The 56,132-nt window shown below is 42.0% G+C and overlaps 3 protein-coding genes across 16 annotated transcripts; 2 read left to right on the forward strand and 1 right to left on the reverse strand.

Moving 5' to 3' along the window:
• Positions 1-355: 355 nt before the first annotated feature.
• LOC142042430 (tRNA selenocysteine 1-associated protein 1-like) lies at positions 356-14,310 on the reverse strand. 6 transcript variants are annotated; one of them, XM_075052320.1, is made up of 11 exons: positions 13,698-13,788; positions 12,565-12,746; positions 11,082-11,162; positions 10,000-10,076; positions 9,774-9,904; positions 9,029-9,160; positions 7,995-8,114; positions 5,643-5,838; positions 4,951-4,996; positions 4,046-4,214; positions 356-677 (listed from the first exon to the last, which is right to left on the reverse strand). In XM_075052320.1, the coding sequence occupies exons 4-10, from the start codon at positions 10,027-10,029 to the stop codon at positions 4,078-4,080; spliced, it is 792 nt and encodes a 263-aa protein (XP_074908421.1). In that variant the 5' UTR covers positions 10,030-10,076; positions 11,082-11,162; positions 12,565-12,746; positions 13,698-13,788; the 3' UTR covers positions 356-677; positions 4,046-4,077. The 6 variants fall into 6 exon arrangements, with proteins under 6 accessions (XP_074908421.1, XP_074908420.1, XP_074908418.1 ...); XM_075052319.1 differs by lacking the exon at positions 13,698-13,788 and adding an exon at positions 14,193-14,310 and having other exon boundaries at positions 356-4,214; XM_075052317.1 differs by having other exon boundaries at positions 356-4,214.
• PAK1IP1 (PAK1 interacting protein 1) lies at positions 13,858-24,793 on the forward strand. 7 transcript variants are annotated; one of them, XR_012653767.1, is made up of 13 exons: positions 13,858-14,073; positions 14,891-15,053; positions 16,012-16,132; positions 16,228-16,302; positions 16,951-17,003; positions 17,485-17,630; positions 17,721-17,818; positions 18,593-18,692; positions 20,295-20,421; positions 21,041-21,230; positions 22,306-22,498; positions 23,320-23,518; positions 24,694-24,793. XR_012653767.1 is itself a non-coding variant. In XM_075052312.1 (11 exons), exons 1-10 carry the CDS (start codon positions 14,011-14,013, stop codon positions 21,199-21,201), a joined length of 1,107 nt encoding a protein of 368 aa, XP_074908413.1. In that variant the 5' UTR covers positions 13,858-14,010; the 3' UTR covers positions 21,202-21,230; positions 22,306-23,312. The 7 variants fall into 7 exon arrangements, 4 of the variants coding, with proteins under 4 accessions (XP_074908413.1, XP_074908412.1, XP_074908415.1 ...); XR_012653768.1 differs by having other exon boundaries at positions 23,337-23,518; XR_012653769.1 differs by lacking the exon at positions 22,306-22,498.
• LOC142042431 (transmembrane protein 14C-like) lies at positions 24,707-31,206 on the forward strand. Of its 3 annotated transcripts, none has more exons than XM_075052326.1 (5): positions 24,707-24,795; positions 25,042-25,125; positions 27,519-27,620; positions 30,351-30,438; positions 30,631-31,206. In XM_075052326.1, the coding sequence occupies exons 2-5, from the start codon at positions 25,050-25,052 to the stop codon at positions 30,686-30,688; spliced, it is 324 nt and encodes a 107-aa protein (XP_074908427.1). In that variant the 5' UTR covers positions 24,707-24,795; positions 25,042-25,049; the 3' UTR covers positions 30,689-31,206. The 3 variants fall into 3 exon arrangements, with proteins under 3 accessions (XP_074908427.1, XP_074908424.1, XP_074908425.1); XM_075052323.1 differs by lacking the exons at positions 24,707-24,795; positions 25,042-25,125 and adding exons at positions 25,577-26,078; positions 26,317-26,381; XM_075052324.1 differs by lacking the exons at positions 24,707-24,795; positions 25,042-25,125 and adding exons at positions 25,955-25,977; positions 26,317-26,381.
• The last annotated feature ends 24,926 nt before the right edge of the window (positions 31,207-56,132 follow it).

Genomic DNA, 56,132 nt, shown 5'->3' on the forward strand with positions numbered 1-56,132 from the left:
GCCTTTTAGCCTGGACTTGTAACTCCTTTTGTCCAGGAAACATTTACCACGCTAAATTCCAACTGAGGGCTGGGGAAGAAAGGGTATCATGATGCATTCCCATTACGTGAAGAACAAGATTTACAAAGGGACATAGACTGTGCCCTTTGGCAACAGACATTCGTCAGTAATAATGCCGACTTCTAAAATGGTGCCTGCATGGGGAACTGACTAAAATCACTCCTGCACTGGACACGGAAGAGCTGGGCAAATTTAAAACAAGATTCCCACTTTCTGATGCATTCTAAGTATATTAAAGGTAACCTCTAAACATGATTTTCTCTTCCGCGTGTGTGTCAAAGGCAGCTACACTATGTTTGCTCTGTAAATTCAAGTGCTGCTTTATTTACTTATTTTACTTCCATTTTGCTTATTTAGAACAATTTCCATATGGTGACATGCCTTTAATGACACTCATGACTCAGAAATACTTGTCGATGTAGTCAAACAATGTCTATTGACAGGAGTCACTGAAGTTAAATAAATGTTATTAAAAATGAGACAAAACAAAAGGCAAATATATATATATCCAGCAGAATGATAGGGATCATCACCATTTGATCAATCTTCCCTGTGAGTTATATCTGCAAGTTACTTTGAGGTAGCGCTAGAAAGAAGCTGTTGGTCCAAGAGCATCCCTGCAAAAAGAAACATTCATGGCTTAAGTACCATTTAACCTTTTTGTACCCTTTTAAGTACTCTTTACCATTTTTGGACTGTTTCTTTTCCCTGTTCACTGACTGCAGGATGAGTAGCCCCTCAAACCATCATACTAAAGCCTTTCTGTTCAGAGAAGTGATAGAAAACAAAAACACTACGACTCTTGAAAAAATCAGCAGGTTTTGAGTAAAGGCACTATCTATTGCAGCTAGGTGCAATCAAGAGTTTATAAAACCAATACCAGATATTCTTGGAAAAAAAAAAACAACCAAGCCTTTATCAAGCTTATAAAAAACCCCACCACATTTCAGCTGGGTAGAACAGAGACAAAACACAACTGAAAGAAGTGAAATGGTGTTGTGTTGAAAAGTTGCTTCTAAGACTTTTTTAAATGCTCCCACTGCAATCAGATCTTAGTAGAACTGATGGCAGGCAGCTAGCTGTCTGATGTGTTCAGGTCTTTGCATGAGCTACCTAATGCAGGTGGGTAGTTATAGAACAGCTCTAAGTTTACTCAGCAAAAAGTCTCAGCAATGCATTCTAACAGTCCTGATGCACTCTTTCCTGTATTTGGGGTTCATGGGTAACACACCAATACAGAAGTGTGCATTCTGTATGCCTTTACAGTAAAGAACATGCACTGCCCACACCATCTTGATCCCATGTATGCACTGCTAACTGGAAAGAGGAATAGGCTAGTAAGGCTCAGGAGACAGAAAAAGAGGTCACAGAGCTATTTTAGAACAGTATCACATGGGCTGTAACCAACAGACTCTCCTCCTCACCTCATTTTTCTTGTTTGTTCACTGGAAGAAAATACACCCCCAACATTTCTCAGGTTTGGAGAACTAATGGCCCAACCTCTTTCACTGCATAACATAAACAGTTATTTTCACTATGTGGGTACTTTACAGTCCAGAACAGAAGGCGCATGCATGTCTGAAAACAGTCTCTAATGCAGAGTATAGAGACCTTGTTAACAGATAAAATGTGCATAAATGGGATGGCTACAGACCATGACTTTTCTGAGGTTTATGTACTGTGGTGATACAGTGTCAGACTAAGTGAAATCACATAGCTACGTGGGCCCCTCATTACATAGTTCACACACAGATCAACCTCCCACATGCCAAAAATCAGCATAGATACTCCACAGTATTACTGCTGAGCCAATACACATCCTTAGCATCACATTTTTAACTGATAACACAATAAAAGGTTTCCACAAATTACTTGCTGCAACTTAAGTACAGTCTTAGGCGATGCTATGCAAGCCACTTCAAAGCAGGATATAACCCAGGCAGAGACCTGGAACCCATCTTGTTGCTCGTGGTGATGGTGCTTCCTAGATACAAAATCCTTTGCTTAGCAGACCAGTTTGTACTACGAAGCTCAAGCACCACAGCTATGCACTACAAATGAAGTAGCATCAAATCCTGTACCATTTTGAAGCTTTAACACTCTGACCCAAATTCCAGGGGGCTGCATCTACTATCTTGAGTTTCCTCCCTACTGCAGTCTTCTGCAACAATTCTATACATGCGCACAAGTACCCCCTTTCCCACCCAGATTCTCTTTACTTCATTTATTCTGCTTCCACTTTGTCACATTCTCATTAATAATCTCCCTACCACCACCATCCAAAGCCTCACCAGTTCACACAAGGAAAACATTCATCCAAAGAAACTAGTTCCCAGCTACCTTGCAACTAGCTCTCTCTAAAGCAGGGAAACTGTTGCTAAAACTGTAAAGCTACTCCCCCTGCCTAGACGGTTTTTTGCTTTCTGTCTCTTCCTACATGTACTTCTGCACAAAATCCAGGAAGAATGAAATTCCTATAGTACTCCAAAAGCCCTTTCTGTTTTAGAGCATCTGCATTTCACCGACAGGACTTTGAAAATACTCCTAGCTGAAATTAAACTGTGAAAAGATGGAGATTGTGGTCAGCAGCTAGAAGTGACCTGCCAGCATCGACTCATCACTCTGCAATACAGTATTTGCTTTAAATTTAAGATCAGCATATAGTTTATGAACACCACTTTAATCACATTAAGTCACAAAAAAAGCCAGAGAACTTTATTCCTACCTGCCATCATAGCAATTATGGTTTAGATTGCCTCCAAAACACACATGGCAGTATCAAAGTGTCTTGACTAGCTTTAGTAGCTTCCACAACTATTAGTTATGGTAATTTCTGCTACCTTTTTTCTTGGAAGAGTATTTTTCTGTTTCCAGCCTAACTTATTTTATCATTATGTACATTAAGTAGTAAATACTTTTGCATACACATGAGCATAAGTAGTCCCTATAACTGGAAGATAATTTGTACCCTTCAAGATGAGAACAGTTTAGAGGAAGCCACTCAGAAGTTGCTAGCTTAAAGCAGAACTTTCCTCATTGCTACCTCCCCTTATCTCCTGTGACTTGAATACTGAAAACTGTCATCCTACTAAAAATTTATAACCTCATCACTAATAAAACACCTGAGCATGAAGACTGAACAAGTTAGAGATGTCTAGGACAGGGTGCAACTTAGTTGAAGAGTTGTTACTGGGATAGTTTTTTATTCCCGATGGGTTGTTTTTCCTCCTTCAAACCACAAAGTTATTTTCTCCAAGGATTTTTTGGTTTAAGAACATGTATTATGTTACACCAGTTTATTTGCTGCGAAGTGTCAGTTGAGAAGACTAACAATAAGAAGGACAGGAATAAAACTGTTACTAGGGATCATCCTTACTCTTTGGAATGTTTGCAGCTATGGTAGCTGAAAATCTGCCCTTCTGTATGTTTAGAACACTGTATTGATAAAGCAATTCTAACTGACCTAGCAGATCAACAGTAGTACAGTTAGTTCCAGGAGACTGCAGGAGGAGGAGTGGACCTAAGTGTTCCCATAGCAAACCCTGGGAGTGTCTCCTAAATACACACATAATCTAAGCAAGAGTGTTAAGAGCTTATAAAAGATGGCCTAGGTAACTTGGAAATATGCGAGTGCTAGTTTTTGCTAGTGTCCTGATGCCCATACCAAAACGAGACAGGTGAAATACCCCTACTACCTCCAGCTAAATTCCACAAGCCAGAAGAGAATGTGCTTCACATTGTAAGTAAAATCCCTTGCTGGCAAGTTTGCAGAAACAAAATTTTATTTACACAGGCAAGTCTATCTTTAGACCCCATTGAACTCTTTACATTTCTAGAATATTTACATGATTTCAAGATGCTCCAAGTGATGAACAAAAAAAAAGATTACAGAAACTGTCAAAAGCATAGCAAAAAAACCCCAACCTATCATTGTGCTTTAAAACTTATGATCTAGAGTAATGTAGAAGAAATGTAATTTTAGCACCTTGGTCATAACGGTCATGCTATATAAGACACTTAAATAGCAGGGGGGATGTCAGAAGTGACCGTATCCAGAGGTTGCCAATGACAATTCATGAGGGAATCATAGAGCTCTTCACTTGTCTCCATAAATTGTCTGTTCATTTCATCAACATCCAAGTAAAGCTGTGGATCTGAAAATAAAAGCCTGGTAAATACAAGTGGCAGATCCTGGAAGGCATGCACACAAAAACCTGAAGTAAATGCCTAATAAAATGTTTTAGCTAAGTTTAATAGTTTAATAGTAAATGTAATAAAATGTTTATTCACCTAGAATTTTAACAAACCTGACAAAAAAGAGCAGATTTAAGGCTGATTAACCATAAAACTCTCCCAAAATCCACTTAACTCATTTCTACAACAGTATGTGTTAAGCAGGATAAGATTTCTGAACACTAACACAAGATGTCTGTATGAGATCAACTGTCTGCAAACCTTCCAGGCCAAACAATCAAGTTTTATACCAAATCTTTAAGTGCAAGTTGAATCATCCTTTTAGAGTCCGCAATATAAGCTTTTACCTCAGGGTTTGGAAAACCGATTTTGCCTATTAATGAGTTTAACACAGAATATGCTTAGCAGAATCCATACAAAGATACGAGAAATTCTGTATTAGACCATTTTGGAAGGAGAATGAAGGCAAAGTTAAAAGAAGCTTACTGTGAAGCATTGTTGACAGGGTCCCATTCTACTTGACATGGTGTACACTATCAGCTTTGAAATCCTACCTCATCTCAGCTATAACCCACAGAGGATCTCACTACATCAGCTGAATTTCCAGGACATTCTTCATCCAATAGTCACTGGCTTGTATTGTTAAAGGGCACAAGTATGGTTAATTAAAAGTTGCAGTGATAGAATCATCATTACCTTCAGTTATTAGGTCATCACTGATTTCAGTCATAGCTGAAGTTTCCTAAAAAAAAAGAAAATAAAATCTCATATGTTTAATCATAATTCATTTCAGAAAGCATCACAAATCCAAAGTGATTTTGTACTCCCAAACCACTCCCTCCTCAATGGGGGGGGTTGTTTGTTGCAGAGGGTTGGGGGGGGTTGTTTGTTTGGCATTTTTGGTTGGTTGGGTTTTGTGGTTTTTTTGTTTGTTTTGTTGGTTTTTCGGGGTTTTTTTGTGTTTGGTGGTTTTTGTTTTTTGGGTTTTTTTTTTTTGTTTTTTTTTTTAAAGAAAACCATAGTATAGTTCAGGTTGGAAGGCACTCCTGGAAGTTGTAATTGATAAATTGGCTGATCATCTCACACTAATTCTCTAATTTGCTTTAAGAAAAGTACATCAGAAAAAAAGGAAGAGAGGAAGTCTCCACAATTATGCTGTCAGAACTGTTATTTGGCATACATGAACAAATAATGGCATATAAATCTCTAATTCTATAGATGCACTAAAGCACTTAAAGATACCTCTGAATGAAGCCTGCTATTCTAACTTCCACACTAAGCAGAAAGCACGATTTCAGTTTTAGGACTTTTTGCCGACTCGCACAATTCATACAACTTATTCTTTGTGATTTTTTTTTTTCTTTAAAGGAAGTATGCAATATCTTTACCTCAAAAACAGCTGGAGCCATAACAGCATCTCCTAAAGAGCAGTCTCCAACAGCTTGCATACTATCATAGGGAGCATAGGAGCTGTAGTTGTAGTCAGCATAAGGATCATAACCCCACTGTGAGTAGTAGTTCTGATAATCTTGGTAATAATCATTATAGTTGTACGACTGGTACCGCTGGAATTCTGCTTTCAGTCTGAAACATGAGAAGTTATATACAGTTAGAGTTTGAGAACAATAAACCATAAACCCAGTTCTGAAGCTGAGCAATTTGCCAGCTTACACATTTCAAAGTTTAAAAGGAAGCTTTTCTGAACAGTTGCCTAAGCAACAGTCTAAGATCTCATGTTTATACAGAAGCAAATGCTCTCACCTTCACCAATACCAAAAGTAATTATTTTCATGGATTAACTTGAGCCATGACACTTATCTGTATTGAGTATTTTTAGTATCTGTATAAGCAAGCTGCTGATAAAAACTAATTTATTAAGACCAGAGACATTTATCAAGCACAGCTGCTTTGAAGATGCATTCAGTCTTATTTAGCCCTTCTATCTTTTGTTTGGTTAATACTAAATAATAGTATTTCCAGAAGCAAGGGGGTGAAGTCAGATTGTCTGTTTCAGAGGAGCATCTGACACTGCCTGCCAGTTTGCCATGACCACCTCCACCTGCTCAATTTTTAGTCCATGAACAGCTGCCAAATTGTAGCTGTCAGGTGAAGTCAGCACTGCCATTATCCAGTGTGAAGCCAAAGCAGCAGGAAAATGACAAAACTCATTGGTTCTTAAGACCAAAGGGTCAGCTGATTAGTTTTCACTACCTTCCCTCTCCCAAGTAGATTTTCTGAGGGACAACTTCACACTAATGACAAGAATCAATGCACAAGTGTTGTCTGTGCTAAGACAGAGGTACAATAACAGAGGTACACTACATGAAATACATTCAGATAACCCAGCTGCACATTCAGAAAGTCCTCTATGCTTAGACATTTCTTCACTGATCATATACAGGCACACCTGCTGTTTTTGCAGAGTCCAACTTCTCTGCATCTCCACTTCATTACACAGAAGTCAGATCTAGGCTTTTTGTCAAGAACACAAACTGAAGGACCTCAGAAATACTTCCCAATACAAGTGAATTGGTGACAAACTACTCTGATGGCTGGATATTTTGATGCTAGAAGAACATAGTACTCAGCCATTCAGAAACAGATACAGATTAGTGATGTGTATTTTAATACCTGTATTGCATTTGTTTCATTACTGTAAAGTTACACACACATTCTAATAAAGAGGTGTTCTGTTGTCTTGCTACTGCAGTAAACAAATGACTACGTAACATCTCAAAGTCTTCTGCTTCCAACTTTTCTCCTACACACATCTCTGTAGGAAAGAAAAATCTGCAAATACTGCTGACACTCTTCTGGGTAGCAGAAGTGAGGAAACCTGTTTCTTTGTGACCTCTTCTTGTTTTCAAAATAGTTTAGTCAGAGCAATTCTGGACAGTGCTGTCTTGGGTAAGAGCATTTCCATTCTAAAGCAAAGAGGCAACATTTGCAGAATTATCCAGGGTGAAGAGAAACAAAAGCTGTTATTTTTACGATTTAACAGAACCTACAAGCTAGCCTCATGAATATACTGAAATTGTTTTATATAAAAGTTCTATTTTAGTCTGTATCCTGGATCAAAGTTTATCAAATTTGGCATCAATTCTCTAACTGTTCAGAGACTTGAATTGCCTTAACTGACCAAGAGAACTGAGCTGGCAGAGTAAAAAAACCCTTGCAAAACCAATCAACTTTAAATTCCCTGCTGCCCCAATCACTTGAAAAGCAAAGAATAGTATTCTAAACAAACTGTTCCAGCAACATCTCCGTTGGCTTCTTCCCCACTATATTCTGTAGTTTTCCACTCAAGAGTTCCTTCCTCTGCCAGCCTACTGTAAAACTAGCAACATGCTACCTTGCCTAAACTAGGGGGAAAGGTCTAGAAGAAAAGCTCCCTAGCATACAAAATCACTTGTTATCCCTTCTACCTCTTCTTCAGGCCCAAATGTGGAAAATACTTATGAATGCATTCAGCTTCACTACTGTAAGAATTAAGGCTGGTTACAACAGCAGCTAAACCCAAGTTATACAATCTGGCTAGACTTAAGAGTTGGATTTCCCCAGCAATCCTGAAAGAGGTTGATGAATCCAGGGAGTCAAAACATAATGCTTCTGTATTTTTGGTTTTGTAGACTGCATCATGTGTACAGCCATTATAGCAAGGGCCACAGACTTTACAAAGGCAGAGCTACAAGAATCTGATTATTTAGAATTACTGTATCAATGCACAACTCATTTGTTACCTTTTAGAAATTCCTATGCTCAGCCGGATTCGTTTTCCCCCCAGACCTGGTGCATTCTGGCAGTCTTGCAGTGCCCTCATCTGATCACCTTGCTCACCAAATCTGACAAAGGCATACCCTCTACAATTTTCAAAAGGGAGAAAACAAATTCTAGTACGCATAACAGTTACAAAGCTAACAAATTCAATTTCTGTCTTCTACAAAACCAGCAGATAGTAGCTACTATAGCTTCTATTACCTAAGCAACCTCTCTGGCATGTGCACATGCACAGAAGATGCTTTCACCAAATTAAAAACTTGGGCCAGAAGCAAAAAGCTTGTTCTTTGATAGCATTAAGATGCAACTTGCTGAGAGCCAGAAAAACAATACATTAATTGCTATCTATGTAAGTAATCAGATTCCATATTTCTGCATTTACAGCAGTTAATTTATCAGTTAGTATTAACCCACTCCTACCACTGTACAACACTAACATTCTTTTTATACTTGCTTTCTCTTAAGCTTCTTGAATTAGTCTATTACAGCCAGCATTGTCTGAAGAGCAAACTCCCTCATCCCTGCTTGACTCACTGCCTGGCCAATATAACTTCACCTTAACTTTATTTACTAATATTAATAGGTTCAGTCTCCCAACCCCCTAAGACTTGCCAGGCCTTACGCTTTTCTCCCACATGTAAAAAGGAAATTATTTTGTCTTCAGTACTGCAGATCACTAAGTGGACATACTGCTGTATGTAAGCCCAGCAGCACAGATTTCAGTGCACAGCTCTCCCTTCTCCCACCATCTGATTTCTGTCATGCAGATATGCATATGGTTAAATTGAAGCTTATTAGATTAATTGCTTAAACTAACCAGTAAGTTTTAGAAACAAAAGGATCTGTGCTGTTTAAAAAAAAACAACAAAACTAATGCTAGAGACTAATCTCTCTTCCTGCCTCTGAAGAAAAATGCAGAAACAGTTCCAACACAAGTTCTTATATTACTTATAGAAGCAAGCATATTGACAGCATTATGAATTTTCACAGGCATTACCTGGAATATCCCAGCAGGTCTGTTGCTATTTTGCAGTCAATACATGAGGGGTACCTCTTTAGAAAATAGTCATAGAGCTGGAAATCATCCACTTCTGGAGTAAGTTCCCCAACAAATATAGAATAATCTGGTCTTTAAAAAGATAAAAGAGAAGAACTGTCAAGTTTCAGACTAAGGTAGCTGATGGCAGTATTAAGGTACCAAACATATAAGCAGGTAGTTATCACTGGACAAATGAGACAACAAAATCTGAAAACAGTATTAACTGCAAAACTCTGCTGAGTAATGTACACACTGCAATGCCATCACTCCAGCATCAAGTTCTCAATTTCTCTGGGTCCATTCTACCACTTTAACAAAAAAAGCATTTCAATAAAGACCCATTTTATAAAAAAAAAAAAAACTTTTATAAGTTGGTTTCAAAAGGAAATATTTATTGTCTGAATGAGGGGGATGGGGGGAAAGATGCACACAAATATGAAGAAAAACTATTAACTCAAGTTACAGCCATGATTCAAAAGAGCTATGACTATTTTGCCGCCACTTCTCAGCGATTATGCAAGAGATAAACTACAGAAAACTTTCACTATTCTACTGGCAATAAATTTCCAAAAGCAATAATACTTAAGTGTATAGGCACCAGATGTGCCATTTCAGGATTTTAAAAATAAGCGATGGCATTCACTGGCCACTATCAATTTAAACAGGTAAGGGGTCAGAACTTCTGCTTTCGAAAGGTCTTTACCTGGCTGAACTACTACTAGGGACAAACTCTATTCTTCCTGGTTTTATTTTGTTCTTTTTCTTCCGTTTCTTCTGTGGTGTTCTCCACCAGCTGTAGGCCTGGAGACATTCTCTTTTTTTCGCCATCAAGTCCTGTTGGGAGAAAAAAATCACCTTTATAGTATTTAGCCTCATTTACATTCCTCCCTCCCACTCCCCATCACCACAGGTGATTTCCCCATATTCACCTTGCCCTTGAAAGAAGCCTGGGGTCCCATTTCTCCCTCCGCCTCCCATGAGGGAAAGCAGCCTCTGGGGAAAACGCCTGGCAAAAATAACAGAGCCAAAGGATTGTATGAACAGCCATATTCCCCTGACTTGTCAAGCTGGCTAAAGGATTGACAGCTTCCTCTTGGAATCAGGGAAAAAGCAGATAGCCCTTCGATGTTGGCCAATCCTAAATATTAATTAGCTTCAGGACTGGACTGTGTTCCACTTGAGCTCCAGGACTCAAAAAACCCTGCAGCAGCAGCAGTCTGAGTGATGAAGAGGCAGGGAAATCATCACTCTTGCCTTAAAGGGATCTCAGCTGTCCCTATCTCCCCTCAACTAGGAATTCTTCTTCTTCCTTGAGATGCCTCTCCTCACTACCCAGCTGTGAGTCACTCTCCCAGGCCAGGAACAACAACAGGAGGCCGATTAATGGAACGTAAGGAGAAAGCAGACCAGGAACAGGCACTAGCTTGGCTGAGGGAAAACTCAAACCCAGATGCAAGGCCAGGAAGAAAGAGGCATAAAAAGTGCCTCTTGGGGAAAAAAAAAAAAAGGAAAGAGAAACCAAAAACCCAAAAACCACAGTTTAAAAAGGAAGTGGGGCAACTACACAAAAGAGGAGGGAAACAACAGCTGTATTAACACAGGTTGCCTCCCTCACTTAAGATTCTGAAGAACAAGGAATTCCAAAAATAAGAGTGGTGTTTTGCAATGTTTTTTTACTTACGCAGGCTTTAATGTTCTTCCTCTAGAACACCTCTACATATATCTTATATAGAGAGTGTTATACGCAAGGTCCTTCAGAAGAACTCATGCTCAAATAAATCCGAACTGCAAAACCTAATGTTATGCCCCCAACCTGCTTCAGTTGATACGATTTAAGTGTCCAGAGGACAGCCACCAATTACCACATTACCAGAAGAAATCGTAGGACTGAAAGAACACCCAACTCAGAGCAAGCTAGCTATTTCAGCTTTACATTTACTAGGAATTCTGAGTATGGTTCTGGAATCCATTTAGGCACTGCAAGCCTGAATTTCTGACCAAATGATCTTACCTGGCTTGCCATGATTCAAACTGTCTTCTGCCTTTCTCGAAGAATACGGCTGCACAGGCTCAGTTTACTGCACTCCTTCAACTGAAAAAGATGCAGGGGAGGAACAAGAAGATAAAGACTCTTAACCTTGAGATTAATTACTTTAAAAACATACAGCGGGGTGAACATCTTTGAATGTTATTAATTCAGAACTTATAAATTTTAAGTTCTGACTTGTCACTGCTAAAGCAATGGAGATAAAAAGGACATATGGCATAGGGGATTATGACTAGAAGTCATCTTCACTTTCTTAAATTGTAGTAGTCCACAAAGTATTCCCACTGTCCAAAGCACTAGAAAATTAGAGAGCTTTTAAGTCACCCATACCTTACCCTTATTTCTGAAATAGCTAGATATAACTCAGTAACTCAGAACATCCATGTTCTAAAACAGTTAAGAACAAGACAACAAAGATAGAGGCTTCAACATGTTTTGTACAATCCCTCACGTGGTTTTTTTTGCCCTTTTAGCCAAATTAAAACTTGATTTACTTGTACCACAAATTCTACAGCTGAAAACCACTAGTGGTACTTCCTATGTGCTAAAGAACAAGAGAAATAAGAGAGGGACAAGGGCACAGTACAGGTAAATGTGATATTTCTCTGCACCTTTTCTGTGTCTTCTCTCTTTTGCCTCTTCCATACACACATTTCACTCACCACCAGTGAGCTCGCAACAAATAATGACCTTTTACTGCTATTACTAAGCCAGTGGATACACTTTCATGAAGAGGTATGTACTCCTTGTTGATTCTGATATCCTTTAAACTTTTTTCCCTAGTCATCCAACCAATATAAATCAGTGCAGAAAAGTTTCATTTGCAGAATACTTTGCATCTACTTCTACACACAGCTGTTCATTCACCAGTGCCGATTTTTACATCCAATGTTGCTCCTTCTATGCACATACTTGACTGTTGAAGTTTTAATTTGCATTTCCATCCAAGAACTTATGTAATATTTTACATACTGGCTGGTCAAATCCACATTCGCATAATACAATAAGTACAGAGTGTTTGTAATACCTTAAAGGCCTTCCCACACAGGAACAGTTCAGAGCACTACTTTTGAAAATGGATTAGGCTAACCTGACACAGGATAGCCATATGCCATAATTAGAGCATCCATGCATGGTGTTACTCAGAGTAACTATGCACTTCATCTCCACACCCAATCTGAAGCCATGAAAATAGTCAAGTATAAACAAGCCCTTAAATGCAGGCATGTACTAGTTAAGGTCAGCATATGCCCTCTTACTAAACCTAACTGAGCACTTCTTCCTGTTAAAGAAGGTCATTATTAACAAAAACATCCACATAGTGATGTTCCTCTAATTCGAGCATTACTTTTTAATAAAAGAAACCATAAACTCCTCCACACTCTAAACACTGAAAGAGTAATTCTTGAATTCACAGCTGCATAATACTTTTCTTCTTGAAACTTACCACTCTATTTGTGCGGATTTAACAGAAGATGGCCCGCACTACACAGCCTTTTTATTGCAAAAGAGTGTCAGAAGGCAAGTGACGCAATTGTTTCTCAATCACAGTTATCACAGACTTTTATGCGAAACCACGTTTCTGTACTCTCCCTGTATGATCTTGACTATTGCCTCTTGATCTTTTCACTAGAAAACAAAAATATTTAAAAAGCAGTTAGAACAGCATGTATTAACATTACATTTTTTCACATTTGCTATAACTGCAGCTAGTCGTGGCTAGCTTATCATTCAAACAGTGGGGCAGCTTTAACCAGCAAAATTCAAACACCTCCTTAACGGGATTACACATGCATTACAGTAGCCCGTTTACTCCACGTTTTTTTGTTGTTATTATTATGTTTGCGCTGGCAAAAAGGTGGATGAAGCCACCCGCGAACACTTCTCACCCGAGCTGGGAGGACAAGCCGCCCCTTTCCGCATTCATTCCGCTCCCAAGCAGGAGCTGGCTCAGGGCGGCGGGCTGGGGGAATCCCCTCGAACGCCTCAGGCCGCCGCGCAGACCCCAACCGAGCCACCCGACCAGCCCAGGCCCCAGCCGCACCGTGCCGTGACGCATTTTTATAAGCTACTCGGCACGACGGGAAAAAAAAAAAAAAAAAAAAAAAAAAAGAAAAAACCACCACACCACGGCGCCCGGCAAGAAGTGCGCCCCGCCCGGCCGCGGCCCTCCGCGGCGGCCACACTGGCGCCGGGGCCGCGCTTCCCCTTTATTGTGCTACGCGATAAGGAAGAAGGAAAGAAAAAAAAACCGAAATAAAAGAAGCCCGCAGGGCCGCGGCGCTCCTCCAGCGGCGACCGAGGCTGGCTCACCGGGCGCGGCCGGGGCGCTTCGGCCCAACGGCCGCCGGGCCTCCCCGCCCCGCAGGCCCGCGGCCCAGCCGCCCCTGAGGCGGCGGCTCTGAGGCCCCGGGGGGGGAAGGAAAGGAGGGAGGGAGGGAGGGGGCCGTCGCCCCCCGCCCCGTTGCGCAGTAGCTCAGTTCGCGCCTTCTTCCCCGCCGACAGGCCCCCCCAGGCCAGCTCCGGTCACCGCGATCTCCCTTTTCTCCCCCCCCCCCGCCCCGCCATCCCGGCACTAACGTCTCTCATCCTCCGCGTCGCCATCAGCAGCAGCGCGAACCCCGCTTCCGCCCCGCGAGGACCTCCCGCGCGGGCTGCCCCGCGCGGAGCCTGACCCGCGGAGCCCGCCCCCTCACCTCCCCCCGAGCTCTTCCCCCTCTCCGGCGGTCGGCGGAGGCCGTAGGCTCCCTCCCGGGGGAGCGCTACCGATCTCCAACCGAAGGCCCGACCCGGCGCGGCGTGCCACGGCGCGGGCGCAGGCAGCGCGGCGGACGGACGGACGGCGGCCTAAAGGCGGCAGGGCCCCCAGGTGCCGCCGTGCGTGGCGGGGCGGATGGAGCTGGTGGCGGGCTGCTACGAGCAGGTCCTCTTCGGGTTCGCCGCGCGGCCCGCTGAGGTAACGGGGGGGGAGGGGAACCGCGCGCGGCAGCCGTTGCGCTGCGCCCTAACGGCCGCCCGGCCAACCGAACCCCCCCTCACCGCTGAGGGAAACGACGCCGCCGCCCCGCTACTCACCGACTCACGTTTCTCCGCGGGCGCCGAGCCGGCCGCCGGGTGGGCTTTTAAAGCGGCGCGGGGGCGGGGCAGCCTCCCGCAGCCCTCAGGCTCGGCCCCTCGCCGCCGGCGCGGGGCGTGGGGGGGGGGGGGGGGAGCGGTCGACGGACACCCCCGCCGGCCGGCCGGCCCCGAGTAGGCGGTGAAGGGCTCCCGGGAGCTGCGGGATCCTTCGAGGTGCGGGAAAAGAGGGCCGGCCGCGGGGGTGCGAGCTCGTTCCCGTCAGCCTTTCGGCGCAGAGCTGGGAATAAACGGCTGCGCAGGGGATGGATGCCACATTGTCTCGGGGAGGGGGACGGGTGCCAGGTGGAAGGCGTGTCTCCAGCCTGCAGTGGTGGAAAAAGGGAGAATCCGCCTTCCTTGTCCAGGAGATTTATCTCTGGGCAGATACTTTTTCGCATACAGCTTCATCCGAGCCCAGCGCTGATCGCGAGAGGCGGTTTGCACGCTTAAATCGTTCTGACTGATCTCCTAACAGCACGTTAACCCAATAAGATCCCATTATACTTACAGCTTAAGTATAATTCCTTTGCATTTTTGCACAGACGCTTTTCCAGGTTTTGTTTTTTTTCAAAAAAAAAAAAATTACAGGATGATGACATCGAAGCTCACAATTATAAGCTTCAGAAAGACCTGTTTATTTTGTATTTCATTTACAGTCCTGGACGGTTGTCCCTGTTTTTACCCATCATGCCCACTCTGCCTCATTGTCAGCGGTAGCAGTGAATAACAGATATGTGGTCACTGGGAGCAGAGATGAGACAATCCAAATCTATGACATGAAAAAGAAGATAGAACATGGGGCACTGCTGCAGCACAATGGTAAGGGAGCTTTTCTTCGTAAAAAGCATTAATGATGGAAGCTTGTAGCTGAAAAACTGGCCCTTCCCAGAAGGACAAAATTGAATTTTTTTTTGGTAAGTTTTTAATAGTGATGGTGTTGCAGCTGCGATGGTCTGATGATACAAGCAAGGTAAGCTTTTGAGCATAAAACCCCCAAAATCATTTTGGCTGTTAGCCCGCAAATACAGCCGTTTTTTCCAATTATTTTTAGTTTTAACTGTTAAAGAAATTATGGCCCACAAATGGCTCGTGAGCCATTTTTGTTCTACCAGGACAGTTTATCTAGACCATGCCTGCTCCCAACAACCACATTTCCCAGTGTCCTTGTCCTGTCACATACATATGTGAGCCACACAAAAGGGAGTTTGTGTGTGAGAGCAGGCTGCTGCTGCTGCCAGAAGAGTTAACCTGGTACATTTCCCACTTTAAGTGCCTCCTGAATTACCGCTGTGTAATACGGCAGTTAACGGCCATCCAAATAAATGTGTTTGGGTCATTAGTAGCTCAGTCCTGATTGTCCTTTTTCTCCTGATAACCAAGAAGTACATGGAGCTAGACTGAATGTGGTACCTGCATTCAACTCATGTATAATAAAACTGGTGCTTATGGGAAGCAGCATGTGCAGTAAATTCAGCTGTGTGTCAAGAGCAGGGCTTTAACGTAGGAGAATTCCGTGCTGCTTCAGGGAATGGACCAGATGGAGTTCAGACCTGTATGGCTATAGGGGGGCCAATAGAGCACATCAGTGATTGAATATTACAAGCAAGTTCAGGGGTTTCGTGAAGAAATACTTGGGATATAATTCAGATTTTCCCAAGGATAGGGTAGCAGCTGGCATGTTTTGATGCTAGAAGCTTCTCTGTTAATTCATACATTCTCTGTGTGATAACTGTTCAGTATGTACAACATTGTTAATAGCTCTGGTTTGTATTTCTAGGCACAATAACTTGTTTGGAGTTCTATGGTACTGCACATCTACTGAGTGGGGCTGAAGATGGACTAATTTGTATCTGGAACACAAAGAGATGGGAATGTCTGAAATCTATTAAGGCACATAAGTGAGTTTCTTAAATCTGCATATTCATGTCTGTTTTCATGTTTATTTTCCTTGTAAATAATATATGTGGCTAATACGTTGTTTTGTTTTTATCAGGGGGCATGTGACATCTCTTTCTATTCATCCTTCTGGGAAGTTAGCTTTGTCAGTAGGAACAGATAAAACATTAAGGTGAGTCAAAACTGATGAAGGAATGCTGAGTATCATAATTCAGTAACTCTTAGTAAATTGTTACAAGCCACAAATCCGTGTTGGGAGTAGACTGTGCAACAGTGATAAAACATATTTGGACAAATGGTTCAAAGATCCATTGGTTTGTCTTTTTAAGTTCTAGGTACCAGCAATATTTTAAGGTCTTCTAACAGTCCTTGTTGTTCCTAGCTTCTTGTGCTCTGACTCTTTATAGTCACTTGTAGAGGTATAAATACATTTGCATTTTGGAACACAATTTATTTAAACTTCTGAAAGCTGTCAGGTTTTGTTTAGTGTGAGAAAGTAATTTTTCACTTGGAGTGTGTACATGTTGCTGTGTATATGTGTTTTAAATACATAAAATGCTATTTTAACAGCACAAATTGGTATTGGGCTCCTTTTGGGCTCTGCATTGCAAACAGTGGTTTATAAAATAAATACCACGAATTCAACCTTACAGTGTGCAGGCGATATATGAAGTCATCATTTTCTCTTGCATTAAGAACGCAGTAAAATGCATAGAGATGCTTAAAAGCTTCCTTTGGCTGCCTCACATCAGCAGATAGGACTTCAGTTTCACTGTGCTGTTTTTAACCGGAATGCACGTTATCTGTTGTTGTCTTACAGAACTTGGAATCTTGTAGAAGGACGATCAGCCTTTATCAAAAACCTGAAGCAAAGTGAGTTTATCAGTCTAAATCCACTAAAAAAGTGGAATTAGATAGTTTTATTTTTTGTGTAAAGAAAAGTAGACTAAATTAATCAACAAGTCAGTTAATTGCAAGCAACTTTCACAATGTTTTTTTTACACAAGCAGGCAAGCATATGTAAGCTTATGTCCTTAATAATAAGCATTTACCAGAAGGAAAACATAGTGACACTAAAGTAATTTTTTTTTTTCTTGAAATTTGATGTCAGGACATTTAAATAAATGTGTTTTGTTTTGTTTTTCTTTATACACTTCTGATAATCAGAAATAAACATTTAAGAGCATAGTTTTACTTTTTTATTCTAGGGTTTGGGGGTTTTTTTCCCTGAATTTTTCTCAGGTTTGCGTAGAAAACAGCATCTAGCAGCTTCTAATGGTTCTTACTTTACTCATGCAATATGGAGTGCAAAAAACCCATGTACATATATATACAAATGTATCTGTCTGTACAGATGCCCACATAATTAAATGGTCCCCTGATGGAGAGAGGTATGTGACCGTGATAACAAGTAAAGTGGATATCTACAAACTTGACACAGCTTCAATCACTGGCACTATCACAACAGAGAAGAGGATTTCCTCACTTAGGTTTATTACAGTAAGTACAAAAAAGAAAGGTGCTGGAAAATTAACTGGTTTGAAACACATGAAGTTAATCACACTTGCATTTCTTTTTTCCCATTCCAAGGATTCTATCCTTGCCATAGCTGGAGATGATGAAATTATAAGGTTCTACAGCTGTGACTCTCAAAAATGCCTGTGTGAATTTAAAGCTCATGAAAACAGGTATTCTATATTTGTTTACTATTTAAATATTTATGGCAATGCTGAGTACTCAGTAAAGTTCAGTGACTTGTAATGTTCAGCATATTTTACTATTGTTTTAGTATTGAAAGTGAATTTATTTATGTGCTAAATTCCAAATTTGGGACAGACTTGTTTGCTTTTAGTATGAGCACAAGGACTGTGCTGTCCATGCACGTTACAAAAACAACAGGGTATAGAATTAGAAATATTACAGTTCTAAATTTATGAGATTCTGTGTGTGTATTCACACACACACACATACACACTCTTCTCTGTGTGTGGTCTATGCATTTCTGAAATTGGGTATAAAGAATGTTTAACCAGTCTTTACAGAATCTGACTGTTTAGAATGCTTAAATAAAACAAACCAGTTGTACTCAGTCCAGACAGTAGGAGGGTAATCACATATTCTCTGTTGTCGAATAGCAAATATTTGTCCAAATGCTGCTTTTAATTCATGAAAACACAAAAGCATTAGTTAAAATGTCATTTATGTGGTTAATAGTGTGTGCTTAAAAGTATTAAAGTGTTCTGAATTGAATCCTAACAAGCCTAGCAAAGGCAAGCGTTCCTACTGTAAATGACAGCACTCAAAACAGATTACCATTCCAAGTTCCTGCCTGTCATTTGTGGGCTTTCTGTTCAAACTGATTTTTAGACTACTGCCTATTTATCTTTAATTTCTGTCAGCTTACTGTTCTGAAGTGAACTGCCATGCTGTAAAGTAACAAAGTATTTACATTTTCTTCACAGAATAAAAGATATCTATAGTTTTGAAAGAGAAGGACAACATGTTATTGTTACTGCATCCAGTGATGGTTACATTAAAATGTGGAATCTGGATCTTAATAAGGTTAGTCTATTGAACTGCTTGTTACATTTATGGAAAAATACCAGACAACCAAAATTGCAGGCAGTTCTGTTACAAAGATTAATTTTAAATCACTGAGGAAATTTTACTTGAAATCTGGATGTCTTCATCTTCTTCCATGTTATGTTCACTAGAGATGTATATGTTTACGCACATATTTTTATGCATTTGTATGTTTTTTTATTTTTGTAATTTTTTTTAAACAAACTACAAAATCTGATGATATTACAGAGATCTCAGCTCCTCTTTAGATAAAGTCATGCTTCCCTTCAGACCTACCTGGCCAGACTTATGACTATCTAATCAGTTACATATGTTCCAAGGACTGCTGTCAATTTTTGTAATGTTGATGATTTGTTGCTACTCTTTTAAAAACACACAGTCTGTGGTTTGGGGGGGCGTGGGGGTGGTTGTTCATGTAGGGGGAAAAAGTTGTCCTTTTGAAAAATTCAAACACATTAATGTACTGGGTACTTTTATTTCCTGTATTTTCAGACAGTTCTGAGTAGCACAGTTCAACAAGGAATCATGTCTTACCTTTAAAGTTTCCCATGTTACTGTTTGCTCTGGGGTTTGTCTTAAAATCAGAATTAGATTTTTTTTTAATTTAATGCCTAGTAATAAAGGATCTACTATAGTCCACTGTAAGTATCTTGAATAGTTCAAATAAATATCTCTCAACATTTATATGCTTCATATATCTCATCTGAATTTGCCCATTTTTGATTTCACCCCCTCTGATTATTTTTACACTTCTGAGTGCAGTAGTGAAACTCTCTCTTTTCCCTTCACCTGAAATTTCTGTTCCCCTTGTACCTAATTGACATAGCGATCAGGGAACTCCTTGCCTTTCTCTGTAACACTGTCTTTATTTTGACCAAATGTGTGATGTTCTTCCTGTGCAGGCAAAATTTTTTAACACTTTGTATAAGTGTGTGGGCTGCTCTGTCCAGCTCTGTGAGGTGGAATATCCTGATAGAGGTAGATTCTGATGGGTTGATGCTGTTATGCTGCACATGTGTTTGTGACACTTTATGCCCTGATATCTGTAATAGGTTATTTGCTCAAGTATTCCCAGAGCTGACTGATACAATTGCAATTAAGCAATTTGAAACACACCCTGAAGAGATTACTTTTAATCAGCAGCCTTGTCTTTGTGAGGGAGAAAAGGAATCTGATGTAATAACTTAATTCAAATTATTTTAGCTGTACCAAAAATACCTATTACTCTGGAGAAACTTCTGAAACCATTAACAGGTTTTTTTCATGGGTCTATGACTCATCTAGTTATTCCTTATGTTAAACTTACCCTCATGTGCCTGAAACAACTGATCTTGCTTATCAAGATATGTTCTTAAAGCCACTGGAAGTTTTCTGTAAAACCACCACTGAGGAATGGTATCAGGCACAGGACTGTAACAATGTGACCATTAACTGGTATACAGCCTCTAGTTCTAAACATTCTTAGGCACCAGAAATGAAGGAGAAAGTGGACGGTAAGATACTTTCTCGCTTCAAATACTTCAGTAAATTTAAACAGAAATAAAATAATGTTTAATTAATCTTTTTCTGTATTACCTTCAGATTAAAGATGTGCCATCTTTACTGTGTGAAGTCAATACCAAAGCTAGGCTGACATGTCTTGCAGTATGGCTTGACCAAGCTTCAGAAATGAAAGAAAATTCTGATAAAGCTGCAACATTATCTCAAGGTAACAGAACTGTGTGTATTTTCAGTTGTTAATGCGACCATGAAATGGAATGTACTAAGTGGGAGGCTTTTACTATATGCCTTGGAAAAAGTTTCAGTATCTTGAAGAATTGGGGATATGACACTGGCAAGTGATACAGACATTATTACCAATCTGATAGTGTCTCAAGCCTGCGTGTATGTTGGAGGACATAAGCCTCTTTTCACTTTATTATATGAAAGGTTTGTTTCTCTTTACTGGAATAACATACTGAGGAAGCCACTGTGAAGCTTTTGAGACAGATAAGAAAAGAATAAACAGTTTGATAGAACTGCATGTCTTGTTTTCCTATAAACAAAATCAGGTCTGAGGTTGTTGCAGTTGGGCAAACTTAGGAAGTCTGGCTCAGTATTATTTTTTTTTTAGCTGTTGTTTTCCTGTATTGTAATCTGTTTACATACTTGGTCTTTCTATTTTTGTATCACAGGCAAAACTAGCATAAATGGCACATTCCACTCTAAATAAAAAATCATTTATAACCCCTTTTTTAAAATGAGATACAAATAAGTTCCTGTGCCATTTTAGGCTACAAAGACTGGACATTAATGTCAGTGTGAATAATTTCTTGCTTTTTTTTCAGGAAATGAAGATGAAAAATCATCAATAGTCAGGAAAAACAAAGTTTGTAGGACTGACAAAAGTGTTAAAGCAGCAAAAAAAAAGAGAGAAATTACTCCAGAGAAGCAAAAATCGGAAGCTCCACTGCAAAAGAAGAAAAAGAAACAGAATAGCTCATCATGAAGGCAGCTACTTTCTCCCCTGAATGAAAAGTAAATGCTGGTGTTGCTGTAGTTTTTATAAGGATGTAAACCTCTGACAGGACATACACCTCTGAACTGGTCTGTTGTTTAAAAATAATGAATGTTTTTACCCTAATAAATTGACTGATCATTCTGGGAAGTAGCAAAAGAGATGGCAAGCTTCCCGGAGTGACTGAGGCAAAAATAAGTTCATAATATGTAATTTTTATATTTTTCTATTAACAATAGCATGCACTTTTTAACTGGCTCTGAAAAAGCCAGCTAAAATGATAAAAATAGCTGCATCTGTCTCAGTTACATTTTTGTCTAAATGCTAATTAAAAATATGTACACTTTTTCATTTTAGTGTTAGAAAAGTTACTATTCATTTGACTCAAAATATGATCTGCCTTTGTCATGCATTACTCTTCCTACTGTAAGAAGGAACATTTTAAAATTACTTAAAATACAATGATGACATTCCATTCATACATTCACAGAAAATCATACTTTCCAGTTCTTGACATGGGCTCGTACATAGAGTTTATAGGCAAAATGTTTGGGTTTTTACTGTGTTCATACTTCATACATTTAATTTTTTTGAAAGTCTTTGCAACACTGTTTCACATGATTGAAATCTTTTGTTCAGAATATCATACATGTTTTCAGGTGGAAGAGTTTATATCAATAAGGTTTTACCTTCTCTTCCCCCTCTCCATAGTATTTTTTGAAGTCCTTGATCTGAGCTGTATTGTTTAAAAAAAAATTATCTAACATTTAGAATATTTGTCATGCTGATAGAATGCCACCCATCTGTTTTGCACTTAACCAAAAAGTGAATTTCTGACCTTCTTTGTGGGAACAGAGTTTTATCCTAAGTCTTATTACAAATACGAAGCAGGAAAAACAAAGTTGAGCTGGAGAGAACAAGGTCAAATAGCTGTACTAAATGTTCTCTTTATTTCTATTACCGTAAGGCATTTTAGTGTTGTTTTCTGCACTACCGGAGTATTAGTCATTATTTCTTCTGTCTTCAAAGAGTAATTGGAATTATGCTTTATTCTGATTCACTTTAGTAATAATCTGTTCCTCCTTATTTGTGTAGCAAAAGAAAAGCTAGAGAAAATCAGAAAAAAGATTGAAGCAAATCTGGAGACAGGAATGCAGGCTGTCTTAGGGATGTAAAATAGGATATAACTTCAGCTCATCTCTGTGTATGCTCTGACACTGAGACAAAGTGAGCATCATCAGTGCTGTTACGAGATTGTTCATGTGGCAGTGGCAGTATTCTCTTGGAGGTGGGTGTCCGTATTTATCTTCTGTAACTGTTTCCCTTATTTAGATAAATTACCACAACCCCTTGTCTGAATATTCAGTGTAGTTGATTTATATGAGCTTAGTTTAATTCAACATTAGAGGGGTTTCCACTGTACTGTAGTTTGAACTTATACAGCTTCTAACTTTAATAATACCCCAAATGTTTGTCGACACAAACACAGGCAAATAATATAGGACTTAAAACAGTTTGTAGACTTGGCAGGAAAGGTACTGAATCAGATTTTTAATTGATAACAAGGCTCCTGTAGTAAATATAGGACTTGGACAATTGTCTTATTTAAGCTTATACTTTGTAAAGTGTTTTCACTTGTAAAGTGTTATGTCTATTTTCTAGTGCTTATCTTATGTCTGTTCTTGACAAAAAGGGCTGCCACTACTAAAACAGATTTCATTGTTTGAATTTTTCAATACATGAGCTCATGGCCACGGGCATCACAATTGAAAAAGCAATCTCTCATGAGCACCAAGAAAAATCCAGTCTGCACATAATTTCAAGAATTAAAAAGCAAAAATTCCACAATTTTGTTTCTAAGGTTTAGACTTAGAATATTCAACATTTAACTGCCTGTGTAGTAACAAAGAACTGTGTGTCTCACGAGACTCAGAACAATTTGTGAACTGGAGACAGAGAAGACGAGTCCTAACAGCTTTTAAGATGAAATACAGAAACAGTCCTGAGAGGAGAATTTGTATTTTCTATACCTTGAGTGAATGCTCAGCTACTAATCAGTACTTGGCAATTTTTATTTTGTTGTTTCCATGTGCACATCTTTCTTTTCAGCACGTTTTCCATGCCAGTTTTCAGGGAACTGCTTAGAATGATAGAGGGGAGGCAGCAGTGCAGAGAGAGAGGAGATGTCAGCAGTGAGAAAGCTCTTCCTGTGTCAGAAAGGGTCAGCGTGTGTGACACCGGTAGAGTAGATGGAGCCATGGCTGCAAGAAACAACAGCCTAGTGAGCAGCATTCCAGCCAAGCCCCAGGTGAGTTCAGCAGTTCCTGCAGCTGTGGATTTCTTCCAGTTTTCCTCCTTCCCCTCTTGGGGAACCCCAGTGCTGGATTACAAAGCAGGGCCCGGTGAAACTTGAACCTCATAGCCATTACACAGCTTGAAAAGAAAAGGGAACCCCATCCAGTATAGCTTAGATCTGTGTTGGTTGTGGTACTTTACAGGGAGACGGGAGATCTCTATTTAAACCAGTTAGGCACACAAGGGAATTAAACTGCTCTCCACTTTCTGACCATTAGGCTAATTTATAAAGATGGGGAAAATTTGAAATGCAGCTAGAGAAAGCTGCATTTTGCAGAAAGCGCAGGCCTCAGATGTTTTGTGCCTTCTGTTATGAAGAGGAACTGAAGCCCCTCAGCTCAGGGACCTGGCTGGAGGAGTGCTCATTCTTTCTGTAGGATTAAATGTCCGTGGGAGGTAAGTGCATAGACAACTGGAACAAATCATGCAGCACCATTTACGTGAAGAAAAACAGTTTCAGCACTTGAAAAGAGTTTACCTTTGTAGACAGTTATAAACATCTCTCCACATTTTTTCCAGATTAACAAAAATGCAAAACATTTTCTTTACAAGATATTTTCCATCTCCCACTGTTATATAACTTCTACAGCAGAAGACTCCTGTTTCTGTTGCACTAGCTGTGCTTGCAATTTGAAGATTATAGAAATCCTTTACATCTTCCATAAAAGGGCTATACTGAAATTACTGATCAAAGCTAGAAGCAGCCTGTAGGCTGCCCAGAGTTGTAGCTCATGCCACAACAAAAACCAACCCCAAATTCTCAGTTGTACCACATACCCCCACTTCTGGAACAGGATGAGGATGGATTGGGTGCACACAAATGCAGTTGTGAGTGAGCTTTGCCCCTCACTGAACGAGCACACAAAACCTCGTCTGCACTGAAGTCTCTCTTCATTTGTAGGCACCCGGGCTTGCTCGGGCATCCTCGATAGCCCCCGCCAGGGTCGGGGGAATTACCCGCAGCTCTGGAGGTAGCTGGGAAGGCACCAACGCCCCCCGATTTTTTTTTTCTTTTTTTTCTTTTTTTCCGGGACGCACCCTACCTTGCCTTTTAGGGTTTTTGTTTTGTTTTGGTGTTTTTTTTGGTTTGGGGTTTGGGTGGTTTTATTTTTTCTTTCCTTCTCTCAGAACAGCCGGAAAAGGGAAGTTTTGGGCGGTGCGTGGCTCCCTCGCCTCCCCTTCCGCAGCCTGCTCCGCCCCGGGCTGCCGTGGAGCGGGGCCGCCGGGCAGGTGAGTGGTGCCCGCCTACCCTCGGCGGGGGGACCACGACGGACACCGAAGTCTGCCCCGCCATCGCCAAGGCTGCATTCCCAACAAATCGGGTTTCATTTCTTGGACTCGGTTTAGGGCTTAGGCTTTAGGCAGGCCTTGCTCGTGGAAAAGCGCCCCCCCCCCTTCCCCCCCGGTAAAATGCTCTTATTTTTCTTCCCCTGAAAAATTCAAAGATACTGATTGTAACCCCAACTTCTCTTCCAGTTTTCAGCATGGCAGTGGACTGGCTCGGCTTTGGCTACGCCGCCCTGGTGGCATCAGGAGGGCTTATTGGCTATGTAAAAGCAGGTACGGTGCGGGAAGGTGCTTGTATCTCCCGTCGTCTCCCCCTACTCCCCAAGAACTTTGTGAGCTGGGCGGCTTTTTTTGAAAGCCGCCTATGTCGAAGCTCACACAGATGTAAAGTTTATCAGTTTGTGCCACGTGCTGATAACTTGCTGCTGTTGGGGTGCGGTGCTTTTTGGGTTGAGCTGGTGCTTTGGGCTGATAAACCCGGTCAGCTTTCTGGTGGATGCTGATATCCTGACTCTGCATTGTGCTCTTCGGGTGAACTGTCATGAGTTTGCTTCAGAAAGGCTTTTTCCCCGCTATTTTAAATACAGGCATTCTATAAATGTTCTGTATCTTCAAATGACATAAATCACCTTTTTTTTCTCCTTAGAGTTTTATTCTCATTTTAATATTTGATGGTAACAGTATACTGCAAGTTGCAGAGAGTTTTCAGAAGGATCCTTTCTCCAAGTAGAGCTGAACAATGCAAATCAGTCCTTAAACTTGTTCCTTTTCTGGCCTCTGCATCACAAGCTTACCCTCTGACCTACTGCTTTCATTTCCTGACCTTTTTCTGAGTTTGCCCTCCTACAGACAGAATTGTGGATTCATCCCCACTGCAGTACTGTCCCTTTCAGCTCCAAAAATCCCTAAGTCATCTTAGCATTTGTGATATAAAGGTGCATTGCTGAAGTCAGTAAGGATCTTACAAGTGCATTTGACTACATAGATGCTAATGCCTATTCCATTCTATTTTCTATTGGCTTGATTTATCCTTTGGACCGCGAGTGGAGTTTATGTCAGGAAGGACAATACTGAGAACTTAAGTAACTATTTGCATATGTATTTCTCTGAGGCCATTATGAAATGGTAGGTGTCTGTCTTATCCTGTGGTCCCAGATGGGAGGACATGGTCATGCTGAGGCAACGGAATCCAGGTCACAGGATTTTTGGAGGGGGAACAGGAACTTGTATGGTGACTTCTGCGGGGGGGCGGGGGGGAAGCCATCATATCCTTACTAATAGCTTGGAGAAACCAAAAGAAAATGGAATTTTCATCATAGAGCTAAGATGGTGATCTGTTCTTTTACAACTGGGTCTATTTACCCACACAGATAGTGGTCAGCAGTAGGTGCCTTGGGAAGAATATGAGAACAGGGCAAGCAAAGAGTGATTGATTGATTGCTTTTTCTCTCTTCATTTGTTAAGTTCTCTGGGTCCCAGTGTTTTGAGATTCGGGAACTTCTTGAGCCAGAGGTGGTGTGGTTGTCTTAGTAAGTATATGTGTCATAGCTGCTTAAACAATGCCTTGAGGTAAAATTCAAGGATATGATGGCCATTTCTTGGCTCCCAGGCTTGTGGAAAGAATTGTAGCTACCACATGTTCACTAAACTGTATTCTGTGCATAGCAGACACAAAAGTGTGCATCTTTTCCTTGCACATGTACAAGAACACCTGGTGCTTTCTATCATCTTCATCTCTTGCTTTTTATACCAAAAGCAGGATCTGAAGCAATGTTACAGCTGCCTTGTTGATGACTGAAAAATTATTACTTTCTGGTAGCAATATACGAACCTCCTGTAACATTGAGAGGAGATCTTTATCAGCTTAGCTTTGCAATCTCAAGTCTTTAAAAGGTGACCCGAAAAATGGAGTATATAAAGAAATACCCTCAGTAGCATTAAGTCCTGAATTCTCCGTTAGCCTTATTGAGGGCATTCACCGCTCACAGTGGTCACGCCACTTCATTACTTGATGTAATCTATAAATCACCAGTTTGGATGTGGTATCCTTTATCTTCTGGTATCTTGGGATTATCATTTATACTGCATACTTGATCCAAAGTTCATGTGAGTCCAGGGAACCTTCTTCCAAAGTCTGTGGTTACCTTTGGATCAGATCTCAGGTGCACTTAAGAGATATGACATCTCTTATTCAACTCCGCTCTCTTCTTTGGCAACTCTTTATTTGTCTGAATGCCCTCCTGCCCAGTTCAGTTCACGTGTCCTTTTTCTGATCTTGAACCCTTACTATTTAATCCATCTACTTCACTGCCTCTCAAGAAATTCTGATATTACTGTGTTGAAACAACATGCTTCGGTTTGCACAGAAAACACCAATTCTTTTGCTTTTCTCACTATTCTTTCCATCATAAATATATTAATGGCTTTACTGTTACAGAATTAAATACTAATGCTATTGGTATCTTATGCAAGAGTATTTGAATGTGTTTCTTGCTGCAGATCAGCATGGTCTTAATCTTAAAAGAGAAAAAAACCTCTCTAATCTGCTTTATGACAATGAATGTCCATCGGGTTTTTGTTACTGTTGGTGTTTTACAAAACAGATAAGCTGATAAGCAAGTTTATTTCTGAGTTTCTAATAAATTCATTATCTTTTACTTACTCAGGTAGCGTCCCGTCACTAGCTGCTGGCCTTGTCTTTGGGAGTTTGGCTGGAATGGGTGCCTATCAGCTCTCACAGAATCCAAATAATGTTTGGATTTCTCTGAGTAAGTAATGTAAAATTTTAATTAGAAGGGATTATATTTACACTAAAATAACTGGATAGTTAAAGTGAGTACCTAAAAGTCTTTGCAGAAGAGTTAAACTGATGGTGTTATAAATCTCCTTTCAATCCCATCTTTAAACTTGTATTTTAGTGAAATGTTAGCATTACTTAATTATCTTTATAAAGAATGTAGTGAGAATGCATATTAAAAACTGCTTGTCTTGGTGTGTCTTCCTCAGTGATTTCTCACTACATTCCTGCATCCCTTTTGCAAGAAGTATAAAGTGCTCTGGGTAATAGTTCAAATGTACATGTTTGTTCCTTTTCTACAACCAGAGAGGACAATATCTGTTATTTATCATTAGAGTTTGTCTTCTGAACATCAAAAAACCTACAGGTTGTGGAGGAAAATGTGTGCTAAGATTAAGTGAAACTTATGTGGTTTGAAAAAAAATAATCAAACCGAATACCATTATTACACATCCTTCAGCAAAATAAAAATGAAATAAGAATTTTGTGTTTAAAAACTTGTATGTAGTATGGTGTGAATCTCCAAAATGCAATTTTTGTCTTTCTGCCATTTACTATATAGCGCTCAGGGTTGCAATCAAGTTAGGATGGTTATCACCTACCATTTTAACCTGTGCATGCCTAAAGCTCATGCCAGTTGCAAAATAACGTGACTTGAAGTTTTCTCATTCACCAGGAAGTTAGGATACCTTGCAGTTGAAGCAGGCTGAGAAAATATATGTAGATAATTCCTGTAGCTCCACTGATGCCTGACACTTGTTAGGCTGCTATATCTCAGATACTTGTGAGTGTGTGTTTTATGTAATCCTTTGGCCAGTATTTGGGTTAGTAGTATTGTCTCCCCTCCATTCCTGATCTGTAGAAGACATCAGTGCATGACAGTTCCCTAGCACTAGCTATGTTTCAGTCCCCAGGCTTTGCTGAATTGGTGGCTGCCACCGTGCATCTGTCTCATACTGGTGTGTTTGGAGGATCATAGTGCAAGGGAAGTGCTAGTAAATTGATGTCTGACCTTTGTGTGTCCTCTTTTTGGCTGGATCTTACTTTCAGCATCCTTCTGGAGGCTGGAGCATTTCAGGAAGCGTGACTCCCCCGCAGACTGCCCATATCCCTAGCAGGTTATTTTATTATTGCTGAAACTGGCAGAGACTGTGATTGGCTTATTTTTATTTATGACAAAATATGTGGAATTACAAAGGTGTTTCATGCCTGGGGAAATTGAACAGAGAAGCAAGCTTCAGTAATGCTGTTTCTTCTTCTCAGAACTGGAGCTTGCCTTCTCCCTGACTTTGAGAAGCTAACTGTGGAGCGTCACTGCTTAGTCAGTGCTTAAAGAGCTGCCACTGACTATAGCATTTGTTCACTGAAGCAGTGGCATAGCATCAAGCTCTTTGATATGTGAAAGTCAGAAGTGAAAAGGGAAGGTCCAGCATTTCTCTCCACCTCAGCTTTGTCTACAGTGCAGTCCACTTCCACATCTACCGGATAGGTCAAAAGCTGTGCGTGGTCAAGCCTAAATAACTGGAATAAACTGCAAATACAGCAAGCTTAAGAGGAGTAAGACAAAATATTTTCCCAAATGTGAGAGACAGTTGGATGCGTTTCTGTAATTCAGTAGTATATGGAGTCTTTTCCTCCTTTTCATGCTTTAAAGTTTTTGGCAAAGGTGTGTTCTACTCCTGTTTTAGACAAAATTACATTTAGTGAGGTGTGCATATTTTGAAGATTGGCTACTGATCAGAGCTTGAGGCATTTGAATACTGAAATATTTTAGTTCTTTGTTGTGTGTTAGACTGTGGTCCCAGTCTCTATATGAGTCTGCTAGATGTCAGTGACAATATTTAGGGTGATGTTAGGGAGGAAGGATGCCATGGCTAGGACTGAAGATGAGCAGGGTCCTGCAGGACCAGTCATCACATAGAAGCAATAGTAGAAGATAAAAAGAGTGGTTGCAACAACATGTTGTGTGTAGCTGTTACCACTGGGTAGCAGATGCGTGCTAAGGCTGAGCATTTCATCAGTATGTTTTCATTATAGTTTTCTTAATATTCAGTTTTTCTTTGAAATACAGTGTTCCAGGGATTGCCCTTTCTTCTTTACTGGCTCACTGAAAGTACCTGGCTCCTGTCTCTATGCCAAGCGGTCAGGGTCAGTAATTTTAACTCTCTGATCTTAGTGGAAGGTGGTACAGGGCTGAAATGGATTGATAATGCTTAGAACTTACATAGCACACTTCCCTTTTGAAGGCTTTTGTAAACATAAACTAGTTAATTCTCAGAACATTACTACAAGTCAGACACAAAAATGCTTTCTCCTTTTTACAAGAAGTGGGGGAATTACGTGCACAGATTTAGTGATTTGCCTGTGCATAGGGAAGGAGCAAGTTCCAGAACAGTGTAGCATAGATTATTTCCAGTCTCCAAAGCAGCACATTTTGACAAAGAAATTTGAGGATTGTCTGCAGAAGCATATGGAATGCACTGTCTGCTAGAACTTGATTTAGAAATATTTAGTCTTCACATACTGAGGCATTCCAAAGTTTACACAATTTATTGACTCTTTTAGTCCATCATGTGAAGTAACCCTGTTTCGCCTTTTACGTGATGCTATTACTTCTCTCTGTTCAGTTAGTTTTGAAATGTAGCATCTCTCTCACATGCATGCATCTTTGCTGACTGAACTGTATAATCTCTCATTTAAGTTACATCTGGAACACTAACTGCCATCATGGGAACAAGATTTTACAACTCTGGAAAATTCATGCCTGCAGGGCTAATTGCTGGTGTCAGGTACAAAACAATATACTTTTTTTTTTTTTTAACCTCCTATGTGTGATTTCTTATTTCCTTAATTAAACTGAGATGGAGTGAATCGTGTTTTGTGTATCTTTGTTTCCATGCTCCAGTTACAGGGGAAGTATTTGAAAATGAATTGACAAATTATTATTGTTGTTTAATTCTATGTTTTTCCCCCTTATACAGTTTGCTAATGGTTGGAAGATTAGCACTGAAGATGGTGGAAAAGCCCCATGATAAGTAACTGTTCATTTTACAGTTTAATATCTGGATAAGGAAACCTAATAATGAAGTTGCATGAATGCAGAAGCAAGAAGATGAAACAATTTTCTATATAAAGACAATTTTTCTCCTTTTTTTATATAAGGGGGAGTAGAATGATGGGACAGTTTACATACAAGGTGCTGTTTGTTTCAATGATCTGGTAGAGCTATTATTGTGCAGTGAGAAACTGGTCCTGGGTTTGATTTTTTCCAGACATATTTCAGTGTATTTTAACATTTCCAGGTTTTATATTCCAAAATATACTGCTGACGTATATGAAGCAGAGAGGACCTGTAATTAAGAAAGTATCCACAAAGAGGCATCAGGAGTAATTGGCTAAATACAACAGTGTATCTCACTGTTATTACAGTATACTTTACCTGTTGCATTCTGAGTTGATACACCATGTCTGTATAACACCAAACAGGTCTTAGCTTTTGATTGTGAATGATGCTAAAATGTTGCTTTTGTACAAGTAAAATCTGTTACAAACCTTTATTTGGCATGTTTTTGTATCCTTTCGGGGGGTGGGTAGGGGCTTTTTGGCTTTTTTTACCTTCTTGTTTTCTTCTCAGTGGAAGTCTTTGCAGTGAACTGTTAGTATCCAAGTGCTGTCTTTTAATGATATTTAAAAATCACTTTTTAAATGGAAGGGCAGAATATTAAATTAGGGGTCTTCATTAACACTTCATTAAAACAGTTATTGTAAAGAAACTTACTCTGTGGGTTAATTAAGCAAGATCTGTGCTAGGCTAAATGAACAGTTGAATGTGATCTGGCCAAAGAACTGTATAACTAGCATAAAATAACATTAACACTGTGTAATTCTGATCTTACAGGTTTATTTGACAATAGAACGTATCAGCATTTTATTTTTATCACTTAGGGAAGTGGCTGTCCCTCTTCAAATCTGTCTTTACTAGGAAACCTTGGAGTCAGGAGAGTTCCTGGTTCTGCTGTGGTGCCTGAGGACTGAAGTGTGGAAGAGGCATCAGTGGCATCTGGTGCCTTTGTTGACACTCCAATCTTGATTGCTTCTCCTGCACTCAGTCTCCCAGCTCTATTAGTGCAGGCACAGCTAATGTGGGCTTAGCACTGTGACAGAAGGGAGAGGCAAGAAATGTGTGAAAGAAAATCCTTTATCAACTGTAGTGATATATGATTATTGATAAGCTAGGATTCTTACGGTGTGTAACTCATATTTTAAAGTGATATTTTATGTAGTCACTATTTAAGATTTTACTTTGGGACCTCTATACTGTTGATTATATCAAAACTTTGTCAACTGCATAACATATTATTATGGCAAAGCAGGTTTAAATTAACTTACATCTTACACACTTCCCATTTTATTGTGCTTGAAGGAATTTGTAACAATTCTCTCAAACTACATAAAGCAAATACTAAACTACATAATTGCTCCATTTCATTGGTCACTTCAAAGCTTGTATTTCCTATTCTGAAAATGGCATTTAACAATACTGAGCCAGAGTGACATTTCCATTGTTGTGAATCAGTGGAAACCCATATGGTAGTAGATTGAAAGTTGCCATAGTAGAAAGTAGTAATTACAAGCAGTTCTATACTGAGCCAGAGTGACATTTCCATTGTTGTGAATCAGTGGAAACCCATATGGTAGTAGATTGAAAGTTGCCATAGTAGAAAGTAGTAATTACAAGCAGTTCTATAGATATTGGGCCAGTTGTGCTGTGTGTTACTAATTCTCTTAGAAAAAGTTATAAAATTAATTCCAGGTTTTTGAACATATTGCATATTGTAACACTTCTTGTTTCCAGGCACTTAAGCTGTAAATAACCTGATCTGTACAGGATGGATCTGCAGGGAGCAACACTAAAAACATGTAAAAGCATGTCTGAAATTCTAGTCTCGGCTAAATCATAGGCTCTTTTGACCATGCTGTAAGCAAAATCCAACAGAAGTTTTGTAATTACCTTTATATATTTAAAATCGCTGTGAGTAATTGAATAGAAGATTCCATCCCTGCTATAGAATTTTCTAGAGCCTTTCAAGAATTAAAGACATTAATATCCTTTCTCCAGACTGCCTGTGCTTTTAGGCTGATTGTTAGATAATCCTACAAGTTTCCTTCCTATTTTTATTGTGTAGGATTTGGTGTGGGTTTTCCACAGAGAGTGGTCTCTATGTAAATTGAGATTATTACTTTTGCATTGAATTTGCTGTGGTCATGCCATGGCTTCAGTGGAACTTCATGCTGTGAGTCAGCTTGTGTATGGATGTAATGTTTGGAAAGAATGGTGTAGTTATTTTTAGGAAATGAACTGTTAAAATAATTCTTAAATTAAGGCTACTCGGTTCAAAGCACACTCTGAAAATAAAAATGTTAGATTAATATTACTTATAGTGTCAGCTGTCAGCATGAGCTGAAATGAGTACTGATTTTTTAACGAGGCACGGGAACAGGAAACTAATTTTACAATACACAGACTGGGTCACTGGGATTCAACAACTGAGCATTTAATCATGCCTCCAGAACTCAAATACATTATATTGATGACAGAAGAAGAGAGCTTGGGTTATCAAATCCTCATTTTCCAGAGTGAAGTCCCAGGCCCTTTATTCCACGTGTTGCTGTCACATCTACAGTTCCTGGTGGAAGCTGGGTGGCAACAGAAAATGTCAAGCATTTCACCCCTCTCTTGAGGGACTCACTCAAGACTAGAGGAGGGAATTTCCTATTCACTTTTGGTAGATAAATGATCTCTTTAAAGTAGGAGCTTGCCCTAGACTTTGTAAGGCGGATGTATAAGCATACCTGTCTTTAATAGCAGTTGCTTACCCTAAGTCCTGGAAAACAAGAGATGTTGGGCTCCCTACAGTTCCCACTCTGGATGTGTTCAAGCTCCCTTCCCTGGAGAGTGCTCTGTGCCTCAGGCCATGGGATATTCCACAGGGAGAATATTGCCTGGGGAAGCTGCACTGCAGCAGAGAAGAGAGCACAAAGTTCCTGGGACCTGTGGGAACAGAAGCAGCTATTTTTTTTTAGTCTTCTTTTAAAGCTAAATAGTAACTGGCAAAAATACAGAACATCGTGAAGCTGAGAAATGGAACCCAGGTTCCTCTTTGCTGAGGTGGAAAACCCATGGGACAACCTCAATTTCACCTATGCTGTATGTTTACTTCTGGCTAACCCTAGGTTCTTTCCCATCCAGGATCTTGTCTGTCGTGTCCCAGTTGCTCACTCTGGAGCAGTGCCAGGCATGTACAGGCTGGGAATGTTACAAATCACCCAGTTAGTGGAGATCTGAGCAAAGGTTTTGAGGGGGTCAAAATCTTGTATGCTTGAGTGCCTCAATTGTGCCTTAGTCCTCACAGGTGCAACACTGAGACCTCTAATACAGCAATAATGTACTGAGGCTCAATTGCAGCATCAAATTGAGGGGAGGAAAAGCAGTATTTTACTCAGCCATTGATAGATGTCATACCCTAAGCTGTTCTTTCAGTTAATGTGACATTTCCAGGTAGCAAAATCTCTTTAATTTAGTGCAAATCTATACTATAGTGTAAGAATATAAGTAATGTTACACTGGTAGTACAGACAACTGTCTTTTACACACTAGCAAAGGAGAATGAGGGGAGGATGGAAAATGTTTCAAGTGAAATGGTATAGAAGGGAAGTAGTCATGTGCTGTCCTACTTTATCAGTTGTTCAAAGAATATAGTACATGACTGTTTTTAATGCAAAGCGTATCCCCTAGCTCTTCTCCTGCAGGCTTCAAAAGTGCAATTTGCCATGTCCCAGTTCTGTCAGTCATTGTGCTGGGAGCTGTTGGTACTGCGTCATCGCCGGCTGAGGGTCAGTCCGTGCTGAAACTAATATGGCCTGAAGTATTACACAATTATCCTTTTGTGGTGTTAAAATTGCTGGCTTCTTGGCATTATAGTCATGCTTTCTGACTGCACAGTTTAATCACCTGGAAAAATGGGAGGGGAAAAAAAGGTCAGGAAAACCTCCAGGCATTTATGACAGAAGGAGGAAAGTCTTTGTTCCTTCAGAATCCCTACAAGTAAAAATGGCAAAATGTTGTGTCAGTAATGGCACAGAGACACACGGCACACATCTCCTCTCCTGCTTCCTTGAAATGCCACGCTGGAGCAGATCAAAATGCTTAGGGTTTTGTGCCATATCCCCAGCTCAGTCCAGTGCACAAGTGATTTTGGGTGTTCATTTTAGTCTTGCACTTCTCTTCTGAACCCGTGAAATGGGGATAATGTTTTCTGTATCCCTTCCCTGTCTGTCTGCTACATTGCTGTCTGATACAGTGCATGGCATAACATGTTCCCCGCCCCAGAAGCAAGAATTGGTAGGTCTAATACTGTTGTATTGCTGGTCATTAATACAGTCTGTTTGTGTTTTAATTTAATACTCTTTTAAAAAATACCTAATGAGAAAAATTATGGTAAGACAAATGTCTATTTCCCTTCTTTCATTTCATTAAATGCTACCATTTGCATAGTATTTTGAGATCCTATCCTGCAAGTACTGTAACAAAGTTGAATTGAGTTTTAGTGTGAATACTTAGAATCACAGAATATCCTGAGTTGGAAGGGATCCACGAGGATCATTGAGTCCAACTCCTGACCCCACACCGGGCAACTGAAAAGTGAACCCATGTATCTAAGAGTGTTGTACAAATGCTTATTGAGCACCCACAAGCTTGGGGCTATGACGGCTTCCCTGGGAGCTTGTTCCAGTGCTTGACCACCCCCTCAGTGAAGAACACTCTCTCTCTTTCTTTCCCTTTTTCCCTTCTTTTTTCTTTTTTCTCTTTTCTCTTTTCTCTTGTTCTGTTTTCCTCTTTTTTATTTTTTCTTTCTTCTTTTTCCTTTTCTTTTCTTTTCTTTTCTTTTCTTTTCTTTTCTTTTCTTTTCTTTTCTTTTCTTTTCTTTTCTTTTCTTTTCTTTTCTTTTCTTTTCTTTTCTTTTCTTTTCTTTTCTTTTCTTTTCTTTTCCTCTCCTTCCTCTTTCTTTTTCCTCTTTTCCTCCCCCCGCCTTGTTTGTTTGCCGGGCAGTGGCTGCCGGCGCTGGAGATGCGGAGGGTCCGGCGGGGCTTTGCGGCGCGCCGAGCCGAGAGAGGGCGGCAGTGCCGCTCCGAAGCGGCTGCCGCTCCGCCCGGCAAGCTGGCAAGAGGTGGGGGCAAGGATAAAGAACAACGAACAGTGCTTACTTTCCTGCTGCTAGTAGGGGGTTTACCCACTTGTAGTGATCCGGCCGGCAACGCCAAATACGTTCCTCTGCTCGCTCAGCCCATTATGAGTGTCCGCTTCTTCGTCGACCTTTGCACCGGCCTGAGGAATGAAAGGAAATGATCGAGGGGCAAAAGGCTTCCTTCTCTCACCAAGCATACCACGCAATCCCAAATCAGTGCTGCTGAGGAGCTGATAATAATCGCATGAAGAATGAAAATCAAAAGCTTCTGCCACTCCTCCTACACCCTCCTGAAGGAAATCGCTCCCTATCTGTGTTGGAAGATCAGGCCAGCCTTTCTCAGCGTGTTTACAGCAAGAAATAAAGCCTGCAGGTTGTCAGCCTGAATCACAGCAGAGGGGATGTAGCAGGATAGGCCTCCTTCTCTAAGCACTTTTAAGAAACACATAAATGTTACAGTTTTGTAAGCTATTGCAGTATATAGATAATGAGGGAGAGGATGTTGGATATATTTCTTTGGAGGTAATGCTCTTTTAGCAGGGGTATAACAATAGGAAATGGCTGGGATCAAATTATCTGCTGTTACCTGAAGGCATCCCATCGGTAGGAGAGTTATTGGATGCGCTGAAATTCCTTCTTGCTCCTCTGTTCCCCAATAAACCTGCGCGCAACTTTCTCTGGGGATGGGCCAAGTATTGCTCTATTAGTATGCAGCACCACAGTCAGCAGGGCAGGGAAAGTACACACCAGGAGGAGAGAAAATAGATGAAAAGCAGCGGGAGCAAAGTAAACGCTTTAAATTCTGGACTGAAATTTCCCTCCACTGAGATTCCTGCTGGTCTGTGGGGTCGTGACAAGGCCTAAAATATTCTGAGGTGAGAGTGGGGTTGGTCCACTTACCCAAGTTCTATTTTCAAAACAAAAATTAAGCCTAAACTGGGAGATAGGGGACATTTTTTTGTGATGGGGGGACAAACCCAAGAATCACGATGGGCACAGAGTGACAACCCTAAAATCCTCTGAAAGTATCCTAAGCCATAAAGCTGTTGTGAAAATGATCTTTCTGGTTCTCTGGGTAGTTAGCTATCCCTGGTGTTTAGCAGTGTGCTGGATGCTCCACTCGGCATTGCATTCATCCTATACCCAGCAACACCTTCAGTTCCCAGATGCCACCTCACCTGGCATCCCTGCAGCATTTACATCGGCTGAGGGACTATCACCAGGTTTTCTCCTCCATGGGCCACTACTGTCTCATCCCTGCCAAACAATAAGGACTCCCTGTTAACTCACTCTTATAAATATCATCTATATATTTTTTTTATATCTAAATTAATTTATTTATGTGAAGAACAGATAGTTTAGCAGCCAGTTCCTCAGGCAGCACAGAGAGTCCCTGATCCACAGCAGACCCAGCTTCAGCTACATCCTTCTCACAGCCAGCTGTGCATTCAACACACACATTCGTGCATGTGCACAGCAACAGACAGGAAGTACCATGAAGGCACAGAAGTTTTATTTACACTTTTTTTTAAAGTGTTTTGTTCGCTTGTGTATTTTTTTGGTATTTATCAGTGGATAGAACATTTATTTCTGTATATCCCATTGCCATAGTGTCAAGCAAGCAAATTACTCCTGATAGTCAATGATAAAAGGCTGCAGACTTTCTGAGACAGAGGTGGCAGCAGCCTGCAATTATTCCTGTTCCTCTCAGCTGTCAACCATCAGAGTACCAGCTTCTCTAGGGAATGGTGTGTTGCACGGAGGCAGAAAATAGCCATAGATTTTGTTAGACGTATTTGATTTATAGACTATATCCCATAGGATGCCCTTCAGTATCAGGATTTTCAAGAGTATTCCTTGCATGTGAGCATTAACTGTGTGATGTCACCTATAGACACTCGGCCTGCTTTAGACAAGCATGCCTGCAAAAGACCTGCTAAAAGAGGATGTTAAAGGCATTCAAATCTTTCCCTATCAGCCATAAACAGGGTGTGGTGCATATGTTAACAATGCAGCAAGAAAGAGGAGGTAACTATTTAAACAACCATGTTAAGTAAGACCTGATTAGTGCTAATCAGGAGCACTTTGCCCTAGGAGCAGTAAGTGTAGGTAGAAGAGGTTTGGGGGAAGAAGGGTAAGAGAGGTCAGCCTACTATTAATTGCATCTTGTTTAGCTGGGTCACTGCAGTTGACCTCATTCACAACTTTAATTGACATCTTGGTTTAAAATTCAAGATGGCAACACCACGCAAGATTTATGCTTGCTCAGAGTCATGCTGTCTTCATTAGTCTCTCATTCTTTATCAAGCATGTATTTCATATGCAGCTGAACATTTAAATTCAGCTGTGGCATTGCCCAGAGGTAGAGTGAATCTTGTATTGCCACAACCTGTCTAGTGCTGGGTGCTGCACTTCCACTTCATCCAGAAAATGTGAAGATGGGGTACGCCCCTGTTTCCATCAAATCTGAGGGGAACTAAGATTGTGCGGCACCCTTGGGAGCAAGAGAAAAAATTAAAAGACGGGTGGTTAACTAAAAAAAAAAGGAAGAGTGAAACAGAGTGTTTTGAAGATGTTGCCCTGGACAAAGGTTTCCAAGGTTATTCTGAGGTGTGGCAGGGCTAAGTGTTGCTGACCAGAGGCGTGCTGTGCCAGCTGACCCACCTGAGTTTTCGTCCTTCCATCTTTAGTTTTCTGCTTTTCAACAGAGAGATCTGACTGTGGTTGGCAGGGATTCTATTTGCAGATCTTGCCAAAAAACCTCTCAGAAATCCAAGTATTTCCCTACAGAGGACAATGTAAGGGGAAGGTACTTTTGTGTTAATTTCTCCTGAGGTTGCTCTGAAATTCATGGAAGAGGAGAAAACTGAAGCAATAAGCTTTTCCTTTAGGTGCCTCTGGAGGCAATACTGATTCAGGCTTAGTTTAATCACCATGCCTGGATAAACTAATATTCACTAATCCACTCAAAATTTTTTTTTTAAAGGAGATGCACTTGTGGGATCCTCTCTCTGAAGACAAGGGGGTCCAAGGCACCCTTCACCCAACCACCCTGAGTGAAGGGGTGCAAACTGGAGCAGGCTGGGATCTCAACATCTTGGAGTCAATGTCCCTTTTCCTCTCCATCAGGAAAGTTTCCTAATCCCCAGGAGTTCCTTCTGCAAGGGAAATGAGGCTCTGCGTGGCTTTGGCTTATGAGCAAGACTGACAGGATAAGTCATCAGTAATTTTAGGCTGAAGTTCCCAACTGCACTCATCTGCGCCCACGGCAGAGCCACGAGAGGGGGCAGAGTGGCTGTTCGCCCCCGGATAGTTAAAGACATTGCAGAGCTGCTTTAAGGCAGGTTGGCTACTCGCAGCTTGCAGGGATTGGGGGGCCAGCCGAGAATGACGCAAGTGCCATCTGGCATTGGTTACACCTTCTCCAGCCCCTCATACCTGTTAGGCACCAGCTGTGGTCTTTACTGTGCCAGAGGAGCTCTCCTTTCCCTTTGTATAACCTGTCTCCTGCAGAGGGATCGGACCAAGTTTTAAAAAATGTCATCTTCTTGGAGGAATACTCTCATAGCCTATTCTGGAAAGCCAGTATTTTTTATTTTCTGGCTTCCCAGAGAACTGACGTTCATATGGTCATGCCATGTCCATCCAGCAATTCCCCTTTCTGCCAAAAGTTTTGAACTTTCTGTCACCTTCAGCTGCATTTCCCAGAGAGGTAAAAGTTTCAGCAGCTTCAGTTCCTTTAAGATTTTTGAAAACCATTAGCTGAATAGAGTAGAGGGAAAATTCAGCAGAGTCTGACATCTGCCGACCACCCAAGCATCATTCTCATGGCCCCTGACCAGTCACACCACGTGTAGTCTCCTGGTGGGAAGGTAGGGACAGAGAAGGGGCAGAACATTTTGGTGGGATCTGGACTGGGGCATGAAGGCACAGGAAGGTATTATACAGGAGGGGCATGGGGAATACGGGGAGCCAGGCTTTGTTAGTCCTGCTGCTGATGGGGAAGTAGAAAAAAGACTGTAGATAGGCTTTGAGGATTATCAACACATTTACACCAAGAAAAGTGACTTTATAGTGCTAGGATATAATGATATAATCTTCTGTTGCTCTAGTGTTAATGTTATCAAAGCAGAGTAGGGCCTAGAGCTCCTGGTGGAGATGGAAGTGCCAACGTGCTTGGTGCTGTATAGGCCCTCACCCAGAGGTCCTTCACCCTGCGGAGATCCAGGGGATGGAAACCTCAGCCTAGAGTTCAGATCTTTCTTTACTGACTGATTTTGAAATTGTTGTTAAGGCATTTATTTCCAGATCTGGAAAGAACGAAGCACAATTTTGCACCTGGGTGAGTCCAAGGGGATACCTGAGAAGACCTGAGCTGGAAGAATTGGCCTTTCAAAAGGGAATTGCGATGACTGTGGTGTGTTGGGGAAAGATGCCTTTTTTGTGCAAGCCTTAACTTTCCTCGAAGACAGTCTCAGAGGAGGCAATACTGCTATACAGCATCTATTTACAATGCTCTGATGTTCATTTCTGCAGGTGTTTGTCAGGGATGCTTTTGGGTGAGAAACTAGCAAAATGTTGAGATACTGAGATACTGAAGAGGGAACATTTCTGGTCTTGTGAATGGAGAGAGTCCTGGCTAGGGATTGAAGGGAAAATGGTGCAGTACAGTAAGGTACATTTCCTGGCTCACTGTGAATTCTGGACTAGCTGGCTGGAAGGGTAGGTGGCCAGGGACCCAGGTATGGAAGTGGATGTAAGTCTGGGTTGGATGTGCATCTGTCCTCTGCATCAGGGAGCTGGAGGCACTGGTGACCCCAGGGGTCCCAGCCAACTCTGCATGTGTGTGTGTGTGCGTATCTGCACAGGAGGCAACTGGAGGTGAGAGGATCCAGTGCCAGTTGCTGGGCAGGCTGAGTGTCTATGGGCAGCTACCAGAGGGATCCACATTGTATTCATACATTTTGTATATATATATACACATATGTAAAATATACATATATATTTCCCACTAGACCTTCATCCTGATGAGGCTGAAAGGGGAACAGGATGAGGCTGTTGATGTTGCATGTGTTCACGCGAATGCTGAGTGTTTCCGTGTTGATCAGTGTGGCTGGCCACCATATGTGTGTATATATATATACACACACATATATATGTACATACATGGTATATACCTGTGTTTGTGTGTGTGCCTACTGGGAATATATTCTCAGCTGTGGTACGGGTTGTACCTGGGGGACTGGAGCTGCTGTGGCATCATCTCTCTCGGGCTGCCAGATCCAGCAACCCCTAACTAAACCCCCTGACCCAGCTGGAGGATACCTGCAGGGCGCTGCGGCTCCTCACCTTCGGATTTGGGCCGAAATGGCTGTGTCTCAGTTGTGCAGCAGGCAGGCTCCAAAACAAAACCCATGTCCCTTGCTTACCCAGAGCAGTGGGCACAGAGAAAATACTCCTCCTCTTGCTCTACGTGCCCAAATCCTTCATCCTGTTTCCCTGTTTCCTTACTCACTGATCCGTGTCCTTGCAATGCATGTGAGCAGAATATATATCTACAATTAACATTTTCTTTATGCTTCTGAAACACGAGAATTACCAATTGTACCAATAAGTAAAAATAATCTACTTTTTGTCTGGAGTGAATTTTTCTAAATGCTAAAGTGCTCTAGAAATATGGCTTTGGATGGAAATCCTGACCCTTTGTTGTTCCTCATCTCAAAAGCCTTTCTCATATAAACCTGCAACAAAGTGCAGAAGTGCCAGCAATCTGTCTCTGGCAATAAATGAAATTCAGGTGACAAAATCAAATATAATTTCTTTCTTCAGAATCACAAGATGATATGATGGGTGCAGCACAGTGGAGCCACTGTAATGCGCTATAAACTTAAACAAAAGGTGATGTGGGGAAAAAAGTAAAGGTGGCTTTGTTCAGGTTATGCACTTAGTGAAAAATGAATACCAATAAGCTTTCTTTTGCCAGGTTTGATCACATTTTAGATTTGCAGCTGAATTGCTATATATATACATTGCTACCAAGGCCACAGCTGACCCCAAATGTTAATGCAATGTAGCTAAAACGGAATCTGGCTGTGGGACAGAATGGGCTGAATTTGGAAATGGAGATTATAACTCACCTCTGCCCACTCCTTCCCCCCGCTGCCCTTTAGTTAATTGTTGCCCATATTAATGTAGGCAGGCCTCTTTCCCAAAGAAGGAGCAAAGTGGTAGCTTGCAGAAAAATCAGTCTTGTGCTCTTTGAACATTTATGCTTTTCTTATGTAGTCTTTTATATCTGTAGTTTGGTGACTTGCACTGGCCAGACATGTAACTAGGGCTACACGTGTGTGTAAGGTTGTGCACAGCTGGAGCCCTGCCAACTAAACAGCCAGGCAAAGGACACCCACTCACCAAAACACAGGAGGAGGCCGGGCGAACTTGCGGTCAAACTCCTCGGTGTGGTGCAGGGCACCGAATGATGGGGAGGAGGAGCTGCAGAGTTAGAGCTCGCTCCCCAAATGCAAGTCTTGCGGGCCACGCATTGGGTCCTGCACGCTGCGGCTCAAAACCCTCAAGTCTGGGCAATTGCTCTCCCAGACAAAGTGTCAGCCCTAAAATCTTCCCAGGGCAGCGATACGCGGGCGCTGGATGGATGGTACCCCATCTGGCTTCACCGGGCTGGTTCTGGGGTGTACCACCGTCCCCAGTGTCACCCTGGTCACCTCGGCCACCCCTGCTCAGGACAATCAATTTTTTGGTCCCTACTCAGAACAAATACAGTGGATTCAGCCTCTCACAGGGAGGAGGTACGGCTGACAGCAGGCTGCTCTCACCAGAGCAATTAACTAAAATTAATTAAATTAATACAGAGCAATTAGCGTTGCCACCTTCCTGAAGCCTGCTGTTGCATGACCTGTCTGTAGGTGGGATGTCCCCCACTTCTCTTGGGAAAATAGTGTCTGGGAGTGCATTGCCCCTGCCAGAGTGACCCAAACTGATGTGATTGTTAGGGGAAAGGAAGGGAAAGATGGTTATTTAGAGGAGGCCAGTGCTTCAGTAGCCTATACAAAGACCCTAAATCATCCAGTCCTGAAGCAATGTGAATTTCCTGCAGTACTTCTGAAAGCAAACAGGTTCCTAAATATTCCCAGCCGTTATCCCTCATTATTTTTGCCGTCATTGTGAATACCTGTGCAATTCAAGGTAGTCACACTTTCCTCCTCCAAAGCGCTCCATTACAGAGGATGGGGGGGAAAAAACCAGTACTACGCAAAATGCAGCCCCCAGCAGCGCGGTGAGGCAGGGCGGTGTTGTGCAGATGGAGGAAGGGGCTGACGGCTTGCTCGAGGCTTGGGCTGGCTGTGAGACGCCGTCCAGGCTGGCGGGGACGGCCACCGAGCGAGACTCGCCCCGTGACGAAATGGCAAGTGGACCTCAGCGACCGCAAGCGTGCGGCGCCTGTTCGTGGCACAGCCGGGCTTCTTGCCCTGCTTGTGGGCCAGTCGCTGCCGTCTCCACTCGTTGGTTTGAAGTGTTTCTCCACCGTTCCCCACAGGGAGCACAAAATGCAAAAAGATTTCATAAAAATGGAAGGAAGTAAAGGAGCAAGGTACAAAACCCACCCTGGCTGGCCAGTTCAGCCCTGCAGTGGAGACCTGCCCTGAAAAAGGAACCAACTAAACCCAACCAACTGAAGTCGTGAAATTCTACGTTCAGGCTGAGCCTTTGCGCTTTAAATGTTTGCTGGGGTGCTTGGGGGGAAGGGGAACGAAGAGAGATGCTGGAGCTGCAGCTGCCCGGCTCTCAGAGGAAGACACTGATCTAAGCATTTTCAATGCAGTTTGTTTGTATTTTCCCTAATGTGACTGTATTATATATACAAGGATATACATTATTTTAAGGAAGCATATCTCTGAGGAGAATTAGAAAAGCATTTACTTAACAAATCATGTCTGTTTCTCAAGTAAATCTCTGATCTAAGGCAAGGAACCATACATATTTAAACTTGGAAGTTGTTTTTCTGTGTATGACTAACACAGATTTCTAATGTATATGGTGTCGCTTCTCCTGCTAGCTGCAACCTGCTTCATAACTTGGAAGGGAAATTTCAGTGCTGTCTATTGAACTGTGACAGAGACAAAGGAAATTTTAGAGGACAAATGAAGGATGCTCTCGAGAACCAGGGCTGTTAATTGGTACTCTGCTCTGTATTGATCTCACTCTTCTGCTTCTGAATTTGACTGAGTTTCTGCAACCCCAACCCAGGCAGAGTGCCATTAAAGAGTTTTTGTCTGCATTAACCCAGCAGTATTAAACCCTCTGTGGTTCTGATATCCACCTTCTGAAACACCTTTGCTTTTCCTTTTTCCACCAGAGATGACCATCCAGCAGACTTTCTGTCATTCCATGCCCTGCCCTAAAATCACAGGAATTTGCCCATCCAACTGGTCTATTAAAAATTGTCCAGCATTCCCTGAAAAAAAACACCCATATGGCTTGCAAAGCATCGCTTAGTCTTTTTTGCACTTTTCTGTTTCATTCTGCAGAATTGCTGATAGTGTTGTAGCTTCAAGTTTCTCCACATTAATTACAATGATATTTTTCAGTCTTTTCCTGCCAACCATGCTGCTGGCTTTCGATCAGAAATCACATGTGTGCTAGAAAGAAGCAGCGGATTGCCGTCAGCTGGCTCCCGTCTGTTTTGCCATGGAGGGAAGGGTGAGGTGCACGGCACAGGGCTTCTGCGACTGGGGAGAGAAAAGGTTTAAGATACACAAGGTATGTGAAAGTAAGTGGTAAATGGGGGCTTAAAATCCCAATAACCAAACCCAGGTGCCCCTGTTTATACAATATTGGACTTGAATAGAGTAGAAACTGTTTCTATCCCTGGATTCACTGCTGAGCTGAGGCTGACCATAGACTGCCCACCTTCCTGCACCTCAGTGTCCCCGTATGTGAATTGGAGATAAAGATGCCAGACTCCTTTGTAAAGTGCTCTGGGACCTGCTAATGAAAAGCAGTAGGCATTATGTGAACACAAAATGCCTTATTTGTTGCGATGTGGCATCTTACACAGTCAGCCCTACGGGCACATTAAAAATGATTTCTGTGGAGTAAGAAGGCACTAATATATACGTAACAAATAGCTGAAGAAGCAGTCAGAGATAAGTAAAGATTAACACAGCTCCCACTAGCTTGACTGAAAAGAGGCGTCACATGTAGCCTGTTGGAGCACAGCCTGCACACCAGATGAATTACGGATACGGGGACATGCAGAGGGGCCATTCAACAGGGACGGCCAAGCCTTTCTGCAGATGAAGCAAGATCCATGCTGAGGGCTGTCATGTTTCTCCCTAGGAGATTTTGGGTACAAAGATGCCCACATGTGCGACATAATGCCTCCTTGGTAGCCCCCAGGTTTCTGGAAAGCCGTGAGCATGTTGTGCGTGTGTCGTACAGATGGTGTTCGTGTGCTGGGTACGTGCGGTGCCACCAGCGAGTGTCAGACCTGCGGTGCGGCTGCACGGCGATGCTGTGCCCACGGATGGGAAAGGCTGCGCTTACCGAGCACCCAGGCCATACCTGGTCAGCTTCTACTGCCCAGGGCAGCCCAAAATGTCCAGACAGAGCTCCTATGCAGAAACACCAACTGGTCTGCCAGATGACCTGGCAAGATGATCCTGGATAAAAGTAAAAACCTCCCTCAAATGCTGATTTGGCATGCTGTCCATGCAAAGGCAACAGGAGACATCCAGGCACCTTATCTGTGGCCTGGCCGTGGCTCCTTTTCACCTCCTGCAGTTATTTGGTTGTTGGTACCCTCTGGGTTCACTTCTCTCCAAAAGAAGGTTGGTTATGTGTCTATGAGCTGCCCACCTGGAAAACAAGCTATTTTGGCCTTCACGGCCAAGGGAAGGGCTGAAGGGGTTTTGCCACATGGCTAAACCTCTGCTGGGGGTTTGGGACACTTTGGGGCTTCATGAGCTTTTCCTCAGTCGGGGGGGCTGAAAAGCTGCAGCATCGGGCCAGGGCCATGGCTGCCGGAGACGATGCAGCCCTCGCCCAGCCCTCGTGCACCTCTGCCAGCCCGTCACGACTGTTGCCTGACCCCTTCACGAAGGGGCATGAGCCCCAGTCCCCAATTTGCCTCTCAGGATCCTCTGGTGCTGCAAAGAGCTGGGGTTGATTTTGGGGGGAAGGGAGGAGAGTGGCCACGAGGCACAAGGTTATGTCCAGCTCCTTTGCTCTTCCCCACATGCAGGTGTTGAAGATCGTTGCAGATCAAGGGAAGAGGAATACTTCAGGGAGGGAGGTTACCAAAATGCTCTGCGGTCCAGCTCACTGGCTGCAAACATTAATCTCGCCTCTTTCCCAGGGGAATTGCAGGGAGTCCAGCTTTGCTTAGAAGGGAGGTTTGATAGGACTTGTGTGATGGATAGTGTGAAAAGTTTCCAGTGAGCAATTAAGAAGAGGGGGGGCATGGACTCTTTTAGCATTTTTCCATGACCATTCGGGTAACTGGAAGAGCTACTTGTGAAACTCTGAAGCAACAGTGAATTCGTGGAGAGACACAAGATGACCCAAACAATTTGCTTCTGACAAAAGCTGTTCTGAGTTTTGCTCCCTGCAAACAAAAAGTGAGCAAATGCCAGAGCAGTCATTCAAGTAATTCTACAGTTCAGAGCTTGTTCTGTGCCATCTTTTTCGGGCACCTCTTGTAAACAGAGTTTTTTTCCAGTTCCCTACTTTCCCTATCTTACTTGACATCTTCCTTTTCTAAGGCAGTAAATTCTGCTTCTCTCTTCTCTCTCGTCTCTCCCCTTCCCTTGTGTCTTCTGTGAAGAGCACAGAAATTTCCTCCACATGTTGATCGGACGTTCCTGTGCCGGTATTTTCTGTTTTGTCTCAGGCGATCCAGCAGGCTTGCATGATTAAAAGGTAATGCCTGTATGTGGTATGTATCTCTTCTACTGAGATTTTTCTATACCAGTATACTTGGTAAGGCAAAGTTCTCCTAACCTTGAAGATGAACTGAATGTAAAAAAATTATCCGTTTGAATCAGACTTGCAGAAGTCAGTTGAAGGAGCACTAAAGAGTTACAGGCACAGAACCTGGCAAGATCACATTTTTGCCATGCAAGCTGCAATTTGATTAATGTGGCAGCTGTTTGACGGGAAATTAAGAGAGAGTTTTGAGAGTCATGAGGGGAAATTAGGCCATCTTATGCTTTTAAAGCTCTTTAAAACTCAGTGGTACTCCTCCTCCCCTGGAGGTTTATGAGCATGCAGACAACTTCTGTATTTAATCAAGAAAGCACAGCACAAAGGCTAAAAATGTTTTCCAGGGGCAGCAGGACTCAATCTTCATCTGGTAACAGACTAGAAATCTTGGTTTCTGGAAATCTTGACCTCAGCATCTTGATTTGCACAGTCCAAATCCTCGGTCGTGTATCTTGCTTTATCCGGTGGTGAGGTCTGATTTAGAAGCCCTCTACAGCATCAAGCACTGAATGTGGCCTGACTGGCACCTCTGGCAGTCTCCTTGACCTCAGAGGGATCTCTCAGTAGGTTGGACTGTCTGTCCAGAATGAATCTTGGCTCCCTCCAGGAGAGGGAAGTAGTCAATGTGTCTGAACTGTGTGGAAAAGAAGGTCCCATGGTATGAATCTTCCATTTCCCCTGGTGGAAACAGGGTGGTTCTAATCAATGTGTTACAAAAAAACAGAGAAACCTCTTTCCTGCGAATGATCAACATAAGCTGGCTGTGCGACAAGTCTAATTCAAGAGGAATAAACTTGGAGTCAGTCAGCAGTGTTGAGCATGCCTTGGAAGCTTCTTGGTGTTAATGAAGGTTTCGCTGGGATTTTAAGATGTTAAAACTGTGCTTTTCTACCAGATGTGGGAATGCAAAATTAATGCAGACACAATAACCGTGGCCCAGTGGAGAGGTTTTGGGCTGGAACTCAGAAGATCTGGTTTCTGTTTTGGGATGTGCTGATTATGACATGGGAAAACACTCTGTGCTAGATTTAGGAGAGTTTAATATTTTTGGCAGTCACAAAATCCAGTTTTATCCTTCTGTGCTCCCAACCTTCGGTGCACTTAGCTTTCTAATGGTTGAGTCCCCAGCATCAAAGCTTTTTAACCTCCAGTCTGGAAACGACTAACGGTCTGTAAGATATCAGAAGATGATCTGTGGAAGCACCACAATTTAAAAACAAAAATAAATTATCACCAATGACAGCATGAACAGACAGAATGGGGAAAATACAAGTACTGAACATCCCTAATTGTATTTGGTTGCAAACAAAAGCTACTGTGGTGACTGCACAAAATAGCCTTTTGGTCTGTTTCCTGAAAGATGTAAGTTGCTCTGGATTTGAGAAGCATCACTTTCAACACACGGCTTTTTGGTGCTGTCCATGCAGCCAAACATACGCATCTCTGACAAAGCTGCTTGTCTTGTGTTTAAATGCCACCACCATGTCCAGACTGGTGCTTCCCAACCTGTTCTGCATCTGGAGTCAAAGTTCACCTCACCTCCCACCCAGCAAATCTGGAGATGACCGGTATTTTCCCTCTTATGCACGAACTCTGAAGTAAAGGCATTAGTTCAAGTTGTAGAAGAATCAAGTTCAACCCCTCCATCTGCCCTGAGGGAATGTGGAATCTCGTCTCCCACCTTTTGGGAGGTTGTTCTTGCATTCAGGCTCCTGGCGACTCTCAGCCTTTCGAGCCCTCCCACTCCCTATGGAGTATTTCCATCTCTCCTAAGCCAACTACGACCTCGCAGCTCACAGGAGAGGGCACTCGATTGTGAGGAGGAGGGGAGACCTGAGGTCCAGTCCTTGCTCAAATTAAAAGCTCAGTGTTGTAGTGACACACTTGCTAACCAGGTTTTAAAGAAAGGCAGAGCACTGAAATGGGGAGCCAAGGCAGTAAGTAAACTCCTGGAACAACTGCTTATTGAAGTGATGAACAAGGTTTTTTCACTTGCAGCCTTTACTGAAAGTGAGGAAAGCATATTTCCTTTATCTCAGTTTCTTCATTGTAGCTTGGTCAATGACTTGTTCATTAGAAATGAGAAATTAATTACAGGTTAAAAAAGCTGGAAATTTCTTTTTCCTACCCACCAGTCTATGAATAAACTGAGACACCAGGGCTGAGATCCACTTGTTCTAGGCTGTTTAAGCACTGGTTAATGGTTATTTCATGAACATCAGTTTTCTTTGTTTAATAATTCAGTTAACTTTAAATACAAAATGGGTTTTGACACCTTCTTCTTCTTTCACATCCAAATAATTTAATGTGACTTCATTTGATAATGAAAACCAATACTGCCTTTTTGTATGCTATTATAGCCTAATTTCTATCCAAAGGCAATTCAACATAACTCCTGGGAAAAAAATTGAATAACGTAGTAAATACAAAATATAATTTGGCATTTTCTAATATAATACAAGGTAAACATTAAGCATTTGAATAAAAATGTCAGCTGTTTAAGTATTTTTAAGTATTAAGTATTTAAGTATTTGAACATATACGTATCACATTCTAAGTTAGCAAAACAAGAAACTATGAAATGTAGCAAATGGCTTCAGGTGCTACGGAAAATATCTCAGTGGTAACCAACTACTAGGCATCAACTGTTCTTTGGAAAAATTATTAAATACAAATGCAAAACAGGAATAAAACCTGATAACTTTAACCAAGGTCACTTGCTTTCTCCTTTAAGTGACAATTAAAATAGATGGTTTAAATCCCAGGCATACGAATCGCTCCACCCAGCTCATTTTTCACAACAGGAGGTAGCAAGTTTTCGTGCCTCTGTGGTCATGAAAGGAGGAAGGAGGCACGGTGCTGACCCCGTCGCTGCTGTCTGCTGTTTCGGTTTACCTCCGCTCACTCCCAGCCCTCCCTCGCAAAGGGCTTCCAGCAAATGTGCTTTTTGCCTCACATTTCCTTGTACTGCTTTTCTGAGGAGCACGGCACTTGTGTTTTCTGCCTGGCCTTTCCCCTCTCCAAACACCCATCTCTCTACCCTTGTCTTGTCCCATTTGTGTTCCCCACAGATCTCCCATGATGGAGAGATACCTCTGAAACCATCAGGTAATTCTGACCAGAAACACTTGGAAGAGCCTAAGATTTCCGTGGAGTGGCAAGTCACAACCTGTGAGGTTTCTAGGGCATGCAGGGAACTGGGACCTTCTGCAGCTGAAGGGAGAAAACCAGAGAGCTGGAGTTTGGCACCCTGGGAAGTCAGGAGATGAAAAGTGAAGCAGCCTTGATGCATCGGTTCAGCACAGGGAAAGAGATGGTATTTACTATGGAGCTTGTTACCTGGGACTCGCCTGCTCCTTCCCTCCTCTCTGCCTGACTCTCGGACTGAGTCGCTCCAGCATTACATGTCCTGTCCATGTTTTGTGCTAAACCAGCCCAGCCCAAACGCAGCGTAATCCCCCTGGATGCCTGCGGGAGAGTTTCAAAATCCCACCACACCACTCACTGCAATTACACCTTCTTCCAGGAATAGGAAGGGCTCGAGCTCTGCGGCATTTCCAAGGGTAGCCCAGTCCTTCTGCTGGGATGCTGCTGTGCACGCAGGTTACCAAATTCCCTGATCCCAGCTGTTGCCTCTGAATTATTTCAAAACGGTTTAGCATTGCTTTTGGGTTGGTTTTGGGGTTTTATGGGGTTTTTTTGGTTTTTTTTTCAAAATAAACACGCTGAGTGCAGCATGCTGGCAGCCATCAATATTCAGATCAAATACCACTGCACGATGCACTGCCCGGGGGATAAAGAGAAACAGGAGATGGCATTGGAGGCCGCTAAAACTTGTTAGCTACCAGTTAGCTCTACTGCAAGTCTGATGTGGGGGATCTGAATCAAGGCAGGTTTGTCTGCCTTGACTGAGAGGCTTAACCACAGGGCTGTAAAGCCTTATGTCTGCGCTTATTTGGAGAGTTTAACACAAAGAAGAGCAGGATTTGCATCCACCTGAGACTGCTTTGAATCTAGACTTAGGGCATTCGCTGTGAGAAAAGAGTTAATATTTCCTCCTCCTTAATTGTCATGAAAATGAGTCACAGTTTAATTCTGGGCCACTTTCTATGCCAGATGAACAGCACAGTGATTCTGTACTCAGATATCTGAAATGATAAAAACAATGCAAAGATGAGAATGTCGCATTCCAACACTTAAATCACAGAGCTTCTCCTTCCCTCGACTGGGTTCTGAAATGCCTGCATTTTTTCAAGTGTGAAATGAATGAACAAAAACGCAAGCATCTCTCCTTTCAAGATGTGCATGATTTCATGGCAAGTGCTTCATGCTTATTTTTGACTTGCCTTTGAGCCTTGCCCAATCACAACGTTTACTACATTGAAAACTATTTGTCTGGTTAAGTCTAAAGGCTGAGTGTAAATGCTCTAACCTGGATTTGTAAAATGGTTTGCAAATGTGATTAAAGCCAGGCTAGCTTTTCATGGTAAATAATAAAAATTATGCATCTGACAGAGATATTAAACTGAACGCTGCCAGTGATTGCACTGCTGTATTCAGCACCCTCCTTTGTCTTGTTTCTTGTTAGAACAATAGGAGCACAGTCATACATTTTACAGTGTCCCACATGGAGTATATGTGGGACACAGCCCGATGTGTACTGAATTAGATTTGTGATTCCATAATGTCCTTAATAAAGCTGCCCTACTTTCTTTGTTGCTATGCTTTTCTAATATTAGAAGTGCTGAGTGCTATGGCATAGCCTTATTAATACTAAACAAAAAATAATCTCCTATTACTAAGTGATCCTCATTCATCCACTTTTGGTCATTTGTCCTCCACTGAAAGGCGATGTGTACTTAACCATCCGAAAGGCACGTATGCAGCTGGAACACTATCCTGTGCATTATAGGTGAGATGTGTGGCAACTGGAAGGTCCCTGCTGCAGCCCTCACTCTGATAAGAAATCATGAAGTCCTTCCATGAGGGTTTATTTAATAAACTGCAGTTGCTGCACCAGTTCCTAAAATGCTAAGTATCCATGTTATTCCTAGTGATTAGTGCCTGAAGCCTGATGATGATATAGTTATCTGAGCTGCTAAAATACTTTTGATGAAACATTCCCCTCTTAAATAAAGTTCCTTTGAAAGATCGTATTTTCATTTCAAGAGGAAGATTAAGCCTTGCTTAAATATTAACAGGAATTTATGGTGTGGAAATTATCTGTTTATCTTGAGTTGGGAGTCAGTCTCTAGCTGTTATGATTTCAAAGAACATCTCAAATATGTAACCTCATTAAAACCGGTGCCCGGTTGCCTGCCTCAGTTTGCAGATTTTGTGAGAGAGCCACTCTCTCCTGTTCATTTCGACAGTGATGATTCAGGCCTGGATACCAGAAATCGTTGACTTTTACCGTGTTCCTTCGGGCACACCAAGGGAGGACCTGTTCTGAATGACGGCAGGCATGGGGCAAGGCAGAAGAGGAAGGGGAAGCAATTAACCCTGATTTCAAGAAGGAAGTCTCCAGCTTTGAAAAAGCCAAGAAATACCTTTGGCTCTTAGGAGGGAGAGAGTTAAAAAAAACATCTGATTGTTTCTGTGTTATAAGGAAACCAGTGCTGCAAGTTTCCGATCCCCCGAAGCACTTGACAGCGTACTTTCCTCGCCCCGTGTGGATGGGGACCCGAGGGACCCCAGGGATGGACTGGCCTTCCTCCTCCGACCAGGAGATGATTCTGCCTTCCTGAGGACAACAACGCTCACCCTCTTCACTGCAGACATTATACAGGTCCAGTACTCCCCTGGGTTGAAGAAAGAACCTCCAGAAAGGGCCAAAAATAATGGTTTTACTATTGCAGATAAAGGAGAATTTGCAGAGAGCCAGTAGCCTAGAAACTGGACTGGACTGAATTTACCCTTTGCGCAATAAAAGAACACATGATTGACCATTATTGATTTAATGAAGCAAGGTCACAGAGCAGGTAATGCAGGCCAGACTTCAATACGATTGCATCAGTACAGTTGGCAAATCTAAAGCCTGAGGTTTTACAGTGTTACAGTCTTAAAGAGCATGATTTTAAGGGAGCAAGAGCAGCACAGAGGCACGCCAATGTCTGAAAGCAAACTGCACTAACCCTGCTGTGCTACGGTCCTGGCGTAGGCCTAACTAACTTTTTTTCTCATTGTTTTTTTGTGTCAATACATAAAAAAGGAAGACTCGTTAACTTGCATGTATTTGTTCAGATTGAAAATATCACAATACCAATCCAGAGCTCCAAATGCATGTGCCATAAATTCAAAATTGAAATGGAAACAAATGAGGAAGGCTCTCTAGGATCACAGGATCACAATTCAGGGTGGCAGGGACTTCAGTGGGTAATGCAGTGAATACCACTGCCTCGGTCGCTTTCCCTTCAGTAGCCTAGCAGGGGAAAGAGAAGGGTGGCATTCCAGTGTGTCCAGGAAGCTAACAAATTTGATTTTGAACAGATCATAGGAAAAGTGTAAGTTTCTATAGTGAGTATCATAAAAAAAAAGAATATGTGTAAAGCCCAGCAGCAGTACACAAGCTTGCATTCGAAGAGAACACTCTCCAGAGGCAACTACCTGGGTTCTTCTATTCCCAGGAAACAGACCCTCCCGGGATTCAGTATCTTCTTAGCTCATACGGCACATGGGCTTGTTGCAACAGGTAGATAGAAATTCCCGCCTACCCTGCCTGAATCACTGAGCCTTTGTTAAACAGCAGCAGGTTTTCCATTGTGAAATGTAACTGATCTGCAGTATCCTGGAAGGCTGTCCACATCTGCAGTATTTAACATATCTGACATTTTAAAATTATTCATGCAATAGATATATTTTCCTTTAAAACCTGTTCCATAACTGTCTCTGTTAAGGTTTCTTGTAAGTTGCGTTGAAGTCCCAGCTGCTTTCAGAAAGAGGACACTTGAAGAGGGAGGTGACTGACTCCAGCTTGGAGCAGTCTTTCGCTACTTTCCCATATAAAAGGGGAGTTTCTACCAAACTGAACCTTTTCAAAACCCACGCTGCATGGGCAGGCTTAGAAGTCTAGAAATCACACGTGCTCGCTTTCACGTACTGCTGCACTCCTGCATGACTAATAAAGTGATGATTCTCTGCTATTTTCATCCCAAAGTAACATCTCAGCTGCCCCGCAAGCAATGTGCAATGTTCTATTGCTAAAATAATAACCACTTCAGCAGCGTATTACAGCTATTTGCACAGGACTTAACAACTGTGATATGACAAAACCACTGCTTAGGCTCAAACCCATTTTTCAGAATTAAGAATTTCTATATGACTCATTCACCCTCTTATTTTTTTTTCCCCCAGCAAAGTACCAATATCTGAATCCCCTTCTCCATGGGTCTACTTACATATTTCAACAACCATGGATTTGCTAAGGGGGCTTAGCAAGCTATAGCTACTTCTGCCCTGTCCATTGCTTTTGTCCAGGGTCTCTGGATGCCTGGCAGGAGCCCAGGCAGAGCAGCAAACGGCCAAGGCACAGGTACAGAAATTTAAATTTATTGTGGCAGGAATCTTGCCTTCTGTGCAGATCCAATACCCAGTGTTGTGCTCCAGGTATGTCTCAGGTGTGCCTGATTTGCTGAAGTCATGTCAGGGATTTCATCAGTAGGTGCGTAGCATGCAACACATCTGATGATTCAGTGCTCACGTGTGTGCTGTCTGGTGTATATGCCCATGTTTCTGTTGGGAGGGAATGACTGATGCGAGCTTTAAGCACGTATTACACCACTGAGGGGCATGGTTGCACCCACACAGCTATGCTCCCATTCCCTACTTTCAGTAAGGGATCCCATGTCCAGCTTTGCTAACAGGTTCTCTACCTGCTTTCTCACCTTATTGAACTGTGACTGATAGGAGCTTAGGAAAGCCAGCTGGGCCAAAACTGTTAAGTGTCTACCAGCTGAGTGCCCCATTTTTGGTGCCTAGTTGCCCTCAAGCACCCCTAAAGACCCAAGAGAGAACAACAAAGAGCATTGCACTTGTTTTCTCTGTGCCTCAGTTTCTCCACATGTAAAGTGGGAATACATGCACTTTTCTTCCTTCATAGGATGTCAGTGTTGTCAAAGAGTGGAAATTGTACTTATTTAGGTCCTCCTCTGTGCCTTAGTGAACAGAGCACCAACACCTTCAGAAGTACCTTGTTAGCAATGTAGTTTCTTGAAGCCTCACTGGCTTCCTCACAGTCCATCCACACTTGGCTTCTAAAGAAAAGCTCTGGAAACTGGGAAGGAGTAAACTTGGAAAATGTACTGACCAGGCTTAGAGACTCCAGGCATGGGCATGATTCCCATTGACCAGAACGAAGGAGGGCTGAGTGTATTATCAACCCTCTGCTAGCACATGTGGTCTACTCTTCTCTAGTTCTTTCTGTTGCACTTTGGACCATTTAATACTACAAAGGTTAAAGCGGTTCCTGCCTTTAGATCCGAGAGCAAGAACTTCTGTGGGTTGTCTCAGTGGAAACGCATTCAAAGAGACACTAAAACAAAGCGTATGGCTCTTTGCAAGAACAAATTCCTGTTGGCCTGAGAAACTGCCAATTGTGTGACATTAAATGTAAAAAGGGACTTGAGCAACTCGGCTCACACATCCTTTCTCATGCTGCATACTAAAGCTGTGGATGAGTCAGTATGGCTGAGTGGGAGAACCAGACAGGTCTGAATCACCACTTTATCCTCATCTCCGAAGTGCTATTATTTCCGTGCAAATAATTTCAAGCCTCAAAGCCATAGAAGAAGTCCAGTAGTGGTGATCACAAACCTCGTACCCCAGAAGCAGCTGACTGGTTAATGAAAATTCACAGCTGCTTCATGTTTGAAGACAATGATTTATGTAAAAGGAAATTAGCTAATTAATCTTAAAATCCTGGAACTTGAGAAGTATTTGGAGAGACAGTAAGCTCCATTTCAGGATTTCACTGAAGCTATGTATTATTCAGCTCTTTCCATTGTTGTCCAGGCTGATGTATGAGAAGTTTGAGAAATGCAGCTGTGTAGTCTGGTGGGATAAATGTTTAAAAAGTCCCCAAAAGACCAGATCTTCTTTTAAGTACAGAGAAGTAAGAAAGAAACAGTGTGGGATCCTGGTACTCTATCAGGCGGATCTTCATCTTTCTGTTGAGTTCAGCAGGCTCTAGATAGAAACCTCTGCAATACGTGGGAAGACACCTTCACACATTTGGAAAG

Source organism: Buteo buteo, chromosome 20 (genome assembly GCF_964188355.1).
Source record: "Buteo buteo chromosome 20, bButBut1.hap1.1, whole genome shotgun sequence".
In the NCBI taxonomy this organism is placed as follows: Eukaryota; Metazoa; Chordata; class Aves; order Accipitriformes; family Accipitridae; genus Buteo; species Buteo buteo.

What these genes read in the sequence shown, in the direction of transcription:
- LOC142042430 (XM_075052319.1), bottom strand. Translation starts at nt 10,029, where the DNA reads ATGGGACCCCAGGCTTCTTTCAAGGGCAAG. An exon ending in CCTAGTAGTAGTTCAGCCAG is followed by an intron (nt 9,161 to 9,773) that starts GTAAAGACCTTT and finishes ATCTTTTTAAAG; the next exon opens with ACCAGATTATTCTATATTTG. An exon ending in AGCATAGGAATTTCTAAAAG is followed by an intron (nt 5,839 to 7,994) that starts GTAACAAATGAG and finishes CTCATGTTTCAG; the next exon opens with ACTGAAAGCAGAATTCCAGC.
- PAK1IP1 (XM_075052312.1), top strand. Translation starts at nt 14,011, where the DNA reads ATGGAGCTGGTGGCGGGCTGCTACGAGCAGGTCCTCTTCGGGTTCGCC. An exon ending in GGCACTGCTGCAGCACAATG is followed by an intron (nt 15,054 to 16,011) that starts GTAAGGGAGCTT and finishes TTGTATTTCTAG; the next exon opens with GCACAATAACTTGTTTGGAG. An exon ending in AAATCTATTAAGGCACATAA is followed by an intron (nt 16,133 to 16,227) that starts GTGAGTTTCTTA and finishes TGTTTTTATCAG; the next exon opens with GGGGCATGTGACATCTCTTT.
- LOC142042431 (XM_075052323.1), top strand. Translation starts at nt 25,975, where the DNA reads ATGGTAGGTGTCTGTCTTATCCTGTGGTCCCAGATGGGAGGACATGGT. An exon ending in GAGGTGGTGTGGTTGTCTTA is followed by an intron (nt 26,382 to 27,518) that starts GTAAGTATATGT and finishes TTACTTACTCAG; the next exon opens with GTAGCGTCCCGTCACTAGCT. An exon ending in GGGCTAATTGCTGGTGTCAG is followed by an intron (nt 30,439 to 30,630) that starts GTACAAAACAAT and finishes CCCCTTATACAG; the next exon opens with TTTGCTAATGGTTGGAAGAT.